At 36.5% G+C, this 56,866-nt stretch overlaps 4 protein-coding genes across 4 annotated transcripts; 3 read left to right on the top strand and 1 right to left on the bottom strand.

Moving 5' to 3' along the window:
• Window positions 1-17,118: 17,118 nt before the first annotated feature.
• Window positions 17,119-18,234, top strand: LOC128237717 (uncharacterized). Its single transcript, XM_052953299.1, has one exon. It carries the CDS (start codon window positions 17,119-17,121, stop codon window positions 18,232-18,234), a length of 1,116 nt encoding a protein of 371 aa, XP_052809259.1.
• A 7,679-nt stretch (window positions 18,235-25,913) lies between these two features.
• On the top strand, window positions 25,914-27,716 carry LOC128236545 (uncharacterized). The gene is made up of 4 exons (XM_052951466.1): window positions 25,914-26,018; window positions 26,324-26,365; window positions 26,540-26,595; window positions 27,242-27,716. The coding sequence occupies exons 1-4, from the start codon at window positions 25,976-25,978 to the stop codon at window positions 27,437-27,439; spliced, it is 339 nt and encodes a 112-aa protein (XP_052807426.1). The 5' UTR covers window positions 25,914-25,975; the 3' UTR covers window positions 27,440-27,716.
• A 589-nt stretch (window positions 27,717-28,305) lies between these two features.
• LOC128237716 (luc7-like protein 3) lies at window positions 28,306-29,413 on the top strand. Its single transcript, XM_052953298.1, has 2 exons — window positions 28,306-28,965; window positions 29,006-29,413. The coding sequence occupies exons 1-2, from the start codon at window positions 28,306-28,308 to the stop codon at window positions 29,411-29,413; spliced, it is 1,068 nt and encodes a 355-aa protein (XP_052809258.1).
• A 1,575-nt stretch (window positions 29,414-30,988) lies between these two features.
• On the bottom strand, window positions 30,989-32,316 carry LOC128237715 (short stature homeobox protein 2-like). Its single transcript, XM_052953296.1, has 2 exons — window positions 32,313-32,316; window positions 30,989-31,479 (listed from the first exon to the last, which is right to left on the bottom strand). Exons 1-2 carry the CDS (start codon window positions 32,314-32,316, stop codon window positions 30,989-30,991), a joined length of 495 nt encoding a protein of 164 aa, XP_052809256.1.
• Window positions 32,317-56,866: the final 24,550 nt, after the last annotated feature.

Below are 56,866 nucleotides of genomic sequence, written 5' to 3'. Positions count from 1 at the left end.
CTGTCTATACTGATAAGGGTGACAGCCATTGCGAAATATTATCAGACCTTAGACAAATCTGATAAAATATCGAAAGGTCCGGTAAACTTTTAGAGAATATCCACCCTTGTGTCTAGTAAAATTCCTGTCTCAGTAACCGCAATGCTTACAGATTTTTTGTGGGAATCATTTTGCAGGCTTCATCTTTAAATCGTATCCCACCATGTGCAGCATACCGTGCTCCGGCTAGGCTTCTTTTGATGATTACTTTATTCACACAACATATTTGAACTATATTTGATATTTTATGGACAACTTGTAAAGTTAATTTTCAGAAATAAACATAAGATAATGAATAAACATAATTTTGACACTAAAGTAAAGATAACAGCAAATGTATTCATAACAAACTATATTAGTAATACAAGAAGTAACAACACATACACACAATGAACTGAACATTAGTTATTTCCCTTTCTGATCTAGCACCCTGACCTTTTCAGATTCTGGCTGGAGCACTGTGCATACAAGTTTACATGAACACTTCTGATAAATGGTAAAAAGGCAAAAGCTAATATTGCTGATAAAAAAGGACGTTGTGATTTTGTAAGTACGGACTGGCTGCAGTGTACAAAGTATGGCTCCAGGTCAATTGCTAACCATGATTGAGTAGCCTGCTCCCCTGTAAAGGCATTCAAACCATGAGCGCGCTTAAGCTTCGTGTTTTAGTCAGTGTTGAGTTGAACTGTTCGCCTGGTTGGTCGAAAACTTGTTTGGATCTGCATGCCGTGTATTGACAATGCATTAATCTTGGGACCAAACTGCTTCATTTGAAACTGTCATTTGGGGCAATAAATGGATTGCATTTCACCATTTCTGACAAATTATCTCTATTAAATGCTTTTATTATGTCCGGATGATGAAAAATTGCCATTTCATGGTTTTCACAATTAACTTCGTCATTTTTTAATGGATTCAGCATTCCTGAGCACACAATATGTCAACCCAAGGTGAAATTTGACTGCAAAAACTTGAAATGAGTACACAAATGTGTAGAACTGCACCACTTGATGCTTAAAATGCCATTTGAATCCTGGTTCAGTTGAAAATCCTGGAAGACATTTAAACTGGGAACACTTACACAGACTATCAGATTGAGCTAGTTTTGGAAGCATTTATGTATGGAGGACTGTTCCAAAGAGTTAAGTAACAAAAAACAGAACAAAAAGTTTTTTATCAAAGGACTGAGGGTGGTGGAAGACTGAGGGGGGGGGGGTATAGTGAGTGTCGAGAATAATGAAGAGGTTCAAATAATGAACATATGGTATCCATATAAATTCATTTGATGTTGTTCGCAACTGTCTGTATTAAACTTTCTGTTGAAAACTCCTTCACAGTTTGAAGGTGTGGCGGAGAAAGGTGCACATATGCTCTGGGAATTTGAGTGAAACTGAATATACCTCTTAAGGCCGAATTCAGAACATCCACTCTCACTCACACTCCAACCAGATCCCCGTACGGGACACTCAAGTGATCATTTGAGTGGAATAAGGGGAGTGACACTCAAGTGATCTGTTCGTATTCACACTCCTCGCTAACACTCCACTTCATCAAATGACCAATACAGTACAAATACATGTATGTTTTTATGATCATAGCAGATTATCTGTTTGACTATAGTGGTGTTTACATTATACAATGAAAACATATGTTTATTTGTGATTTGAGTAGATAAGTCGACATACAAACGACAATCATTATTATTCTTGAACTGAAATTAACATTTTAAAACAATTGTTTAATAAAAAGAATACATTTAAGATTGATAGATAATAACTGTAGCAAAATGCGTTAAAATTAGGGATGCAAACGAATATTCGAATATTCGAATATTCGATCAAACGTTTGGTATTCGAATGTCAAAATCGGTATTCGAATATTCGAAAAAAAAAATCAATAAAGAGAACAAAACACATTTTGCCTTCATCACTGATGTTGTTTATAAAGCTCGTTTATCTTGTTTTTACAACGATTGGCCCCTAAACCCAGAGGTGTGAATGTGATGACTAGACACGCGACATGTGTCATTTAGGGACATTTCGTCGGGTACTATAAAAAGTCCCCCTACTTTTACAATAACTGGCTAGGGATCGGCTTTAACACCAATGTGTTGTCTTGGCTGCAAATTATGCTGTGCAAAATAGCGCAAAACGAGGTGATGATATAAACGCCACAATATTGTAATATTGTGCTCAATAATGTTGTTGCATATATGTGCTTTAAACTGTTTTCATCTTTCAATACAATTTTCGTGCTTTGAAATGGATTTTTGAATATAATTCCTCTATTGTTGTACAATAAATAAGTCCAATCCACTTATGTTTTCGTTTTACTATTTTACTAGTTCCCGAGTTGGTTTGAGTTTTCCATAGTTATATTTAGTCAGTTTAGAGGTCAATCTCAGAACGAGGCTGATCATCCTACGGAAAGACCTTCCATTGGCGCAAAACACTGTTTTACTAGGAATCCATCTAATTTCACATTGTTTACAAAAGGCAGCGGAATTGAATTATTCGATTTTGTTGTTTGTCTGTTTATAATGTATTGCTTTTTACTTCCTGGAAATGGAGAATTTCAAAGGCTCATTTGGGGAAATCAGGGTCCGCCGCGCGTACTGGATACGACAAAATAGGGTTTAAATGCCCCGGCTATTACTTTAGCGAATAATAATAGTAGTTTACTACATCTTCTAAAATATGTATTTCGCTAATCGAATATTCGAATATTCGATCGAAAGAATTACCGAATATTCGAATATCTGTTTTGCCATTCGTTTGCATCCCTAGTTAAAATGCATGTTGTTTTTTTGTTGTTTTTTAATACGCTGCCGTTTTCCATTGTATCATGTCAATATGAATTCGCTTATAATCTTTCTTTTGTAGTCTGCATAAAGCGGTCTTAGCGTTTGAATGTTGAAAACACATAGCACATGGATAGAATTAGCGAATGAATCTACTTCTTATGGCGAAATTACACCTCGGAGTGAAAAACAACTCAAGAAATGTAGGGAATATTTGATGATGATGACGACAATAATAATAATAATAATAATAATTATAATAATAATAATAATAATAATAATAATAATAATAATAATAATAATAATAATAGTTAATAATAATAATAATAATAATAATAATAATAATAATAATAATAATAATGATAATAATGATAATAATAATGATAATAATAATGATAATAATAATAATAATAATGATAATAATAATAATGGTAATAATATTATTAATAATAATTACAAAAATAATAATTCAACTGACTGTAGGCTGGAAAAAACATAACAATTCTCTTACCACGCTCTGAAATGAACATGTTACGTAAAACCATATACGTGAAGTAACTATGTGAAGTATCAAATTGATTGATTGTTTGATCAAAGGTCGCAACATACCGGATATCATAGCAAACTTCTTAAAGGAACCCGGGTCCATATTCTGTATTGATACTCAAATAAAGTAAAACAACTTTGTTGTCTGATGGTCCTTAACAGCTATCTGGGTTCGTATTACAGAAGCATCTTATCTTTAACTTTATCCTTAATTCATACAAAAAGTCCTTAGATGTACTAAAATATCTTATTTTTTAAGAAATATTTTAAGTGATATTACAGAAACTTGTTATCTTAAAATATTCCTTAAATGGAGCGATTTCTTCCTTAAATTATAAGGAAGGTCCGAACCTTCCTTAGAAGTTGAGGAAATTACAAGACCGATGAACGCTGATCCTTTTTTGTCGAAAACTATCGTTTGCAGACAATAAAACAATCGGCGGTTTACCAAAGGTATGTATCCATATTTAGATACCGATAATACCGTATTAAAGGTTTCCATTATGACTTGAAAAGCATATTGCGTCAGCGGAAGTAAAAAAAGAAAACATCCCCTCATGATTATTCTTTAAAAAAGTGGTGCACTTTCTTGTTTAAAACAAAAGGATAATACTCTTTTTGCTGTCATTACATCGTTCTTTTATCGCCGAAATGTAAAGCTTCAAGTAGCAAAATATTTAATAGTCGTGTAAATACTAGTTTACTAGCATAAATACGTATTCGGATGAGGCTCGGTTTCGGATTTAATTGTTTATGTAACGATGAGTGATTTAATTGTAAGCCACATGTTTGCATTTTTATGTTTTGTTTGCCTTGTGATTGAAAATAGGCAGCTTTGATAAAGGTGTGTAGTATTGGCATTTAACATCGCAAATTTTGGTTTGTATTATTTTTAATCATGTTTCTCAACTTTCTGCTTTTTCACAGGCTTGTAGGGCTGACAAGTCCAGCATCTCTTTCTGCAAGACACTTTCAGTGACCGGTGGGGGCTGACAAGTCTAGCGGCTAGCTCTAGCCCGCTGGACACTTTCAGTGATCGGTGGGGGCTGACAAATCTTGCAGTAGTTGTGGTTGGACACTTTCAGCGACTGGTGGGGGCTGACAAGTCTAGCGGCTAGTGCAGCTAGACACTTTCAGCGACTGGTGGGGGCTGACAAGTCTAGCGGCTGGTTCTAGCCTGCTGGACACCTTCAGCGACAAGTTTGGGCTGACAAGTCTAGCGGCTAGTGCGGCTAGACACTTTCAGCAGTTGATTTGGGCTGACAAGTCTAGCGGCTGGTTCTAGCCTGCTGGACACTTTCAGCGACCCGTTTGGGCTGACAAGTCAAGCGGCTAGTGCGGCTAGACACTTTCAGCGACTGGTGGGGGCTGTCAATTCTAGCGGCTAGTTCTAGCCTGCTGGACACTTTCAGCGACCGGTTTTGGCTGACAAGTGTAGCGACTAGTTTGGCGAGACACTTTCAGCGGCTTGTTCCATCCTTCCAGTATGGCAGATAGGGGCAATATCCTACTGTGAAATCATTAATGTTCGTGGGCATGAAATTTCGTGGTTTGCCGTGGGTACTTGAATTCGTGGATTTTCATTTTGAAAAAAAAAAATCGAAGATGCGATCGGCCTAGATCATCTGCATTATATCCACGCGCTGGCCCGTGATTTCCGTCTTCTACGTCACTCGGTTTATGACACTCGCTATTGTGATACGACATGCCAATTAGTGCAAATACCCAAGTCACTTATCGATTTAATTGGGAATAAAGGTAATAAAAGAAGATGTACCCTGATCATAAATACAGATAGGGGAAGCCATTGAATGCCAATTGAGGATTTTGCAAACTGTGAAAACACCGAGAAGGTCCGTATATTTCAGTAAACAATCCCTAAAGATTGCTGATGTCTACAAATTCAATCACTTTTGAATATCATCTCCTTTCAATATTTATTCACACGTTGATGTTTAATAAGAATATTGAACGCATTGTTTTGTACATTGACACGTTGGGAGCTCAGTAACTTCCAATGTAATCGATTAATTGTTTCTTTAAAGAAAAAAATCGAGAACCGACACATTATCTACATCTTGTAAACTTGGAGATTTTCATGAACAGCACATGTTTAGGCGCGTGCTTAAGTCATTTTGTTGATAAAAAAAGCATTAAAATGATTTGGTTTATTATTTGTTAAAGGCTGATATAATATATTAACAAAACAATGATAGTAAGATATACAGTGAGACGGATATTTACGCTGTATACTGCGGCCTCTGTAACGAATAAACTAGACTTTGTACATAACAAGGCAATTGAATGAAGGGTTTATATTTCGTGGGATCTTGAATTTGTGGATCACCCAACCCACGAAAGCCACGAACATTAATGCCCCACGAACATTAATGATTTCACAGTATATGAACTTACAAACCAGCAACTTGTTGATAGGTATCGCTTCAACAGGGCAGGCCTTAATTACCTTAAAACTGTGTTTGGACCAGCACTGGAGCCAGCTACAATGAGACATAAGAGTTTGTCAGCTATGGACAAACTCCTTATTACGCTTAGGTACTTAGCAACAGGGGGAATACAGCTGAACGATGCTGATATGCACAATGTCTCACAGCCAGCAGTATCAAAAATATTGACTGAAGTGACAAATCATCTGTCATCTGCTGATGTTTTGGGAAGGTTTGTGCGTTTCCCACTAACAGTCAGGGAGCTTGATGCACAGGTTCAACTGTTTTATGGACTGGCTCAATTTCCAAAAGTGGTGGGTGTCATAGATGGTACCCACATACGTATTCAGGCCCCTTCGGAGCATGAGCCGTCTTTTGTCAATAGGAAGGGTTTCCATTGTATTAACTAACAAGTTGTGTTTGATGGTTTTGACAGAATAACAAATGTGGTTGCCCGATGGCCAGGGTCTGCACATGACAGCAGAATTCTTCAGCAGAGTGGCCTTAGGAATCTATTTGATGATGGCCATGTACCTAATGGCCAATACCATCTTCTTGGGGACAGCGGATATGCTGGGCGAAGGTGGCTACTTTCCCCATACCTCAATCCCCAGCCTGATAGCCAAACAGCATACAACAGGTAAATGTAATTATTCTGCATGACATTGATATAGTAAACAAAGTGTACAATTATTGGAACATTTGTCAACATTGAAAGAAAATTGTAAAATTTAATCATGTAATAAGGTGATCTGTAACACTAGAAGCTTTCACGAGACATAACTAAACCAGCTATTTCTTCGTCAATGTAACGAAAAACAACAATGCCCTCTTTATTATTTTCTTTCTGAACTCCTTTGAATACACTGGTGCATACATGCTCTCAGGATGCATTTGCTTTGATATGGCAGTGGTAATAAAATAATCTTATTTACACTCGTCAATGTATATGTTATATTTTTTTTTCATTTCAGATCCCATAAAATTACCAGAGCCAAGGTGGAGAGAGGCAAAGGCCAACTTAAAAGACGATTCGGTATTCTCCATGGTGAAATTAGGGTGCAGCCAGAAAAAGCTTGCAGGTATCAGTACTGTAATATGTAAAACAAAAATTGCATAAAAAAATACTTTTTTAAAGTTTCATGCACTTTTTCAAACAAAAACGAAACTGATGTATGGGCATGTGACCATTGTCAGAAGAGTAGTTCCTAATGAAACAATGAACATGTTTGGCCCAGGAACTTGATAGACATGTTGATCATGGGTATATGACCCTATTTGATTTGAGGTTTATATGTCAAACGTTTTATGGTTACATTGTGCTGAAAATTTTAGCTATTGTGTCCTAGACAAAATACATAAAAAGCTTTAAAACCATTCAGGAAAGTTTTTAGTTAAAAAACGAGCAAGTATTTGTGTAAGCTTAATTAAAGGAGCATTATTTGTACAAACATAAGCATGACACAGAAAATTTACTGAATACATACTGTTTTATTCAACTCATTTGTTATGTCCAGCAAAGTTACAGCATAAAATGTCAAACAAACAACTCATGAGCTCACTGTTCCAGTTATATATATGTAAACATATGTTAAATTAGAAAATGAAACAACCTTTCACCGGGTGCATTAACCCTCTTAATATGATTAAAGATGTAGTTAAAAATGATTTCTTTTTACATACAAACACCCAGTACTGACATGTATTTACTATTTAACACTCTGTTAATCAAATCCTAATACATTTAAATAACCAAAAAGCACTTAATACTGTGTTTAGACAATGTATGGAGGCTTTTTGTTGAATGTTGCTGAAAGAACCCTTTCAAATGTACAAAATTAAATTGGGGGGGGCGGGTCCCCCCCCCCCTGGATCCGCCTATGCAATGTGTCTAAATTCAAAAACTTGTAATACAATGCCAAAACATTGTATGTGAAAAAGTTTTGATACACACATAAGATCACACTAGTCTCAATATTTCGACTGTTCTGTCTGACTATTGTACAAACCACAGGGGCAGGGTGTGTAGTTGGAATTTATATTATCTTAACTTTGTATATTACAAAGATAACAGAATAAAAATTAAAAAAAAAACACATTATTTTTGTAAGTTATCAATAGTAACAAGTTCACCATCATTATAAATGAGACTGGGATTTAAAAAAACGGGGGGGGGGGCGTGGTCAAAGGGGTGTGTCAAAACAACAACGCACTCTGCTGCCTCTGTGATACAAACATGTAGACATGCAATTTGGAAGTATATTTTTGCGATGATTTATCACTATAGTCCTTTAGTATTCATTCGTTCTGTTTCGTCCCGTCAGGATGCAATATTGTAACAGTTGCCGTCAGTTGGCACTGACTACTGCTTACATATATTTTAGTTGTACAAATATACTCACAGGGTGTGTGCTTGTTATGCACGTATTGGTAACGTGTTAGATTTTGTGTCCCGCTTGGTCCTCCCATAGCCTCAGCTAACAGCATACAATCATGCAGGGAAAAATTGGGAGAACGTTTCTTGACGTCTTGTTTCTCCATATTTACAAAGGTAAACAAAGACAAATGCCGTCTGCACGATATATTTAGTGCGCACTTCCTTATTCCGGTTCTATTTTTGTGCTGGAAAATACCGGAATTCCAGCTTCCGGTTCTATATTTAGTTGGCGAACTATTGGAATTCCAAACTCCGTTCTATATTTAGACACGGAATTACCGAAGTTCCTTAAAAACGCGGATAGATTTTTAAGGTTAAAAGTAAAGATAAGGAATATTTTACGAAAGAATTCCTTAAAATTTTTTAGGAATACTACTTAAGAAAATCTTTATTTATTTCCTTACCTAAGGAAATTATTCAAGGATAAAATATTACTTAAAATAAATATAAAGATGCTTCTGTAATACGGACCCAGGGGTATCAATTCTATTTGATTAACTGGTTTTGAGATGTAATCAAAAGTTTATCTAATTAATTGTGTTATGTCTTTGAACATTTTTTTATTATAATTATTATTTTTATTATGATTAGTAGTAGTAGTTGTAGTTGTAGTTGTAGTGGTAGTGGTAGTGGTAGTAGTAGTAGTTGTTGTAGTTGTAGTGGTGGTGGTGGTGGTGGTGGTGGTGGTGGTTGTGGTAGTGGTAGTGGTAGTAGTAGTAGCCAAATGATTTGTAAGTTTGCTATCTGAATTAGTCTTGAGGCTAAAGACGGCCAAGTGTATCATGTTCCTATTCAAAGAAAGTCATTCTTTCCAAAGAAAACTATATAATGAAACAGCTTTGAATACATTCAAGTGAACTCAGACTTGAGGCTAAACACGGCCAAGTGTATCATGTTTCTATTCAAAGAAATTCATTCTTTCTAAAGAAAACTATATAATGATATAGCTTTGAATACATTCAAGTGAACGCAGGCACAGTTACAGGCTTTATAACAGCCCTACATAATCGGGACTAACCTAACCCAATCCTTCTCCAACTGAGATTATGCCGAAAGGTCCTGAAATGTACAAATCCATAATCATGGTCGTAAAATGATTCATACAATATGCAAATTATTAACCTACAATAATAAGTTTAAAGTAGAAGTTTTAATTTCGGTAAAGCCAACTCATATAAAGCTATATATATATATATACTATGAAAAATCAACGTTGACTTCTTTGAAACATTTATTAAACCAGTATCTTTCTTAACGCTAGAGTTAAATCCGCGGATAATCTATTACCAGTTGTCTTACGGACCACGCCAGCGCCCCAACTCCCTACCACATGCAGGTCAATACCCTTGGAAACTTGCTTAATAAAAAAGGACTGGCTTACATTTCCCCGAAATATTAGTGTATGTGGAACTGAAATCAGTGGATTGCAACCTACCAAATTTCATAGAGGAGGTTGAACGAACTTCAACATATGAGTCACTACAATAGAAAAACGCGTTTACCCGTTTTAACTATTGCTAACTTGTACCTAAACGATCCGCAACGCGAACCCATCTGCTTCTAATACTGACTAGAATTATTAATAGAAGGCGACGGTCCGTTTACCAGATGTCATAATTGAAACATACACCTCCCATCCATTATAAGTCATCACCGTAGAAAACTTGGAAACTCCACAAAAAAAACCTCCATAATTGGCATTCGGAACTCCTCAGCCATTTTTTTTTTAAAAACTCGGATGTATGCCGGTACATCAGCTGAAGTAGTTCGTATTTTTTTTTAAATATATTATAAATTAAATGTAGTGTTTTAGATTTGTATTTATTGATAAGTTTAAATTGATTACCAGTGAAGTGTATTATTGCAAACATAATTAAGATTCCCAAGAGTAAAGTCATAAAGTTTAACTGCTAAATAAAATTACTACGCGATATACTTGCAGCGGACAAAACGTACCACTTTTTGAGTATGTAAACCGTTCAAATACATCCGAGGTTTTTATTTCGATAAAAATGGCCGAGGAGCTCCAAATGCATAAATGGACCACGAAAATGGTACGAACCCCGAATTGAGGCTTATCAGTTGTCATTCTACGAGGTGTTTGGAGGAGGCGCCGACCCATATTGCCATAAAAGTCGCCTTTATGGGAAAGGCCGCATACTAAACACAAAGTATACAGACGATTTTAAATCAATGACCTTAAAATGTGACCTTGACTTTTCATCTTTAATTTTTTTATACACGACACCTCTTCTTGTGGTGAACACACCATGCATGGTCGTCATTACGTTCCGGGCATTATTTTGGATGTTTCGTACCTATTTGCAAACCGACTGGGATACTTACCTACAATAGTAATTTTCCTTTAACCGTTAAACATCCGCTTGGAAAATTTACTTGGATTTTTATATTCTCTGGAAAAAAAAAATCCTAAGGAAGGATCTCAAACAAAATTGTAAATAACAGAATCATCTTGCCAAACGTCCTCTTTGGTTGGCTTCTGCATTGGCACATTGTAGTTCCCCAGGGCAATGTGGTTATCTATTTATGTGCTTTATAGGACGGCCTCCGCCCCCTAACATTGTTTGCGCTTTTGGTCTAGACGGGGCATACCAGCATTCACCAAGACCTTATAGATAAACTACTGAAGTAATGTTGTTACGAACACCAAACGCAGTAGAGAATGAAAATTAATGAACACATTTTACACAGAAGGAACATTAAATTTATTTACTTACACTTTTAAACATTTATTTCAAATACGTTATGTTCAATAGTATATGGTACTTAAATAAAGGAATAATTTACAAAAGTAAAGAAAATTTATTTTACTGATCCTGTTAGTTTTTAATGTACACAGAATAAAATCAACATGAAATATTAAATACACTTAATGAGCACTAATACTATAAGGCAAACATTATAGAAAACCTCCCATAAAAGGGTGAAATTGAATCCTTGGTTAATAATATAATTTAGTCCAAGATTTACGAAATTTTGATTTGATACGACAAATGTGTTGTTTTTTTGTTTCTTCATTAAAGTGTTTTTCTGAGTCTGAGTAGACTCAGCCTTGAGGCTGTTTGTAGTCATGGCGAGGTCAAAGAGGTCTGCCCGATTATAAAAGTGATATCTTTCCAGTACATTCTACAAAAAATAGCAAGAACTTTGTCTCAAATCATTTAAGAATGTTGCATGGAATAAAAGGGAACTTCTTGAACATTCTAAACAAATATTGACAAAAACAACATAATAAAATCAAAGAGAAAAAAGTTTATCTTAATGAATCTAGAAACAAAGATTAATAGGAATAAGATATAAAATACATATACACGTAACAATATATAAATATATGTGATTGAATCAGTAACAATGCCATTAGATATAACACAACCTTTTTTTGCGATATTAATGGATGTGATTCTTCAACATCTATCCAGATTAATATCAATGGGATGGTGCTTCTTCTGTCTTCGTTTCTGAGATTTATGACTAGCAATGAAGATCTTTACTGTCTGATCATAAACAAACAGCCGTAGCATCCGTGGATTGTTTGGGACTTTCTTTGTTCAATTTTATAACTTCAAATATTGTATGATGTATTCATATATTTAAATAAACCAAATTTCACTTAAAGCTGCACTCTCACAGATTGAACGTTTTGACATTTTTTTTATTTTTTTTTTTGAAACGAGCCATTTTTTGCGAAAATCCATGGATACCAGTTATATAAGACTGCAGACAAAAGAAAATGATCGCAGATTTTAAGATTTAAGTTCGAAAATTGATGTTTTATGCATTTTTCTTAAACCGTTAGTAACATTAATTTTCGAACGGAAACATGAAAATCTGCGATCTGATCTTTTGTCAGTAGTCTTATATCATTGGTTTGCAGATATTTAAGCAAAAAAAGATCTTTCCAAAACAAAAATAAAAATAAAGTTGTAAAAATGGTAAATCTGTGAGAGTGCAGTTTTTAATAGTTTCTCACATATTGCTAGAAACACAGATCGCAAGTGAATCCATTGAACTTCCCGATCAGTAAAGATTTCGAAAATACAAACGACGACGCAATCACTGTTGTTAGCTTTAACAAAGTTCTGAACAATTAGCTCATTGTTTGTTGAGTGTAATGTAAGGCAAATGTCTCATATAGGGTGCTTAAAACGACTAGTATTTACAAACATAGCGCAGAAAATACACAATATGTATACAACAATTTAACAACATATCACTTTCAACATGTTGACATAGTATACAGTAAAAGTAATGGCAAACGCAACTAAAGAATTACTTCTTTCTTATAATTCACGTTAGTTTTCCCGTTTATTTGAAGAGAAACAATATGTTAGTACTATGCCGATTAAGGTATTGCAACCAACGTATTAACATTTTTGGCAATTGTCCATTTCTTTTCCAAATTTGAGTAAAATACCAACTGCCATCATTGTATCAACAATGCGGTGTTGATCATTTCTTATGTAAATATAAAGTGGGCAATACCTTTCAAATCCTACATTTTATGGGGTCATCATTCAGCACAATTCAACAATAAAGCAAATGGTAAATAAACGTACACGGCATTCAAAAATTGTTACTAAAATCATTTATATTCTTAAAGAAAATGAATATATGTTAGTGCCAAAATCCACACAACAGGGATACAACAGGCACTACTTCGACATCGCCCTCGAAATAACGCCCTATAACGTCGGTCAAGAAAGCGGTCAGCACATCCCGAAAGACGCCCATGTTGTCAACCGCCTGCTCCCCACTGACTTCTACGTGTACATGTCTTTCGTCATCATTCTCGAAGTGGGCTAGTAGATCCGGGATCAACGATGATCTTCTGACTTGTATAAGGCTGAAAGAAAGCATTTTTTGAAATTTTTAAATGTTTTATTTGCTTTCTTTAACAAAAGCCATCATTTTTAGTCAATCACTCCGCAACTACCCTTAGTTTGAAACAATTATTGGCAAGGGACGTTTTCAAGAGATGAACTATATATCAGACTTAAAAAGGAATGCAAACATTTAAGTTATAACTGCATTCTTTAATTTAAAATGACATATGTATAAAGTCCGACCAAAATTCCGACAATTTTACAAATATTGCGGTTTGAATCTAGGGAAACGGTCATCCAGGGAAATTTGAGTTAAGTAAAGCTCCTGTCTCAGTTTGTGTAACATGTATATTATTAACTAGAGCCCCAGACGGTTATGCATATACAAAAGGCGGATTATTAAGTGAAACCAATTTATCTATACTTTGTTCTATGACCGCCTGTTGTATGTTAATGTAGTATAAGAGTAAAATAATTGTATGTACTTACACGATTGGAGAGTTTTCCCCATTGGCAGATGCGGGTCGGGGATCCGTTGCGGATCCGGTGCATGTTCGTGTCGGTGAAGAGGTGCTGATCGGGGAACCGGTGCAAGACATGAAACCGATGTTGGTCGATGATCCGGTCTGGGATTCATTACAAGTAGGGGATTGTGGGCCGTGGATCCGGTGTGGGTTGTTGATTCGGTGCCCAATCAGAATGTGACTTAAGAATACCACGGAATTCTAATTATTACGAAGTACATGAAACATTCGTTTTTGACACTTTAGTGTATTAACATAGTAAGGGGGACTACTTATGTTATCCTATATTTAGTAAGACAAGCAATATGAGTTACGTCCCTTGCATGGGATGAAGAATTCTGGGAATTAAAATGGTAACCTTGAATGGTGCATGTTATGATTTACTCCTGCAAGTTATCCATTAACATCGGCCTAGAGCCGGACGAACATTACATAATTTGGCGACGAGGATAAACTTTAAACATTTATCTGAGTTTTGATCAAGATGACAACCCCGATTTTCCAAGACATCGGATGTATTTCGGCATTTGAAATCGGCGAACGAACATCGCTAGGAATTAGGTGGGCAAGATGGCTTCGCAGCTTCGAGCTATTTTCTGATGGAAAAGGGGTAAAAGACGACAAACAGAAAAAAGCATTGCTTTTGCACAGTGCTGGTATCGATGTGCAAATCATTTTCTATACATTAACGATTCCGGATCCAGGTGAGGGAGAAACTGAGTACGGGATTGCAAAAGGTTTGTTGGACACTTATTTCAAACCGAAAGCAAATGTTGCATTTGAAAGATCGCAATTTAGAAGTATTGCACAACAATCCAATGAATCCATGGATCAGTATATCACTCGTTTGAGACAAAAAGCCGCGTACTGTTATTTTACAAATGTAGAAGAAAATATTAGGGACCAGGTCATCGAGAAATGTTATTCCCAAAGACTGAGAAGAATTTTTTTGGAAAAAAGCGATGTTTCTTTAGATGATTTAAGAGGGATAGCAAGGTCACTTGAAGCATCAGAATCGCAGGCTTCCACAATGGAATCAAAAGAAAGTGTAAACAAAATACGACACAAATATATGCCAAAACCAAAGGCATCTGGTGCATACAGACCACAGGCACATGGTGCATACAAAAACAGAAATGGGACAGAATATGGGAACGGTCAGAAATGCTATGCATGTGGATACGAGGGGCATATAAAGACAGATCCTAAGTGTCCAGCTAGAGGAAAGAAATGCAGAAAATGTAAAAAAGAAAATAATTTTGAGAAATGTTGCAAATCTAAGCCTTTTGGTAAACCAAATCAGAGCCGTAGAGAAAAGATCAGAGCAGTTAATGTTGATGAAATTGATTCATCTGATGACTACGTATTTACTGTATCAAGTCAGCACATGAAAGGAGACATACATGTTGACATAGGGGGAATAATCATTCCCGTGATTATAGATTCGGGTGCAACCGTTAATATCATTGACAGAAACCTTTAAATGTAGCTGGGAGTTTCACTGCTGATGTAACCGTGTCAAATAAAATTGTAAATGCTGAATTCATTGTGGTAGAAGAAAATGGACAGGCATTGTTAGGTAAAACGACTGCTGTAGAGCTAGGCATTTTACACATTGATATGCCGAGTATGGTGAACAACGTTATGACTGATGCTGAAAGGAAACCAGACCTGTGCAAGAAATTTCCAAAGTGTTTTGATGGTATTGGCAAGTTAAAAGATTATCAGCTTCACATTCCAGTTGATAATGACATTGAACCAGTTGTACAGCCATTGAGAAGAGTACCGTATGGGTTACGAGAGAAGCTTGAGAAGAAAATAGATGAGTTAGAAGAGTTGGACATTATTGAAAAAGTACAGTAAGTACAGTAAGTGTCAAAGTTACACAACAAGTAAGTGGGTAAATCCAATTGTTGTCGTGCCAAAGAAAGATGATATAAGACTTTGTATTGATATGAGAAGAACCAACGAAGCAGTTAAAAGGGAGAGATACCCTATTCCAACAACAGAAGAAGTTTTGCAAGATCTGAACAACTAGACTGTGTTTTCAAAGCTAGACATCAAAATGGCCTACCATCAAATTTAATTGGACCAAGAATCTCGAGAAATTACTACATTCATGACTCATAAAGGAATGTATCGGTACAAACGACTTATGTTTGGGGTCAGCTGTGCTCCTGAGATGTACAATAAAGTGATTGCACAAACATTGAGTGGTCTAGAAGGTGTGGACAGTATATTCGACGATATTATTGTACATGGACGAAGTGATGATGAGCATAATGCAAGACTTGAAGCATTGTTAGAACGTCTTGAACAGAAAGGACTTACGTTGAATCTGGAGAAATGCCAATTCAATATGACTCATGTAGATTTTATGGGCATGCTTTTGTCAGACCATGGAGTAGGTCTTCACGAAAGTAAGGTGAAAGCTGTTCTTGAATTTAGGCAACCAAAAACTGTATCAGAAGTGAAGAGTTTCCTAGGTCTCGTCAATTTTAGTGGACGGTTTATTCCAAATCTCGCATCTATTGCTGAACCTTTGCGAAAGTTGACCAGAAAAGGACTTCCATTCACCTGGGATGCTGAACAAGAGGAAAGTTTCAAAGAACTAAAAAAACAGTTGTCAAATGCGAAGAACCTTGGGTATTTCGACAAGAAAGATAAGACTCAAGTAATTTGTGATGCAGGGCCAGTCGGAATAGGTTGTGTTCTGGTGCAAGAAAAAGGGCAAGGTGAATCCAGAGTGATTTTATATGTGAGCAGAACTTTGACGAGTATAGAACGGAAGTATTCGCAAACGGAGAAAGAAGCACTATCCATTGTTTGGGCGTGTGAGAGACTACATATGTATTTGATCGGAATCGAATTTGAACTTCTGACAGATCACAAGCCGTTGCAGTTCATATTTTCTCCAAATTCCAAACCAGGTGCTAGAGTAGAAAGGTGGATGTTGCGATTACAGCCATACACATATAAAGTCAGACATATTCCAGGGCATACAAACATTGCAGATGCACTATCGCGTCAAGTGCCTGAAACAAGCGTTCCAAAAGGAAAATGTGATTTTCTTAACACGGAGGAGTACGTTAAATTTTTAGCAACCGAGGCGACACCAAATGCCATGTCAACAAAGACAATTGAACAAGAATCAAAGGATGATAAAGAACTGAAAGAGATTCAAAATCTGTTAAGAACAGGTCGATGGCATGAACTGTCAAACAAGAGCTATTTGACCATAAGGCATGAATTAGCGTGTTTAGGCTATTTAGTACTTCGAGGTACTAGAATCCTTGTACCCAAGACATTACGAGAGGACATTTGATCTTTGGGACATGAAGGTCATCCGGGCATTGTTTTAATGAAACAAAGTCTAAGATCCAAAGTATGGTGGCCAGGGATAGATAAAGAGATAGAGAACTTTTGCAAATCATGTTATGGGTGCCAAGTAACTAGTCAAGTTACTACGAAACCTGAACCAATGTGCCGAAGAGAATTACCAAGCCAGCCATGGGAGCATCTGAGTGCTGATTTTCTGGGACCACTGCCGTCGGGAGAAAATCTACTAGTTATTGTCGACTACTATTCCAGATGGATTGAGGTTTTCATCATGAAAACTACTACGTCGGAGAAGATTATAAACTGTTTAGATAGTATTTTCTGTGTTCATGGAATTCCAGTGTCTTTACAGACAGATAACGCACAAAATTTCAACAGCAAAGAGCTGAACGACTATCTAACGGATCTGAACATTGAACATCGCAATACAACTCCATATTGGCCGCAAGCAAATGGAGAAGTGGAAATCCAAAATAAGTCCATTATGAAAAGGCTTCGCATTGCGCATGTGGAGAAGAAAAACATGAGAACAGAACTTCAGACATATCTCATGATGTATAGATATACACCACACTCCACAACAGGGATGTCACCCGCCGAAATGCTGTTCAAAAGGAAAATTCGCACGAAAATACCAGATATTTCGGACTACAGAGTTTCCGATCATGAAATTAGAGACCGCGACAGCGAAAGAAAAGGAAAAGGGAAGATTTATGGTGATAACAGAAGAAATGCTAGAGAAAGTGATATAAAAGAAGGTGATCTAGTGTTAGTAAAGCAAAAGAAGCAAGATAAGTTATCCACAGTGTTTAATTCAAATTCAATGTCAGTAGTAGATAAGCAAGGAAATAGTGTAATTGTAGAGTCAAAAGAAGGTGTTCGATATTCTAGAAATGTGTCACATGTGAAAAAGTTCTATTCTAATGATCAGAGCAGAGAATCTGAAAAATCAAAAGAAGTAGAAAATGTGTTAGATAACGTGAAAAATCATCTAAGTGTGAAAAATAATTTCAGTGAAAATAAAAGTGTTCAATCGGAGAAAAATGTGCTTAATGAATATAGAGTGGAGTCGGGATCAAATTCCAATCTAGAGAATAATCAGGAAGCAGAGTTGACAGAAATAGAACAGATAGAGAATCCTGTAGAAACGGAGGACGTGAAGTCACCAACAAAAACAGTAGCAGAATCCTTCTCGCGACCATCGAGAGTTCGAAAAATGCCGCAGAAATATTCAGATTTCATTATGAGTAACAAATGAGACATTAATATGGGTATTTTTGGGGTTTCAAAGAATGCATTATGTATAAATGTTAACAGTTGATTTAGCTATACAACATAGATTTTATATTACAATAAGTATGTGTTAATGGCTAAGACATTATTGGGACTGCTAATTATTATCTGTTGCATATAGATTTTAGTGAGACATTTCAAATAAGGTCAGGATTTGAAATGAAACAAATTGTTGATTGATGTAGGAACATACTATTATGTTATGTAAGGATATTTTAGAGATAAGTACCATTATATTTAGAGATTAGTACCATTATCTTCTGGCAAGTTAATGTATAGTAATTCTTATGATAGTTTTATGTTCAATTTACATGTATATAGTTAAAGTTACAAGAAGTAACATTTAATGTTAAAAGTTTGTTTTAAAAAAGGTTCTAGTCAAAAAAATAACAGGGTATTTTTAAAATTTGATTAGGGGAGGAAATGTAGTGTATTAACATAGTAAGGGGGACTACTTATGTTATCCTATATTTAGTTAGACAAGCAATATGAGTTACGTCCCTTGCATAAGATGAAGAATTCTGGGAATTAAAATGGTAACCTTGAATGGTGCATGTTATGATTTACTCCTGCAAGTTATCCATTAACATCGGCCTAGAGCCGGACGAACATTACAGACACAACCCTTCAATGACTGATGTCAAGGTCGCCGGACAAAGGACATATCAAATGTGCTTAATATAAAGTTATCCTGACTTCTTTCTAGCATTTGTATGCCCATAATTGAGGAGCTTCCAAGAGACATATTTCAACAAGCTATTCATTTATATGTTTGTATATTTAACTTTCGCCAATGGAAGATACTAATAATCTGATATCTCTGTCGCAGTGATCCAATATTCTAAATGCAATCAAAGTCGTTATTTTTAGGCGAAGGAAGGGATGAACGCACAGTCGGACGGAGAGCCATAAAGATTATCTTTATGCAGACCATATAACAGGTCAACACTATGTAGCAAGTTTTTTTTCCAGTCCATTTTATGGACGTACGAGAATAACGAATAAGAGGTAAGTGTCGTGGATAGAGAAAGTTCATCTGGCAAGTTGGAGAACAATATCGGATTAAAAATATATTTTATGCGCTACAGCATGCCTACTTACATCTTCTATCCACTGAATGTCAATTATTGTTGCGGAACGAATTTCGTTTTCCGACAGGGAGCCCGTAAGAGTGGAAGCCGGAAAAGAATTTTTCGGTCCAGGGAAGTGGATGTTGAATTCTCTGGTTGCTCCTGGTTGACTTCCTGCTATGCTAGCAATAACCTGCCAGATAACCAAGCATACATATATATCAAACAAGAAGTTGATTCCCGCTAATATATAAACTTGTATGACGAGCATATTGTCTTTATAGTCTTGATCGACCATCCGATTGACCGATCAACCATCTGTTCGACTAAATGATTGACTGACCGACTGACTGACCAACCTACCGAAATGCCAACGCGGGTATAATGACATGAATTTGATATAAACATTGCATGCTGTGAGCATTTTTCCTAAATCGTTACTTCTTTTTACTAACATCCATTGACATTGTAGTTGAAAACCGCCGCGTTAGTGTTTAACCTCCGGGCAATTGAAATCTTTCCATTACTTCTTCGGCGGGCTCTGATGGTATCGCCGCATATCAGGCCTCGCGGATCTGGAAGTTGTTTTTTACCTTTAAGTTGTCGAAAACAGTTCATGTACATACACTTAAACGTGAATAACAATTTTCTTTTCTTATGCGTTTTTATTCTACGAGATTGACTCCGTTGGCATTTTTGCCCATAATCATGTTGGTAAATTTGCCTCTCACGAGAGGCTGGGATGGATACAATTTACCCCTGTTGTAATACGGACGTGTTTATATGACAAATAATGCTATTTAAAATATTTTATCAGTATTTGTTAAAGCAATAACACGATCATATCATTTGCAGTATAGATAACTATTTGAGAGTAAACATGTTTTGATAGGGTTATTTGGGATTCATATTATATCTTTTTTTAAGTCAAAGGTACACGTATAAAGAAATTGCGCGTTAGTGTGTCTTGCATTCATCTGTGTCGTGTTATTTATGTACTTGTAAGTGTTTGCTTTCCGAACATCGTTAGATGCGATATATATTGGTACATTCACATAATGCGTTTTCGATCATTTCAAGTTGGTTATTCGCGAATTTTCAACTGCCACCCAATCGGTAGTTTGGAATTCAGTTGAACTTTGATCTATGGTAAATAATAATAATATAAAAAGGGGCCAAGTTATCAGCGTGGTACTGAAAAAGCTTTAAATAGCATGAGGCTTAAAAACAATTTTGAATGACCCTGTAGCAGTCGAAAAGTTTCAGCATGATGCTGAAAAATTAAGCATAATACATGGTGGTGCCATTAAGACCCTATCCGTACGCCCATTGGAAACCATCATGTTATGTAACAAATGTACTTGATTTTCTCCTGGTAGCTCGTTTAGGAAGGCGCACGTGTACGAGCAGTTTTTGGATGGTGCCCCTCAGGGCCCGCCTAAGTAGGAACATCAGCCGGCAAATTGATCATCTTGTGCACAGTTGCTTCAACTAAGGCCTACGTTTTTAATTTTGAGTACAACATTGAACTTTGAACCATGTGTACTGTTTTGAAAACATCTGTTAATGTTATGCTTCGGTTATCTTGATTGTGTCCTTTTGGCGTATTTGTTATGCAACTGGAATGAAATATTGACCATGATGTAGTTCTGCAAATAAACTTAACGATGATATTGCCGGGTGGCATTTTCATCAACTTTTCAAAGCTACAGCATTAAAAAGAATATGTTTGGAAAATAAATATCAAACTTAGATATTTGGTTTGAAGCATTGTCTAATTGTCCTCACCTAAGAGTGTTCAAATTATGCTCCTATATTCAAAATTAGGTCCCGATGATTATCTGTGTTTATAAGAGAAAGGACTTCGTTCTATACTTGCAGCAGACCGAACAATGTCACCGTCCATCAGCACTTTCAGTGCTTTGATTGAATGTGCTCTGACAGCGGGTTATCATCGGCGTTCAGATTTCTTAGCTCCAGACCGCATGAAAAACATCGAACAAGGTCGTGTCCGTACGCTGAAATTGAACGGTGAAAATTATTGCAAGAAATCCTCTACGCTAAAGTCAATTTATTTCATTTGTTTTAATTTGAGTAATTAACCAAATATATTTAATCCATTATGTTCCAACTTTCGGTGACATTTTACACAATGTCATATAAAATGCAAATAGCTATTAGCTGTAATAAATGTACAACCGAAACCCGTTGGCTCGAACTCGCTTGGCTCGAATTTCTCGTTGGCTCGAACCAGATAAAAGGACTGATTTCTTTGTACTGAAGGTAAACATCCCCGCTTGGTTCGAATTCTCTGAAGTTTGGGGTATATTCGCCGGTCCCTCAGAGTTCGAGTTAACGGGGTTCGACTGTATAAGGTATAATTAATCTATACATTTCGATTCAAATATTTTTTTATTGAGGGGAGCCAATGAAAAAGCGTACGTGAAGTATTCTTCTTGGTACTCCGCGACCATCCGCAGCTGTATAAAAGAGAACACAAATGAATAAATTGGATTGTTCTACTACATTTTCATTTCTATGTTTAACTATCAAACAATTAACAAAACACTTGAAAAATATATGGTATTATGAGCTCATCCAGACTGTAATATACTCGGTGACCACTTCTTATTTTATATAAATCCGCCATCTTGGACGCAATAGAAAATAATCGCTTTTCGGGCGCGCTCGGGCGTAACATTATTGATCCGGCGGCTTCGGCGTGACGCTACAGACATCTGGCCGGTCGGTTGCGGTCCGCCGAGCAGGAATGTGAATCAGGTGGGTTCATCCATTCGATATGCACTCAGTGACCCCACTGTATATACTATATAAAGCCGCCATCTTGGACGACGTAGAAAATGAGTCGTTTTATGAGGGGGGGGGGGGCTCAAGCGGAACTCTTTGAGGGTATCAATTAAACGTTTTCGTTAGCAGATGCATATTTTATATCAATAGACAGGTACACCCAAATGTTTAAATTATTTAACATATGTAACAGTGTATTGGTTACGGTCAGAGTGTTTATAATTTTAAACTGAAAATACTTACTCTACGTATGTACGGTGTCTGTGGTGTAAAGGTTATTTTACTCGCTTACCATGCCAGCGGTCCTGGGTTCGATCAAAGGAGCGGGTGGGGGGTAAACAAAATAAAAGTTATTTCTTGTTTTAATCAAATTACAATTATCTTATCAAATAAATACGCAGACTCAATGGAGCGTATCCTCCTCCTAATAGAGCACAGGATGCGCCTCCTCCTCCTCATGGAACACAGAGAGCGACTCCTACTCCTACTCCTCCTCAACCTCATGGAACATAGGGAGCGACTCCTACTCCTCCTCAACCTCATGGAACATAGGGAACGACTCCTACTCCTACTCCTCCTCAACCCCATTGAAAATAGGGAGCGACTCCTACTCCTCCTCAACCTCATGAAACATAGGGAGCGACTCCTACTCCTACTGCTCCTCATCCTCATTGAACATATGGAGCGACTCCTACTCCTACTCCTCCTCAACCTCATTGAACATATGGAGCGACTCCTACTCCTCCTCAATCCCATTGAACATAGGGAGTGACTCCTACTCCTCCTCAACCTCATGAATATAGGGAGCGACTCCTACTCCTCCTCAACCTCATGGAACATAGGGAGCGACTCCTACTCCTCCTCAACCTCATTGAACATAGGGAGCGACTCCTACTCCTCCTCAACCTCATTGAACATAGGGAGCGACTCCTACTCCTCCTCAACCTCATGGAACATAGGGAGCGACTCCTACTCCTACTCCTCCTCAACCTCATTGAACATAGGGAGCGACTCCTACTCCTCCTCAACCTCATGGAACATAGGGAGCGACTCCTACTCCTACTCCTCTACAACCTTATTGAACATAGGAAGCGACTCCTACTCCTCCTCAACCTCATTGAACATAGGGTGCGACTCCTACTCCTCCTCAACCTCATGGAACATATGGAGCGACTCCTACTCCTCCTCAACCTCATTGAACATAGGGAGCGACTCCTTCTCCTACTCCTCCTCAAGCCCATTGAACATAGGGAGCGACTCCTACTCCTACTCCTCCTCAACCTCTTGGAGCGCCGATAGCGCCGCAGGGAGCGCCGAGAGCACCGCAGGGATCGCCGGGAGAAAAGACAATGATCCTACAACATCCGTTCACCATGATGATATCTGGACACACAGGTGTGTTTTGCTTCCTGCTGCGGCGGCGCTCTCGGCGCTCCTTGTAGCGCTCCAGGCGCTCTCTGCCCTTCATTTTGCTGATGTAAATTGTTTTGACTCTGCTCTTTGAAATCGTTTTTTCTTAATTCAGTACCATTACCCATTCAAATATTAATCTGAAATTGCGCGTATATGTACGTGAGTTAAGTGGTCGAGCTAGCGTTAAGTGGCTATGCTATCGCATGTCATTAAATAGAAATTCCCATCATAGATAACACAGCTGGAAGGGTTACCGTCCAGCCAGTTTGTTGTATTGTAGACTTTAGAATACTATCAGAATAAGTGTGCGTATAGCACGCAATAGCGTGATAAATAGAGGTCAATTTGTCTCATTTAAAATGCATTCTCATGCATCAGAGGTATGATAATGATGGATCTTAAGCATAGTTAATTATGGAATGGTATTCAGGTTAATTAATTGCATTTAATATGCTTAATGACATTTGTATTATACTTGAAGACTTCCCGTTCGGGTACTTACACTGGTATGCGATATGTTGGTAAAACATATTGTCATAAAACAAACAAGCCAAATTCAAAGTCCCATTCTCGTCGTTCTGTAGTAAGAAACTGTAAAGCAAATGTCAGTTTTCAATGTGTTCCCGCTTGTGCTGTTTACACGGGGACACATTGAACACTGGAATATGCTGTACAGTTTCCAACGTAGAAAAAGAGAATTGGGGAGAAACCAGAAATCGTGGCTTTTTCGTCACAAAGGGAAGATACCCTAAGCGCCTGTACTAAATGTACTGTACAAAATGGTGCCTTCCGCCGTAGCAAATGAGTAATTTATCACGGGTTATACACACACTGAGGTTGATATTGTTAGAAAAGACCAATACCATCAATACATTATTTAAGAACATGTCTGATAAAGATAAGCTGTCTTTTTACTACCAAATAATATGTTGTCAATACATTTTCCAAAACCTCCAATACTATTCTGAATAATAGGATTTTTATTTATGGAATTAATATTGAGTTAATACTTCTTTTTAAGGTCGTTAACATATGCAAATGAACGAAGAATGGTTTAGAGCGCGAGTGCGTAGACTATTGTATCTTTCGGTCTTTCGATATAAAGCATACATGTATTTCAAATATATATATTTATCAAACGCATTTTGCGTAAGCTATACCGTCCATTGAAACACCGGATGGACTATCGTTACCTGATGTATAGTATGTACCGGCATATATTAAGTGCCTAATAGTGTGATAGTTTACTAGTTTATGATTTACTTAATCGCTTACAGTGCATTGGATTTTTCATAATTCTTATCAAGAGGCAGGTTGGTCTCCTCCTCCTCCGCCTCCTTCTCTGCCACCCCCTCCTTCTCCTCCGCTTCCTCCTCCTCCTCCGCTTCCTCCTCTCCACTTCCTCCTCCTCCTCCTCCTCCTCCTCCTCCTCCTCCTCCTCCTCCTCCTCCTCCTCCTCCTCCGCTTCCTCCTCTTCCTCCTCCTCCCCCCTCCGCCTCCTCCTCTTCCGCCACCTCCCCCGCCTCCTCCTCCTCCTTCTCTTCTCCTCCTACTCCTCCACTTCCTTCTCCTCCTCCCCCGCCTCCTCCGCCTCCTCCCCCGCCTCCTACTCCGCTTCCTCCTCCTCCTCCCCCTCCTCCTTCGCTCCCGCCTCCTCCTCCACCTCATCCGCCTTCTTCCTCGTTTCCGCCTCCGCCTCCTCCTCCGCTTCCTCCTCCTCTGCCACCTCCTCGGCCTCCTCCTCCGCAACCTCCTCCGCCTCCTTCTCCTCCTTTATCTCTTCCTCCTTCTCTGCTTCCTCCTCCTCCTCCTCCGCCTCTTCCTCCGCCTTCTCCTTAAAACATACCATTCATTTCATTAATTATTTTACATGTTTACAGTTATATTAATATATAATCATTAATGTTTTCATCACAAAATTGCCATAACATTAAATAAAAATGAATATAGATAATATTATGTAGCTTGTTAAGGCTTCTTTAAGACTACGAAACATTTATTTAATTGCAATATGTTGCATATAATAACAGTTATATAATACTATTGCCTGTGTGTTTGTAGATTTCATAATATGTAGAATGCTATTTCAGGTAGGAGCTTTTTTTGGACATTTAGCAGTTAAATAATTGTGTACATACACCTGCTCGACAAATCCACTTTCAATACCGACTGAATTCAATGCTAGGTTCATGATTTGATTTAATGTTGAGATAGGAAAACAAATATGAAAATCTATAGGTTTTCCAATAGAGTGTTATATAACGTATTGAAATAAGTTGGCAACCGTTCAAAAACAAATGGATTTGTGCGACGAACGGGTATTGATAATATTTTATGAATATTAGTAATTTCAAATTGCACAAGATCACATTTACGCGGACATTAGCGCATTGTGTACTTCAATTCGCTTGTAAAATGGATAAAGCTTTTGGAATTATTTTACTTCTTGGCTTCGCCGGTAATAAATATATTAAATAATAATAAAATAATAATAATAATAATACAAATAATAATAATAATAATAATAATAATAATAATAATAATAATAATAATAATAATAATAATAATAATAATAATAATAATAATAATAATAATGATAATAATAGTAATAATAATAATAATAATAATAATAATAATAATAATAATAATAATAATAATAATAATAAAAACAATAATATTATTTGTGTTGAATCTTTTAAAGGTTTTGATTGTTTAAAATGAATTTAATCGGATTGGGTTAATATTCTGTTTGACTTTCCAAAGGTGTCGTAAACACGCAACTGCCGGGTTTACTGAAACTCACCGGTAATATTACATTTCAAATAATAATAAAAATAATAATAATGAAATTAAAAAAAATAAATAATAATAATTAATAATAAAATTAATATTGTTATTTGTGTTGAATCTTTTAAAGGTTTTCATTGTTTTAAATGAATTTAATCTGATTGGGTTAATATTCTGTTTGACTTTCCAAAGACAAAATATGCAAGATGCTGCAGGATTTTGTGAAGACCGCCTCGCGCGCAGGGGTGGTAAGCTACAGTGTGTCTTAGTTACACCTTTTCATTTAACCTCGATTGTATAGACGTCTGAATTTATATGACTCACAATGAAACCATTACCTGGTTAAAAACCGACCATGATGTACTTTTGGAAAGTCGTTTAAAATATATTGTAGAGAGGTATGAACCAATGATAACTTAACTGGAATGAACACATGATGTCCATTTGCTATTTCAATAGTTAAAGGGGAGCAATTTAAGGCTTTCAGACACGAAACCACTAGATTTAAAAAAAATTGCAGTAATGATGGAGAATATGTCGTATGATTTTCTAAGAAATGGAAAATCGACTGTTTTCATGAAACCTATACGAATATCTTGATATGTTATTTTTTTTCTAAACTGCAACCAAATTAATGGTGGATAATTTAAAAGTTTTCACGATACCTGATATTTAACTCATTAATCTTAACGTTACCAGTTGCCTATTAATATATATATGTATTTGTATACAAGATGTTGATTTTTTTTCGCAAAAGTTTTCATGTAATATCTCCGACAATTGCGGAACCATTCATCGGACTCCACACACTTTAACCACACCAATTGCGTTTTTACCCCGAAAATGACATCAATCCGGCAATGCATTCCTTAAATGGTTATATGGTTATTTCAGATACCTTTTGGTGAGGATGGGAGGACGATAAGCTGGTCCTTTAAAGGTATGATGGTTGGCTTCCATTGGAAATACATGGGAATATGCACTGACTCCAAAACGGGCCATACTGAGACAGTGTTCATGGAAAGCAGAGGGGGAGCCATGGACCACTGCTTAACGAACCTCATAGGGAGACTCAACAGAGAGGAACTTTAATTGTTTACTATTATCAGGAATGCAGACACTTGATACAGTTCTTTAGTGATACTGATTTAGTTTCTTTATACATTCGAATGGCAAATGTTTTAAGACATATAAACATATAGCAAGTTTAAAATCTTTAATACCTACCTAGTTTCCAGCTTTGAGGTTTTCAAAATGTGAAGAAGAATATTAAGAAGAAATAACAATCTTTGTAACAAATGACCAGCTTATGAAAATGATTTGCACTTAATTATGTATTGTACTAAATTTGAAAGTTATGAATCTTTTACATCGTTTTGTGATAATAAGTTTTCAAATATGATTCAGGTCTACTTTAAGCGGTATCTTAGTTCAATGAATCATTATGACATATGAAATAACACTGAAGGGAAATAAAATAAATATCTACACTGTTGAAGAAATACGAATAACTCTTTAACCGCCGCACAAGCTAATATATCAAATACCCGTTTAATTTGTTTCTGACCGCGTATTTTTGGCTAATAGCGTCAAATGCCCATTTGTGATCAAACATTACCATGTCAGTATACAATCCTCAAGCAGTGTTGAGTTATAGTAAAATAGTATTAGTATGCGTTTACCAAAATAAATGGGCATGGAGCGTCGCAGAGTGTTTGAAATACAAAAATTCCAAATACTGTTTAAATCTAACGACTCACCTGATAAATATAACTTACGACTGATTGCGGATTAAAGGTTCTTTCTTGTTTAAATCAAATTACGATTATCTTATCCAATAAATACACAGAATCAAAGGAGCGTATCCTCCTTCTCATGGAACACAAGGAGCGAATCCTACTCCTACTCCTCCTTAACCTCATGGAACACAGGGAGCGACTCCTACTCCTCCCAACCTCATGGAGCGCCGAGAGCGCCGCAGGGAGCGCCGAGAGCGCCGCAGGTGGCGCCTAGAGCGCCACAGGGAGCGCCGAGAGCGCCGCAGGGAGCGCCGAGAGCGCCGCAGGGAGCGCCGAGAGCGCCGCAGGGAGCGCCGAGAGCGCCGCAGGGAGCGCCGAGAGCGCCACAGGGAGGGCCGAGAGCGCCACAGACAGCGCCGCAGGGAGCGCCGAGAGCGTTACAGAGCGCCGCAAGGAGTGCCAATAGCTCCGAGAGCGCCGCAGGGAGCGTCGAGAGCGCCGCAGGGAGCGTCGAGAGCGCCGCAGGGAGCGTCGAGAGCGCCACAGGGAGGGCCGAGAGCGTTACAGAGAGCGCCGCAGGGAGCGCAGAGAGCGTCACAGAGCGCCGCAAGGAGTGCCAATAGCTCCGAGAGCGCCGCAGGGAGCGTCGAGAGCGCCGCAGGGAGCACCGAGAGCGCCACAGGGAGCGCCGAGAGCGCCGCAGGGAGCGCCGAGGGCGCCGCAGGGAGCGCCGAAAGCGCCGCAGGGAGCGCCGAGAGCGCCGCAGGGAGCGCCGAGAGCGCCACAGGGAGCACCGCGGGGAGCGCCGAGAGCGTTACAGAGAGCGCCGCAGGGAGCGCCGAGAGTGTTACAGAGAGCGCCACAGGGAGCGCCGAGAGCGTTACAGAGAGCGCCGCAGGGAGCGTCGAAAGCGTTACAGAGCACCGCAAGGAGTGCCAATAGCTCCGAGAGCGCCGCAGGGAGGGTCGAGAGCGCCGCAGGGAGCGTCGAGAGCGCCGCAGGTAGCAACGAGAGCGCCACAGGGAGCGTCGAGAGCGCCGCAGGGAGCGCCGAGGGCGCCACAGGGAGCGCCGCAGGGAGCGCCGAAAGCGCCGCAGGGAGTGCCGAGAGCGCCACAGGGAGCACCGCAGGGAGCGCCGAGAGCGTTACAGAGAGCGCCGCAGGGAGCGCCGAGAGCGTTACAGAGTGTTACAGAGAGCGCCACAGGGAGCGCCAATACCGCCGAGAGCGCCACAGGGAACGCCGCAGGGATCGCCGAGAGCGCCGGGGGGAGCGCCGCAGGGAGCGACGAGAGCGCCGCAGGGAGCGGAGGGAGAAAAGACTATGATCCTACAACATCGTTCTTTTTTAATTCAGTACCATTACCCATTCAAATATTATTCTGAAACTGCGCGTATTTGTAAGAGATTTGTGGTCGAGTTAGCGTTAAGTGGCTGTGCTATCGAATGTCATCAAATAGAAATGCCCCCTCAGAGTCAAAACTTTGGCCGGCTGGCACCGGCCACAAGGAAGCGGCAAGAGGACGGTGTTGAACGGTATGAGGACGGTATGAATACGTTATGAAAACGGTAACACTGTATGAACACGTTCATAACACGCTCATAAACCGTTACAGAACGGTGATGAACGGGCAAAAAAAATCCACCGTCTGCAACGTGTTGTAAGCGGGTTGTGAACGTGTCATGAACGTGTTGATACCGTGCCACCGTCTTCATACCGTATTCATACCGTCCTCATTACAGTGTTCATACCGGACTGCCAACGGGTGTTTCCAAAGCGGTACCACCTGATTCTGACGGCGCCGCCTCCCTAACGCATGGGTAACATCCTGTTAACGCCTTGACGTTACCATAACGTCCTATAACGGGTCCATAACGTGTCCTTACCTTCACAGTAGCGTCATATGAACGTGCCATTACCAACAAATTTACTTTTGTCACCGTGTGCCACCGTTTGTCACTAATTATTGGGTATATATAGAGGGGTTTCGTCAGATGAGCTTTACTTTTTCTTGTGTACATGGTCGTATGAGTCGGTGACCAACTGACCAACTGACCATGGATTGTCCTAACAGGGTCCGACTCATGTACATGTTGGCTATTGCCAAGCGTGAGCGTGATGAGTTGGACCTGGACGTCAATGACCACATTGTCAGGAGAAACCAGAGAAGGGCACAGAGAGGCCAACGCAAGAGATGCGCTTGGACGAGGGGGTGGGTGAGGCGTCGCCGTGAGTTTGTCCCCGCTTGTGCTGTTTACACGGGGACACATTGAACACTGAAATTTGCTGTACAGTTTCCGACGTAGAATAAGAGAATGGGAAGAAACCGGAAATCGTGGCTTTTTCGTCACAAAGGAAAGTTACCCTAAGCGCCTGTACTAAATGTACCTGTACAAAATGTTGCCTTCCGCCGTAGCAAATAACGTAATTTATCACGTGTTATACACACACTGAGGCTGATATTGTTAGAAAAGGCCAATACCATCAATACATTATTTAAGAACATGTTTGATAAAGATAAGCTGTCTTTTTATTACCAAATAATATGTTGTCAATAGATTTTCCAAAACCTCGATACTATTCTGAACAATAGGATTTTTATTTATGGAATTAATATTGAGTTAATACTTCTTTTTAAGGACGTTAACATATGCAAATGACCGAGGAATGGTTTAGAGCCCGAGTGCGTAGGCTATGGTATCTTTCGGTCTTTTGATATAAACCATACATGTATTTAAAATATATATATTTATCAAACGCATTTCGCGTAAGCTATACTGTTCATGGAAACACCTGATGGACTATAGTTACCTGAGGTATAGTATGTACCTGCATATATTAAGTGCTTAATAGTGTGATAGTTTACTAGTTTTATCATTTACTTAATCGGTTACAATGCATTTCATTTTTCATATTTTTTATCAAGAGGCAGGTTGGTCTCCTCCGCCACCTCCTCAGCCTCCTCCTTCTCCTCCTCCTCCGCTTCCTCCTCCTCCTCCCCCGCTTCCTCCTTTTCCTCCTCCGCCTCCTCCTCCTCCTCCTCCTCCGCCTTCCCCTCATTCACCTCCACCTCCTCCTTATCCGATTCCTTCTCCGCTTCCTCCTCCTCCGCCGCCACCTCCTCTGGGTCCTCCTCCTTCTTCTCCTCCTCCTCCGCTTCCTCCACCTCCTCCTCCTCCGCCGCCTTTTCCGCCTCCACCTCCTCCTCCCCGCTTTCTAATCGTCCTCCTCCTCCTCCTCCACCACCTCCTCCTCTTCCTTTTCCTCCTCCTCCACCACCTCCCCCGCCACCTCCTCCGCCTCCTCCTCCTCCTTCTCCTCCTCCTCCTACTCCTCCACTTTCTCCTCCTCCGCCTCCTACTCCTCCTCTGCCTCCTCTTCCTCCGCTTTCTCCTCCTCATCCGCCTCCTCTCCGCCACCTCCTCCACCTCTCTGCTTCCTCTCTGCTTCCTCCTCCTCCGCCTACTCCTCCGCCACCTCCTCCTAATTCTCCTCCTTCCCCGCCTCCTCCTCTGCCTCCTCCTTAAACATACCATTTCATTTATTAGTTTACATGTATACAGTTATAATAATACATTTGCATAACTGTTTTTTACATACATGAAACTGCTTATCGTTGATGAGAGTAGCAATATTAGTGCCTTAATGTATCATAAGTTGATATACACAACGTTTCAACAATGAAGGCATTCCCACAACTGACTCCTTTGCATGCGAGACAGACCTTACACAATCAAATCAAATCTTCTTGCAGTTGCATGATACTGGATGGCAGCCAGTTTGACACGTGTGCCGTACTACTTTCATAATATGAGCAGTTGGTGCTGTTTCAGTTGTCACTGTATATAGTTGTTTGTTACTCACTACTTCCCAACCCCAAATTAGCGGGTTCAAAACAGTGTGTCATTCCCAGTCCTGAATTTAAACAAATACCCACAAACTGTATCTTTTAACACATAGTACTTCATCACCACTTTTGATCCAAGCATTGCCATTAATTTGCACAACGGTATCTTTCATTCTTATAAGAATATCATATAAAACCAATTTTTTATATAAATGGCCTCAATTTTACGATTCCGATAAATATTCCGATGAATTAATGAAACATTTAGACATTTCCACCGGTTGTCTACGGGATATATACCTGATGGGTTTAGTACGTGACCTCATATGATATATACGGGGCTGAGGAAACCATATTCGGGTTCGAGTTTCGCTCTCACCCATACGGGTTCCTTTGTCCTGTACATTCCATATCGGGTCACCTACTAACCTCGTAACGTATATATCACGTCTACAATATGGTAGCATGTTTAAATGATTCCTTTATTTATCGGAGTCGGAAAATAGACGATATATGCGATATAAATTTGGTGAGCCAATATGGAAATATATTGGGTCGCCGGTCATGGCCCATTGTTGTCGCGTCATTCATGTTGGAGGCTTGATAAAGACAAAATCCAGAAACTCATACTTTTGTTTACATATTTCAACATTTTGCCCCCAAAATCACATTTCACAATATATGTGTCTCCACATAAGGTATCTATGGTGATGTAATAATATCTATTAAATAACTTTATTCTGATATATTTATTGCTAGATTTAATTTTGATATAGAAAACTCCCAGAAAAGCATACTTTAATTTACATTTCTTTTAAATTTTACCTTAAAAATCCAATTTAACAATATATGATTTGCCCAATATTAACCATGTAATGGTGATGTATCATATCTTTTTTTATAGTAATTTTGCTATTTCTATGGCTAAACCATGAATTTGATACAGACAATTTCCAGAAGCTCTATTTTCAACATTTTACTTAAAATCACAATATCGAACACCACAAATATGCAAGAATCATTTCGGTGTATTTTTTCCGTTATCAGTATTTTAAGCGACGGGGTCAATGGTCTATTCGAGCGTTGTTTTCCGTTGTTTTTGTTATGTCAATAAAATTAATAAACAAAGCCATTTTAAAATGTATGTTGGGTTAGTAAGATGTCAGCATGGCAATTAAAATATTAGTTAAAATAGAGAGAACATACGGATTTAAAGTGAAACAAGACGTCTCATAGGTTGATTATTGCCATTGCCTTTGCGCTTTTTAAAGAGTCAAAAGACGTGGAAAATTTAATTGTTTACGACACGGTATACAATATTTGTATGGGAGTAAGTCATTCATCTTAGTTCAGATTTCATTTCGGAGAATTGGTCGGTGTTCATCTTCAAGGCATTTTGGTCACTGTTTGTGTCTAAAACGTTGAACTGTATGTTTATATTTACATATTTCGAGATGAAAACATTCACTTCATTTAAGAGGAAGATGTAGTTTTTTTTCTTGTATATATCTCACAATGGCAACAATCCATCTTAACTCCTGAAAGGCTTAGTCTATTCCCTTTAAAATGGTTTACAATATGCTAATATAACTATTTTATACTCGGCGAGGCAAGCCAAACTCGTCGTTTATGTTGGTACGAATAAATACCAGGGACACATTTCTGAAAACTGATATTTTTTAGTTATTTAAATAAATTTTTATTAGTTAGTTTACAGTTGATACTTATTTCTTATGAAATGTGAAAAACCGAAAAGCTTATAGAATAATCGTTGAGTCCTTTTCCTGGGTAGCAAACAGTACTGTATTTGTGTCCTTTTAGAGAAATAACCCAAGTCGGGACTACATAGTTTGGCAGTTTTCTACCCTGGTGTCAGTGATATTGCTGTTCGTATTTTGGAGACACAGTTTGGATTGTTTTAAGATGAAATAAAATTTCGATACATTTTTTTTATAGAATAAATGGAATCGTAAAAATCAGCTACACAATATTTTTGCATAAGTTTTCACTGAAGTATCGGTTTAAATGGAGCTTTTTACTATCAGTAATGATAAATGAAACGGTCCGTAGTTAGGGCGTGATCGAAATTATCTTTTCAATGACCAGAAAATAAATAAATAAATTTGAACGAAGTTTATTACTGGATGCACCAAATGTTGAATTATAAAATTAGATATTACGTCGGTATTTTCAAGTGTAAATAACTTCCCGTAGCAACAAAGCAAATACACATGTATACCATTATTTATTGAACTTCTGTTTTATTTTTGGTCGTTGACTTTCATGAAGGGCACCTTGAAGGACAATTCGTCCTCGATAAAATGGTATACGTGATGCATGTGGCGTATTTATATTAATTTAGACCGAACTCCAGTGGGGCTTGTAAATTAAATCTCACTCAATAAAAGAAAAAATGTGTAGAGTACTCTCATAAACAAAAGCACATGCTTCATTTTGTAGAAAAAAGAGAATTAAATGAGTTTTATTGTACATGTAAAATTATATATATATTTTTAATTACAGTTTTGTTTTGTTTTAAAATGAGCGAGTCATTTGTACAAGAAACTGTAGTTTCAGTGGGTTTTACTGGTTGGCACGTGAATTTTTGATTATTGGTCCGCGCCACAGCGCGGGCCATAATCACAAGGTTTTATTGGGAAGGCAATGGTGTCGGAAATGAGATTTGTATCCTTTGAAAGGCTTTCGAATTGAGTATGTTCAGTTTAAGTTTAAATGGCCGTAATGATGTTGAGATATTGGTGTATTTTAGATAAATTTCAAGTTCATTTGTACTTTGCGCTTTAAATGAAGAAAAAATAATGTTTTCGGATATCAGTATGTATACTTTACTTGGTTGTTTCCATACGGCCAGTTTGGTTATACATTTTCACGACCAAAGAAAGTGAAACCAAGCATGTACTTTCGATATAGGCTGTACAATCACAATGCATATTGGCGTAAAGACATCACATATTTACTTCATGCTGCTGTATCTTATGATAAACTTTGTTTGAAACAGCAAATTGGGATTTGTATGAAAATTTTGAAACCATCTGGGCATGATTTTGCTTTCTGTCAAACAACAGCTGAGGATGTACGTGCACGGTCTAGTAATGATGAAAATACCTTGAATTCATATATGTCTATGAAAAACATATGAGGGACGGTTGCTTACTTTCGTAACGCTCTGTATGATTTATTTGTAATGTTTCGTTGTTTGGGCCCACCTACTTTATTTATGACATTGTCTGCTGATGACCTTCACTGGCCTGAGTTGGGTATGTCGTTGGAAGATTTGTCTTACGATGAAGCTATTAATTGCCAGTCGTTTTATACTGGCATGAGATCAGATCCACTATTAACTGCTGTGCATTTTGATCGCAGGTTTACAGCATTAATGCGGTTTGTTATTCATAGTAGACAGAAACCTTTGGGTAATGTGAATGACTATTTCGCTAGAGTAGAGTTTCAGAACAGAGGATCACCACATTATCACATGTTTTTTGGGGTGGAAAATGTTCCAAATGGAGTTTCAAATGATACACGGGCATAGTTACTGCGCTACATTGATAAAACAGTCCACACTCGCATTCCTGGTGATGATGACCCACATTTAAAACGTTTAGTATTAAAGTTACAAACACATTCACATACCAGTTATTGCATCACATACCAGTTATTGTATGCCTTCTTCACGGCCTCCATGCAGATTTGGCTTCCCTAAAAAACAGTGTTCCAAAACCTGTATATTAACACACTTTCATGCTACCAAGAACAAGGGACAGTTTTATCAGACTTATAGACCAGCAGATTCTTGCAATATTAATGCATACAATCCCTCAATTTTACTTCACTGGAGAGCTAACATGGACATACAGATCATAAATGATGCAAATGGTGCTGCATATTATGTTTGTCATTATTTGTGCAAATCTGAACCAGATGAACTTAAATTGGCACTGGCTAACTTGATTAATACTGTTTTCAAACAGAATCCAAACTTGACCAGTTTCCAACGCCTTTGGAACATAGGTATATGTGCATTAAAAATATAGGCGAGTATCTGCACCAGAAGCAGCTTTTAGATTAAGTGCTTTAAAATTGCTGCAAAGCTCAAGGACAGTTGTTTATCTGAATACCAGGCCTGTTGAAAATAGATATTGTATGTTACGACCTACTTCAGAAATAAATGAACCGGAAAATGATAATACAAATGTTTTTGTCTACAACCTTATAGATTACTACTGTTCACGACCAGACAACATGGAAATGATGTCATTGTGGTACTTTGCTTCATGGTTCACGAAATGCCCTGCTTCCATATCCACTCGGCAAAAATCGGAAAGAGTTTTTATACAAAGATATGATGTTTGGGTAAAAAGAAGAACAAAATTTGCTGTTCGTTTTCCAACATTCTCTGTTTCATCAGATGCTTATTACTTTGCTCTCTTGATGTTGCTTTTGCCTTTTCGCATTGAATCCGATTTGTTGAGTGGCTATGATTGTGCTAAAGATGCATTTGTTGCGAAGCATGCTTTGCTTGATCACTCCATGGGAATGCATAATTCATTTCTGCAACAAGTAGAGGCTAGTATGCGAAGAATTCAACTTGCAGAGGCTGAGTTAAACCATGAGAGCCAAGATGATTGTGATGTAGACATTGATTTTAGACCATGTGATGTGCAGAGATATTTTGACCCGCATCAATACAGCTCTAATACTATTGACACTGAATCTACACATTACCACCAACTTTCAGCTTGTTCTATGAATGTGTTAACATTTGAGACATCTGTACAGACTCTTACTACATGCCAGATGCGTGCAATTAACATTGTGCAACATCACTTCGCGCATAACATTCAAGAGCCGCTTCGGCTTTTTATAACAGGGGGTGCTGGTGTTGGTAAATCATTCCTTTTGAAAATGATTGTTGCTTTCCTACAATTGTTTACTAGCAGTGTGGAATGTCTCCTGTCAGGTGTTGTCCTCCCACAGGGACTGCAGCTAAACACATTTCTGGTCAAACTATTCATTCATTGTTTAACATTCCAGTTGACAAATACTTAAACTATGCATCTGTTACTGCTTTCCAGTTGAGAAAGTTGCAAAAGAGATTTTCAGGCGTACATACTTTGGTCGTTGATGAAATCAGCATGGTTAGTGATCGTTTATTTACTTTTATTAGCAGAAGATTTTCTGAAATATTTGGGAACAACAGCCCATTTGGTGGCCTAAATGTAATGATATTTGGAGACTTCTTTCAGATAAGACCCGTTTGTGGTTCATTTGTTTTCAAAAATAGAGTCCTTTGGGAGCTTTTCAAACCTGTCTTTCTGCGCACAAACGTTCGACAAAATAGTGATAGAGAGTTTATTCAACTGTTGAATCGAGCTAGAGTAGGAATGTTGTCACAGTCAGATTTCACCCTTCTGAAATCCAGACTTACTGGACATGGAAATAGCTTGCATTTTTCCAACACGTGCAGCAGTTTGTGAACAAAACAATCAATGCCTTGATGAACAACAATCAAATGTTTACATTGTTCATCCAGAACATGTATTTGGAGGTAATGATCAAGCTGCTGGTCAAAATTGTCCACCTCTTTTTATTCCAACTGACGACCGCGATGCAGGGAACATGCCAAATGTACTCCGGTTCTCCATTGGTTCAAGGGTTATGTTATTGCGTAACCTTGATATCACAGTTGGATTAGTTAATGGTGCAATTGGAACTGTTCATGCTGTAAGCTTGGATAATAGTGGGGATATATCAGACATTTTTATACACTTTGACGATATACATTTACCTCAACATACACAAAATGAAAACCAAAATATTGTTGCTATAAGTATGATAGAGCACACATTCCCATTTGCTGGCAGGTCAATAACAAGACGAACATTTCCATTAACATTATCTTGGGCTTGTACTATTCACAAAGTTCAGGGAATGACAATATCGGAATCATATGTTGACATTGGCTCATCAATTTTTCAACCAGGCATGACATATGTTGCTTTGAGTAGAGTTACCACTTTACAAGGCTTACACCTTCTTCGACTTGATACAAAAAAAATTATGCTAATGATGAGGTTTTAGAAGAATATCAAAAACTTCGTGAAAATGTGGAATTACTGTAAATTTTGCTACTGTACATGGATTGGATGTTTGTGCCTAGTATTTTGGTTTATATGTGATTGCCATTCTTGTTCTAACATTACATGTTCATAAACTTTTTTTGTTATGAAATCCAGCAATATCAAATTTAACACACTTATTTTCAATACAACCATTTGTCAAATGACCAAGTTTCAACAATATTTCTCATCAACTTCTTATGATCTTAACAACTTATTGCAAATTTTACATTGTCTATTAACTAATCTACTTTATTATTGACATATTCTCCATTGTTCAAGATGAAACTTGTAGCAACATGAAATTTTAACCATACGAATGCTTTCGCATCATTTGCTAAAATAATTATTATATGATAATATTATAATGCATATTTTTGTGCATAGGGGCTCAATGCATTACAATGCAGCTATGTTCAGCTACTCATTCATAAAACAAAAATAGAGTGAAATAGTACAAAAGCTCAATCATAAATTGTTTGCTACCTTTATCCTAAGAGAACAGTAAATGAAAATAGTAGCCTACATTTAAGCACATGTTCATTGCCAAATTAGTTATTACTTCCATGGAACATTAAGGTGGAACGCGACTATGACTTTTTTTTCGAGTTACTGTCTGACAATTAGTATACGAATAGAAGGACATATTCCCAATTAGGGACTGTTTTTACATTTTCAATATTCGAAACAGTTTTGAAACTATGACTCCTCAACATATACCACTGACGTCAGTTTTGAGACGTCTCTCATATTTTTGCGTTCCAGCTACAATAACCGATAGTTTCACCAATTTTTCGTTTACCGCTAAGAAATTTTAACCTCAAGTGCATTTTGTGAAAACGTTTACGCACATATATTTTTCGTTCTCTTGTTTTACTTTATTTATTCAAAATTTGTCTTTAACGTCAATTCTCGCGGGAAAAACGGCGTCGTGTTTCGCTGAAAAAAATGCGCCTTTCTTTAATTCTTGAAAAAACTGCTCGTTTAATTTTTGATTTTTTTAAATACATGTATTCAATGTTTTATTACAAATCGCCTGATATAAAAAAATGTAGCTCACCGACTTCGTTTTTGCGCAGTATCAAGTAAACTAACCCCTATACATGCTCTTTTTCATAACGTATTGTTATAAAACGTTTAGCATGACGTAAATCGAACTATTATTTACGCTAATAAGAGCTAAGTTTTGAATAAACCACTGATCAATAACATATAACAGTTGTTGTTAATTTTAGTTAAATTGATAACTCAACATTGTTTTCTTCTGTTGAATTCCGAATAGTTAACATTATTAAATCATTAAAGCACTGATTATAAATGAGGTATAGTTAAAGTGACATGCTTATCCAAAATCCATGCATAAACATGTATAACAAGATCAATTTTGTCTAATAAAACTTCTTACTCAATTATGCATTTATGGAAAATATTAATTAATGGTTACAATATTTTAACCGCGTGTTTAATAACAGAATGCGCAAAAACATTAAATTATTAGTGAATGCTAAAATATTAACCGTGTCTACTTTAATCTCATAATGAAAAAATACCATGTTTTATGCTCATTTTTTTTTCAAGTCAACTCGGTATTTCTCATAAGAACCTTTGTTTCGACCAGTTTTCTGCAACCAAGCGTCAGATCACACACGACCTTACTATCATTGAAGTCAAATATACTTATTTTATTTGCATGTAGAATATAAGTTTTTTATTTATACTTATATATATAGCTATATCCTACCTATATAAATATTTTGACACCAATATGCTTTAATTTTAAACTGTACTATTATTGTATATAATATTACTTATGTTCTACGTCTATCAATGTTTGAATATATTATGGATATGTCCAGCCATGGGGGAAATTAAGATATTGAGTTGAGTTGAGATGGGAGAGTAAGTGTGCATCTTTAAATAGTTACTATAAGCTCATTTTGTTAAGGGTTGTTATAGCTTACATACAAACACACGCACAAAACGTACAATAAAGTCACGTACGCAAGCACGCTTAAAAACGCACCCCAAAACACCATCCCACACTCAAGCATGCGTGCACACGCATGCATATATGCGCACGCGCTCGCTCTCTCTCTCTCACACACACACACACACACACGCGCGCGCGCACGCACGCACGCACGCACGCACACACACACACACTTACATGCGCAAACGATCATACGCACGCCCATGCACACACACACACACACGCACGCGCAAACACATACACGCTCTCACGCACATGTACGCTCTCAAACGCAGGCATGTATGAACAAACGCTCGCGCGCGCACGCACACACGCACGCACGCACGCACGCGTGCACAGACATTGTACGCACGGCAGGGACATTGAATGCGTAATAAGGTAGCTATGTTGGCTTCTGTATCATGGGCATTGAATGCATCGCCGAAAGTTGTCTCATGAAGTTGCTTGTACGCACGAGAAGCTTTGATTGCGTGGTAAAGTCAGGAAAACAAAATAACTTGTTATGGATTCAAACAAACAATGCATTGATTAACAAAATTAAACATTTTACTGCACTAGAAACATTAACTTTCAGATCATCATTTGGGCAATTTGGAACATATATTTTATCATAGTGTGTGTGTGTGTGTGTGTGTGTGTGTGTGTGTGTGTGTGTGTGCGTGTGCGTTTGCGTGCGTGCGTGCGTGCGTGTGTGTTTGTTCGTGTGCATGGGCGTGCGTGCATCTACGAGTATGTGGGCGTATACGTGCGTTCGTGTGAGTGAATTTGTGTGAACTATAACAACCCCTAATAAGATGAGATAAAAGAAACAATTCAATGTGATCATTTACAATCAGTGCAAACACTCGTATTAAACACAAATACGATTTACCACAACTAATACTATTGTTTTAATATGCCTTTAAGAATAAATACATATTGAAAACAATGGTTCTTATGAAGAATACCGAGTTTAATTTGAAAGAAATATGAGACCATAGTAAATCCTTTAGCATTCACCAAAAAAAAAAAGATTCATTTTTGCGCTTTCTACTATTAAATAAACAGTTACAATCTTGTTATCAGTGAATAATATTTTGTATGAGTTTATTATTTAGTAAGAAGTTAGGGTTTATCAGTCAATAAATGTTTGTTATACATGTGGAATATTGATTTTGAATAAGAGTTTCACTTTAAAACTTTAGTGTGATTTAAATTAACGCCGATGTAACATTCAATTTTGACCCCGTTATATATTGACCACATGAGTCATTTTCTTTCTGTTCAAAGAATGACATTTTTTAACATCAGGAACTGACCATCCCCCACCCATCCCCAAACCGTAGCGTAACAAATGACCCTCGTTGAAAATGTTCAAGAGTTATATTCACTACCAAACTTAGTCAATAATATGGTTACCTCTATTAGTGGAATTTATTAATTGTATATGTTTTTATTCAACAATAACCGATTGACTACATCAAACTTAGATTCAAAACACTGAACTCTATAGTCGCGTATTTTATAGATCTTTAAACTATTACATTTTTCTCCGATAGTGACATACAGAAGAAAACTTGGATGATTTTAAGGAGGGGGGGGGGGGGGGCTGCACCCCCTTTACTGCCAGGATCCGTTTGTGCTTATTACAATGCAGATTTATGTCGATTATCATTTTTTGGTTTGTTAGTTTTATTTTGTGTATGAAATGGGTGTCACGCACTGGATTTACTATGCTTTTGCTTAGTTTAGAGCCTAATAACTGAAGATATAACTGCAGATCTCTACTAATACTTATTAAAGAAATTGGTAACTAATAAAGTAGTAGAACCGTTTATTGTTGCGTTATTACTGTAGATGTATATATAAAAAACAAAGCATTAATCAGCATAGTCACAGCTCATAGCATAGTGACTGGAACGATTATTGATGTGTATTATCAAAATATTATAATTCGGCAAATGAGATTGCTTAATAATTAAGAAAGCCTCTCATTAAAATAGCCGCCAGATTTAAGTCATTAATTTATAAAGCTGGTTATTCAGCGCCCGTCTTGTGTGGAATTAGATATTTTGTACAACAACAATAACAAATATCCCTAACATAAAACTGATCAGACACTCTAAGATTTCTAATCTTTCCATTTAATAAACAAAAACAATTCGATTAACGTCATGCTAAACGTTTAAATACACTACGTATTGAAAAAGAAACAGGTATAGATTATTTAATACTGCGCAAAAACGAAGTCGGTGAGGTACCCTTTTCAAGATATCAGGCGATTTGTAATAAAACATTGAATTCATGTATTTAAAAAAGTCAAAAATTAAACGAGCAGTTTTTTCAAGAATTAAAGAAAGGCGCACTTTTTTCAGCGAAACACGACGCCGTTTTTCCCGCGAAAAATGACGTTATAGACGAATTTAGAAACAATAACGTTCAACAAAAGAAAGAAAAATATATGTGCGTGATCGTTTTCACAAGACGCACTTGACGTTGAAATTTCATAGCTGTAAACAAAGAATTGATGAAAATATCGGTTATTGTAGCTGGAACGCAAAAATATGAGAGACGTCTTGAAATTGACGTCAGTGGTACATTTTGAAGACTCGTAGATTCAAAACTGTTCCGAATATTGAAAAAGTAAAAACAGTCCCTAACTGGACATATGCTCTTCTATTCGTATACCAATTTTCAGACAGTAACTCGAAAAAAAATTCATAGTCGCGTTCCACCTTAAGCCAAAATTTACAAAATTATTCAATTAAAATCTTCCAACATTACAAAATCAGTTTCTTCACTTAAAATAAAATCTTCAGCTGAAAGTTAATTTGTTTGACGATAAATTCAATGCATTTCAGTTGATCACGTCACTGCTGTATAAATAGCTTTCAGTAAATCATGTCGCTGTTGTTGAAATAGCTTTCAGTTAATCATGTCACTGCTGTATAAATAGCTTTCAGTAAATCATGTCGCTGTTGTTAAAATAGCTTTCAGTTAATCACGTCACTGCTGTATAAATAGCTTTCAGTAAATCATGTCGCTGTTGTTGAAATAGCTTTCAGTTAATCATGTCGCTGTTGTTGAAATAGCTTTCAGTTAATCATGTCGCTGTTGTTGAAATAGCTTTCAGTAAATCATGTCGCTGTTGTTGAAATAGCTTTCAGTTTATCATGTCTATGTTGTTGAAATAGCTTTCAGATAATCATGTCGCTTTTGTTGAAATAGCTTTCAATTAATCATGTTGCTGTTGATGAAATAGTTTTCAGTTAATCATGGCGCTGTTGTTAAAACGCTATCAAGATCACCATATTTCAACTGTCAACTGACATAATCTGTGTGTTATGTCAAATAATATTTATCCATCTCTAACATTGATAAATTGTCCATGTCAAATTCAAAGCGAATGCTGTGATTGTTGTAGTAATGACTTAAATGATCAGATAGTATGCATTTCTCTAATATAAAATATATGTGATACATATATGAATACATGCCTGCAACATTTTCCATTTACAACTTCTCACTTAAATTGTTTTTCCAGAAATGGAAAGCTTTCAAGTCACCTCTGTTAAAGAGGCCTTGAAATTGCCTCAAGATGCCAAGATGACAATGGCAGATCAAGTGCTGCAAGTGGAACGTGTCCAGTCCTACACTAATGCCCATTACACTAAGCAGTCATACTGTCCCTGCCTGGTTGGCGATTCTTCAGACTGTGCGTGGCTGAGGGTGTACCAGGTGCCCAAGATTACCCAGTTTTCAACCGGAACCAGCCTTTTGTTGAGAGGAGTTCTAAGAAAATCCGGAGCACAGCCATTCTGGTTTGTCTTACTACAATATTTTTTGTTTTGCATACACAACATTTCAAGGTTTGTTATATATTCTTAAAGTATAAACATATTTAGTCTACTATTTTACCTCACTTTTTATTGACTGTACTTTCTCCATCATTTTACACTTATATGTTTTAAAAACCATACTTTAAGTGAAATCATGAACAGTTAAAATATTTCATTTCATTGATTAATTATATGAATACAACTTTTAAATTTGCGAAATAGCACAAACATGTTGCTAACTTTTACAGGTGTCCAGGATCAACAAAAGTTTGTCCTTGGATGGATGTTATTGTGCCAGACAATGTAAAAGCTGCAGCGCAGCAACTTCCAAAGGAATTAAGACCGCAACAAAACCCTTAAATGAGGCAATTGCTGGGACATCCCCATCAACAGTAACAGGGAAAATAACACAGGTATTTAATTCCAATTCACGTCACACTTTTGTACAATGTCTTTTTCCAGGATTTTTTTATAGCAAATCAAATATTCTTCAGGAGCATATTAAAGCTGCACTTTCACAGATTGAACGTTTTGATAACTTTTTTTATTTTTTGTCTTGAAACGAGCCAATTGATACGAAAATCCATGGAAACAAGTTATATAAGACTACTGACAAAAATTGGATGACAGATTTTTATATTTAAGTTAAAAAAATAATGTTATATACATTTTTCCTAAACATTAATTTTTGAACTGTAATATGCAAATGTGCGGTCTGATCTTTTGTCAGCAATCTTTATCTGTGGTTTGCAGATATTTATGAAAAAAAATGCTCTTTCCAACACAAAAAATATAAAAACTTGAAAAAACAATATATCTGTGAGAGTGCAGCTTTAATAATTTAAAACAAAATCATATAAGGAGAAAATAGTGCTGCTGCCAAGTGATTTAATATGCAGTCATGCATTTACCTTACATTCAAATAAGAATGCATCACAATCGGGTAACACAATTCACTTCCTTCTGATCTGATGTTTACATACTTAAAATAAATGTTTTCCTCATGGAACATTTTCCATTTTGACCCAATGTGTTGGTGAACTTATCTCGGGGTTGAACAGTAGGCAACATGCATGTTTTTTTTAACACTTAAGCAACATTTACCAGTAAATATGTCGCATTTTCGTTTATGACATTAATAAGATATAAAATTGCACTATTAAATGTTTTCATGGTAACCCTCTAGCTTGAAGCCTAGGGCTAGTCATCAGGCTTGTGGAAATTCCTAGATGGTAACCCTATCGGGTTAGCTCATTTTCAATCACAGTTCGGCAAATTTCTGTTTCAAAGAACAATCACAAAAGTTTTTAATTTGTTTTGTAATATTGACCTCAATTCTATCATAAGTGATAATTTTATACCTACAAATAAGGTTAAAATAGTGTTGTTGTTTTCCAGGCTAGTAAAATGGATTTGAGCTAGTTGTATTTCTCAGTTACTAGCCAGAAAGAGCTAATAGTTTGATTTTTTTGGCAAAGACTGGTCATGCCTGAAAATAACATGTGTTTCAAGCCTACAAATACTGTAAAAAAACAACTCCATGTTGTTATATCACTATTTGATATTAAACTGTCTTTATTGAACAGTTAAGATCAAACCATGAGCCAGTCTTGTAAAATGTACCCTACTTTCCTAATTCCTGAACCAAAAGGGACAAAAGAGATACAACAACAGATCCTTACAAGTTCCCGGCATTAGGTGTCAATGTTTCTTTGGCCGGATTAATGGCAGATTTGTAACGCATAAGACTGTCGATCCAGAGGTGGTAGGTTCAAGCCCTGCCTCACTCTACCAAAATTAAATTGTCTTTTGTTCCGTGTGCTGGCCTGAAAATCCTGGTGTAGACTCAGGATAGCTCCATAAGTGGGATATATCTGGCTGTGCACTATGCCTTGCAAAAATAACACAACTAACAGTCACACTCGCAAAATGGCCTACGCCAGAGTGCAAATGTAAATAAACATATCTACACTGTCAATAGTTCATACAGCCTAGGTGTCACCAAAAGTTGCTGAAAACTGTAGAAATAATAATTCATTTTAAAGCCAAATGCTACTACAACCTTAACATTATCTTCATTTCCATTTCAGGTGTCTCCTTTGAAGAGATTCCATGACAAGACACTGAGTTCAAAGTTCCTGAGGCTGGTAGATGATGCTCAACAATCCCCTTTGAAAGTGGCCTTGTTTGGCAGAGAGGCTGAACAAGCATATTCTCCAGGAGATGTGATAAGGATCACAGACACATACCCATACAAGAAAACAAATTCCTTATCAACGAAGAAATCAGCTAAATTGAGGTATGTTTTCATTTTGTAATATACACATAATTTCTGAACAATTCATAACATGAACCAAAAATATAATTATCTTCGATTTTTTTTTGTCCTCATCAGGCTTAAATCAAATCTGCACTTTCCATACACCAAAAAATCAACATTAACATTTGAGGTTATGACCCATAATGTAGTGATTTTTAATGCCTGTTGAACCCATACTATTTTGGTATCATTTAAGAGATTCATGAGTAAAGAAACAATTTTATAATAAATGATAACCAAAGTATTAAAATCACTTATTTTCAACTGTTATATTTTAGCTAAATAAAGAGCAAAAAATTCAAACTGTTATAGCTTTAATAACAAAAACTTGATTACACTACAAATTGTTATTCAGCAACAAAATTTAAAATTACGATTTATGAAAAAGTAAACCTTCGGTGTCGGATACCTTTAAAAATAACAAATTATCTTGGCAAAGGAAATTATTATTATTTGTCATGCTTATCATTTTACATAACGAAACTCTATTCCTTTACAGTTCCTCCCCCAGGAACATATCCCCATTGACGTGACAACAATCCCATCTACTGATGATGCTGACTTTAAAGCAGATAAAACAACCGTTGAGGAAATCACTGTCATTGCTGCCAAGAGTGCGTACTCATACCAGGCATGTGACAAGCCAAGTAAGTTCCATTTACAGAATTGAAACCATTTCAATATAAACTATCTTTGATTGATTTCCCTGAAATCAAATTCTTCCAGGCAATGGATTGCTGTAGCAAATAAAATAAAATAAAATAAAATTTCTTTGCACACGAAAAAAATTCAATAAGGTGCACAAACTTTAATATATTTGTTGCACGCACAACAAAATCTTTTAATTTGAAGCCAAAAATGCTCCATCAAAGCTATTGAATACTTAATAGACAAAAATTTAAAAATAGTTTTAACACAGACTGTTGTCACTCTAAAAAAAAGCATTCCACATTTTTACAAAAAATGATGCCAAATTTACCTTCTTCTTGCCTGAAACTTTTATGTTTCATAATTTCCTAATCATATTCTCTTATACCAGTTTGCAGAAACAAGAAGATCCTGGACGATGGGACCACAACAAGCCCTCTACAGAAGCTCATTATTCCTCTGCCCTACTTTACATCGCACGAGAAAATAACAATTTCAATGAAATAAGAATCTTCCAGGACAATCTAATGAATTTTTTTCCTGACATACCCACAAATGACAGTGCTGCAATGATGACACATATGAAAAGTGCAGTTCCTGTGTCTGCAAAGGGCCGCTTCACCCGAACAGGACTTGAGATTCTCTCAACCAAAAGAAAACAGTGCTCATGACTTTCATATATGTAACACTTCTAAACCCAACCTGCCATAGAACTAATCACTGATAAGCCCCTTCACTGCCGTAGAACTTTTTATAGCTTGTGTTTGTTAACCAGATCTTATCAGGGATAGTGTTAAATGTACTAAAGCTAATTAGTGGTTTATTTATCTTATAATACATTGCGTGAAAGTTAAATAGTAATAATTAAGCTTTTAAGAGATATAAAACTTATTTACATTATTCATCTATAAGCTACATTCTATGAATCAAATAAGTACAGTCAAAAACAAAAAGGTATACACTTTATGCAGCATATTTAATTCAAGCATCATTAAATCATTTCGTTTCATATTTTTAGACCAAACTGATGTCATCAACATTTATTTATACTTTCTAATTGAAAACCTCTGTTGATGAATAAAATAATTGTAGTCAATACAAGAATGAGGCAATATAATCAGGCATCCCCAAAATGTTAATAACATGAGTGTTTTCTTTTTTCATTTATGTATATAAACATTTCTTGTTCATTTATTTTCTTAACCTGCCTTTTACCTGTACACCTTTTCCACATCATCTTATTGTTGTTATTACACCATGAACTTACAAACACTATGTATCCTTGTACATTATAATGCTACTATTTCCTTTTCTTATTGATAATCTAGAATTTTATGCCATCTTATATAGCCTAGCATATTCCATGTCAAGTCTATTCTTATGGTGGATTTAAAACAAGTGTTAGATTATTTCATATTGAATTAACATCTAGTGTTTACAATCTTTATTGCTTCAAGGAGCCTTCTTATGATGTTTTGTTGCATCTTAAAAAAAAAATTGTAAGTATTGGTGTACATAATGTAAATACAATTGTTGCTGTTCTTGATATTTCAAATACATGGTATTGATAACAACTCAAAAATTTGAAGTACCTTTTTCAAATAAAACAATAATTGGATTTTTTTTCAGTACAATGTTGATTTGTGAGTCATTTATGCTCAAGTCCATGCTCATATTTTTTTTAACTGTTTATGCTCTTAAAAATGTCAATACATTTGTTCTTGTTTGTTATTGTTTATTTTCATGTATGTTTATGAAACATTTATTTTTTGTTCTGTTGCTGTTATAACATTATGATATTTTACATTATAATGTTAGTATTTTTTTTTCTAATTAATAATCTAAATATGTTATTGATAACAACTCAAAAATTTAAAGTACATTCTTCAAATAAAACAATATTTGTACTTTTCAGTACAATGTTGATTTGTGAGTCATTTATGCTCAAGTCCATGCATATATTGTTTAACTGTTTATGCTCTTAAAAATGTCCAAAAAAAATTGTTGTTGTTTTGTTTTTTCGTATATGTATATGAAACATTTATTTTCTGTTTTGTTGTTGTTATTACATTATGATATTCTACATTATAATGCTAGTATTTTCTTTTCTAATTTATAATCTAAATTTTATGCCATCTTATATAGCCTAGCATTTTCAAATTTGTTCTTAGTTCTAATGTAATGGTGAATTTCAAACAAGTATTACATTGTTTTATACTAAATTTGAAACTAGTTGTCGTCAATATTTATTACTTCTGTAAGCATCTTATGACATACTGTTGCATTTAAAAAAATATGAGCAATTGCTCTTTGGTGTACATAATGTAAATAAATATTTGATTGTGCTTAATACCTCAGATCAGTATTATTGCTTAAATTATTTTAAAAAGCATAATTACCATTGTTTATCACATGCAATTTCTCACTCATTTTAAATCCTCTCATGGTTTCGCAAAAAATATTTGGTTTCATTGTATTTTACAACAATTACATCATTGTACCATTGCCTAACTACAATGACTTCCAACATGTTTCATTGTAAATTAAAGTTTTTTTTTATTTCAATGTGGCATTGATATCTTAAATGTCTTGTACTTCAGTGCAAACATTTCACATTGCTGATGCTTGTGTTTCTCTTATTTTATTCCATCATTTGTGTGCTTTATTGCTTTCACAGCTTCTGTGTTACTGTTTACAAACAAAGTTCATAACCAAGACACAATTTAAAGTAAATGTCATATCTTCTCAAACTTTTTAAATATTATGTTCTGTGCATGCAATAAACGATTCAAACCCACATCAGACTTACATTATTAAATACCACGTTCGTGTTTGCGCGGACCTTCCCTTTCTTGCTGCTTTCGCAGCAGTTTTGTACTTGTATCATTAGTCTTAGGTAATAAAAAGTTCATAATTTGTTCGTCGGATTTGCCGCACATAAAATTAGAAAAAAACTTTTTTATTGTTTAAGCACCCGCACATATCCTTTGACTGTGCCGGATTTGTTTTGTTTACTTTCGAGTTTTATCAACTCGAATATACAAGGCGATGTCACTGCGTCGGGGAAAAGTTGTGGATAGACAGTGTGTTCTTTTGGCTATTTCAAGTGCTGAAAATAACCTCTCTGTCCACGTCAAAAAGCCCCATCTTTATGAAAACTTTCTGTCGTCTGATTTGTTAGCCTTAATATGACATTTAAACAAACTGGCTGAATTTATCTTTTTAAAATGAGTTCTGAAATCTCTCTTCTGGATATAAACAATGGCTGCGCTTATCAGTCTGTTATTTGCTTACTTGTTATTTATGTCTTAATCAGATTTTGAGTGCAATACTGATCGATTGATATAGTCTGTTATTTATCGTACATATGTACGGTTCGTTATTCAGCATTTATATTGTGTTTTCTATAACATCACAAAATTGTAAATTACCGAGATGGTTTTCAATCTCAATAGTTTATTAGGGCACTTACGCGATGGCGATGATTTATGTCATGTACATGCTTGTGAACAGTAAACCACTATAATGCGTTGTAATGGATTTGAAACTTGTTTATGATGAGCATATAAAACTTATTTTCATGTACCTAAGTTTTTTCCAAATATATTTATTTTTCATTTATTTTAAGGAAAAAAATAATATATAAGATGCTGTAGGGGGCATACCATAGTTTCACGCTAGCGAAATGTATTTGACACAAATGTATGTGGACGCCAACTTTTACACAATATTAAGTTTCAACTTCTTGTGTGCCCTGTTAACAAACTCAGCTTGGTTCTTAGGTGGCCGACTTAACTCTGATATTAAGCAGACAATTCTATAGTCCGAACCAATTCCAACCATGTATTGAAAACAGTGTGTAAGTTGTAATAGTTTTATTATAGTAAGTGAAACAACCCTCGACTGAGTACAATTGTTCATACAGTAATAATGTGTATTTATATAAAAATATTTTTAAGGGTCACTTCAAACACTAAGTCTTTCGCTGGTGCGTACGTTCCGTAAATAGCGTATGATATTAAATTATTTTATTTGTTATCTTAACCATGCACCTTGCGATATTATTTCCGCAGTATAACGCGATTTTAATTTTGTTCTGGTATGGCAGTCTAAGCGAGATAACACTTACAAGTCACCCTACTTGCTCAATATTGTTGGCTGTCCTTAAATTCTTTAATACATGTATGATTTGGGAATGCTATAGGTCTATATCAATTTTATCAAAATTGAACGTTTGTAAAAATACGAATAAGTAAGTTATATGTCACTGAGTATTTATTTTATCAAGCAGTTCTATAACGTTATTATTGTTATTATTTTAGTTAAAACTCAGCTTAACTACTTTATCGAACGTAACGTGGTTCGATTTTTGCTCTCAACAAATGCTTAACCCAGTCCGACTGCCAACGAAAATCGTGGCGCTTTAATACTCGCACAGCAGCCGTAGGTTGGGTGAATGCTACTGCCTTGAACAATGATGGCGATGGCACCCAAAACGTTGACAGTGCAAACTAAAATGATGACAGTGCCAACAAATTGAATGGCAGTCATGTGACCGCTACAAAAAAGAACGTTTTAATTTTTTTTATGGCAACCATCTTGAAAAGGTATGCCACAGATACAAAGAAAGGGTCTGAACATAGCCCTCAGTTTTGGAATGTAAACATGAAAAGAAAACAAAACAAGAGATCTTGGCACAACAATATTCATATGAGATTTGGTACACAGGCCAAAAAATATATGCTCATGTCTAACATGTGTTTTTAATTCTAGCTTCAATTTTTAATTATGGTCCCTTTTACTCTGAAATGTGTACAGAACCTTAACGGAGCATACATTGAAAAGACTGCAAGGTATTGACTTTAAACTTCATATACATGTAGATCTCATTTAGAGGGATGTAGCAACCATAACTGCAGTGTTTCTTTAGTTATTGTCCTTCGTTTATTTTGATCTTTAATTCTCATCTGGGGCATAGCTCTTAAAGTATTTCAGGTATTGACTTCAAACTTAATGTACAAACAAATCTCATTGAATAAAACCTCAATGAAGATGAACCATAACGCTGGCTGCAGTATTATTTAAGTTATTTCCCTTTATAAGTTTTATAGTCCAGAGCATTGATCAAACTATTAACATCAAAACATTTTTTTACAGAAATATCTTTCTTGATTTTCAAAACTGCCTTTTTATGTAGTAAAATAGTGCCTAAAACTGTGTGTTTGCTTTTTACAGAGTAGATTTGTACATTGTTAATTGTAATCATTTGCCGAAAGGCGAAGTTGATACAGTTCTTAATTTGGCGGGGGAAATGGCAGTCCCAGACTGCTCTTGTGAAACTTGATATTATTGTGCACTTGTTGCGTTCCTCATAGAGGGATGCTAAAATCATGGAGATAATTGAAAACGAAACACTTAATATATGTAGCTACGTTAATGTAATGTACACACATAATATTGTAATTCTTTGAAGATAAAATCGAAAAAATAGAATCATTAACTTAGTACCAAAAAGCAAATTAGTACAAAAAGTACATGTTAACATAATAAAAACATAAATAAACAATCAAAACACGTACCTTGATAGTTTAATATAGTAATTCTAAATAAATATACAAAGTTTAGCATTTGACCGGCATAAAGATGTCAAATTAATTCATAACATTTTTAGCACATTTCAAATTTAAATAATTACCTGGACAAGAGATGATTGGGTCATGGAATAATGTGTATTGGATAAAGGACAAACATAGAGGACTATGGCTGATGCTACCGAAAGGTGATAATTAAATCATCTGGTCAGACATGTGAAGTTCTTTACCTTATAAATTTCTCTTTAATTAGTGAATTATTACATGAATAATTTCAGCTGCAATACTTTGAGTCCTTTTTACTTCAATGTAAGTCAGTTGCGAGGTATTTCATCATAGCCAATAGTTATATGGCTTTCAGGACTTTGATTGCAAAAAGAAGGTGGCAAAACGTAAGAAGAAGAAGAAGAAGAAGAAGAAGAAGAAGAAGAAAACCCCAGCTTTTATATTTAAATATGTGTTAATTTACATATTTTAACATTGACATATGGTCAATATGAGCATATATTTGCGACTGGGCTTGACCAATGTTGAAAATAAACAATCAGGTAAGTCGCCAAAATATGTGACAAAAAAGTCTTAACTGTTTCCAAAACTACTGTTTGCAATGGAAACTAAATATTAACCTCTCAAATACTAAAATAATTGTCTTTGGTGCCAGAAATCTGATGAAATTTACATTAGCATTGCCAACCAAGCGCTAGAGATAGTTAAAGAATACAAATACCTAGGTGGATATTTCTCGTCCACCGGTAGCTTTTTATACTGCCACAAATATTTAATAAGCCAGGCTAACAAAGCAATGTATGTTCTATTTCTTAGAATTAATAACCTAGACTTGCCTTTGGACATACAACTGAAGCTTTTTGATTCCACCACTATCCCGATTCTAACGTATGGATGTAAAGTCTGGGGTTTTGAAAACCTAGATCTGTTGGAGCAACTTCACTGTAATTTTTTGCGGCGGATTACATATACTAGAAAGAGAACTCCACGTTACATGCTCTACTCGGAACTTGGTAGATACCCCCTTAACATCATAGTTAAAACCAGAATGATAAGTTACTGGAGAAAACTCGTTTCATCCCATGACTCGAAAATAAGTTTCTTGATATATAAAGACATTTTACATAGAAATAATTCAGTCTGGGCCAGTTACATCAAGTCAATACTTGATTCAACGGGTTATTCATACGTTTGGCTTAATCAAACAAGAGTACCTGTAAAACATGTCAGTAAACTTGTGAAATCTAACCTTGTAGACCAATTTCAGCAAACTTATTTTGAATAATTTAATCTTTCGTTTAAGGGTAAAATGTATTCTCTGTTTAAGTCCGATATTAATTTTGAGGAGTACCTTAATATCTTACCCAAATCTCTACGTTTTACATTCTTGCATTTCCGCACAAGTAATAATCAATTCCCTATCGAAGTCGGTAGATGGAGACAGAATGCTGTATCACTTGTCAATAGAAAGTGTACGTTTTGTAATCTAAACAATATCGGTGACGAACTGCACTATTTACTTACAAGTCCATTTTTTTAATCCTACCAGAACAAATACATACATAGTCGTTTCTACTCAAGACCTAATGTCTTATATTTAAGTGAGGTTTTAAATTGTAAGAACCCGGCGAAGGCCAACGACAGGCGATACTTGAACTACACCCCCATCATGATGGTACTTCGCGGCGAAGGCCAACGGCAGGCGATACTTGGACTACACCCCCATCATGATGGTACACCCCAATTATGATGGTACTTCGCGGCGAAGGCCAACGGCAGGCGATACTTGGACTACACCCCCATTATGATGGTACTTCGCGGCGAAGGCCAACGGCAGGCGATACTTAGACTACACCCCCATTATGATGGTACTTCGCGGCGAAGGCCAACGACAGGCGATACTTGGACTACACCCCCATCATTAGGGAATGCTGATGATTTTAGTAAGAAGTGGTAAATACATTATATTTATTTATTTTTATTGCACTATTTACTGATTGTTTCCCATACAACGTAACCAAAATCGAGAGTATTTTAATATATTGGAATGCGCATGAGTCACTGCTTTGCACGAAATGAAATGGAATCAGCAGTTTCTCGTGTACAATAATTTATTGTTATTGAATTGTAATGGAATTTATATCCTATCTTGCATATGAACATAAAGGCACTAAAGACAGTATTGAAGGTGATTTAGGTGTAAATAAGAGATGAATCGCCTATAAATGTTGATAAAAATTGACGTATTTCGGAATTTAAGTCACAATAAACAACTTCTTTGTGACAAGATAGCAGCCAAAAAGTGTTGTGTTTACGTTGAAATACATACGTCAAAAACAAAACGTAGAGAAAACCAAACACATTAAACACAGCAGCCAACAAAAGTGAAAAGGCTTTTGTTCCAGATACAGTGTGTGTATTCCACGCGAAAAAATAACTCATAAATGCTAGGTCAGATTTTGCTTCAAATGAAGACAAAGATAACTTTCCTTTTTTTTTGCATCATTTTCAATGAATCAAAGAGCAGTCTACTGTATGCCGCTTATCTAAAGAGCCCCTCTTTCGTCTTATTATCGGTGTTTGATTAGATAATTAGTTTCCTAAAACACTTTGACAAAACTTTTTCAAAAATAATGTTTTACAGTGCTTCATCAGGCAATGTTTGTCGAAGTGTTTTAAGATTCTAAACTCTCAATCAAACTTTGGTAAAATACCAAAGGCGGGGTTCTGTAAGCATCCTTGACTGTGCTATGTTTCATTTAAAATGGTGAAGAAATAGTAAAATTGTCTTTGTGTAATGTCTTCATTCGAAGCAAAATATTGCTTTCCGCGGACGGATTTATAGTACCAAAGTATGACGTAATTTAACACGTGATCAGCATTCGTTCACTGAAATAGTGCAAGTAAAAGAATTAAAGGAAACCAGCGGACTAAAACAACAAGAAATGTATTACGGAACACTGAACGCTGATTGAACGTTATTCTGTTTTATACATAAACATAATTCTTCGAAGAAAAATGTATAAACATATATATATATATATACCTGATAATACATGAAGTTTTGTTTGACATCGGTAAATCCCAGCGTTTCAATTTTGATATTCGTTCAACGTTTCGTGTTTCGTGGTAAAAGTAAGGACCAGAAGAAGTACTTATTGGCTGCCAAGTTCTTGTAAATGATCTCCTTGGACATTGAATGATTATGCCTTACAAAGGTAGCATACAGAAACATTGGGTGATTTTAGGACGCAGCAACAAGCAGCGAGATGTTTACCAAAAAACAGATGTTTGCAAAAACAATGCATTGTCATTGTCATTTCAAAATTGATTGTTTGATTGTTTACAGATAAATGTCGACAGAAACATGACTGATTCAGTGATATCTAATATTATTGTCCACCCATCTGTCCAGCCTTTGGTATGAAATCGTAAATATTTTTATTCCATTTTGTACAAGAAAGCATAGACAAACGAATGGTAACATAATTACATACAGAACTGTACAGTAATTCGGACCTGTGTAATTCTGATAGAAAACAATCTCATTTTGCTTTGTGTCTATTTATCAGTACAATGTTTTTATAAATTATTTGTACTGGTTGGAGAGCAGTATTTGGTGGAAGTCAGTAGCCGGCAATAGTCATTTTCTCCTTTCATTTATTTTTTTCATGGCAATGGTAGGTGTTATTTTGTAAAATCATAATTGTGCTTTTTTGCCTCGAATGATAAAAATTGTCAAATGATTAATATAGAATTTGTCATTGGAAAAAACGGAAATGTAATAAAATCGACAATTTCTCAAGTGTGGCATGGTCGCCTGAGTTTGACTACGCACGCATACTGATTTGAATATTTATTTCTAACAATCGGTTTTCCCCAAAATTGCATTGTCAGAATTGCATCAATTTCTGTGAAACAAACTCAAGGAATAGTCGTTCATTTAATTGCTTTATTAAAAGAAGTTATAAATGCAAACTCGATGTCCCTTTCGGACAAATACAAATAAATCCATGATTTATAATGAGGATTTCATTGTCAAACGAACACATTCCTGCCTAGTAATACTGTTTTGGCATGGTACGTCGGGGGGGGGGGGGGGGGTCACAAAGTAACCAGAAACGCATCAATTTAGAAAGAAGTGCTGCATTATTTTATTTCAACAATGGTATTGGCAGGATTTTGTTTGGAATCAGCTTTCATGCGCTCTATTTTTTTGCTATCAAATTATATAATGTTCATCAAATACTGTTATACACTATAATCACTTCTATTTGATTATAAATTTGAGCTCATATCCAGAAAACTTTCCATTCAGAATGACACAACATTTATTGGGTTTTAGCTTAAGAGTTCATACAAAAACTGTACATTTAACTTTACAGGGGTGCTGCACCCTGTCCTTTTTCAGTGGCACATT

Source organism: Mya arenaria, chromosome 6 (assembly GCF_026914265.1).
Source record: "Mya arenaria isolate MELC-2E11 chromosome 6, ASM2691426v1".
NCBI classification, from domain to species: domain Eukaryota; kingdom Metazoa; phylum Mollusca; class Bivalvia; order Myida; family Myidae; genus Mya; species Mya arenaria.
The sequence above is the reverse complement of the archived record's forward strand: the minus strand, read 5'-3'. Positions and strand labels throughout refer to the sequence as shown.

Coding starts and splice junctions, on each gene's coding strand:
- LOC128237716 (XM_052953298.1), top strand. CDS start 28,306: ATGGAGCGCCGAGAGCGCCGCAGGGAGCGCCGAGAGCGCCGCAGGTGG. Junction 28,966..29,005: donor CCACAGGGAGCGCCGAGAGC/GTTACAGAGAGC, acceptor AAAGCGTTACAG/AGCACCGCAAGGAGTGCCAA.
- LOC128237717 (XM_052953299.1), top strand. CDS start 17,119: ATGTGCCGAAGAGAATTACCAAGCCAGCCATGGGAGCATCTGAGTGCT.
- LOC128236545 (XM_052951466.1), top strand. CDS start 25,976: ATGGATAAAGCTTTTGGAATTATTTTACTTCTTGGCTTCGCCG. Junction 26,019..26,323: donor TTTACTTCTTGGCTTCGCCG/GTAATAAATATA, acceptor GACTTTCCAAAG/GTGTCGTAAACACGCAACTG. Junction 26,596..27,241: donor CCGCCTCGCGCGCAGGGGTG/GTAAGCTACAGT, acceptor TGGTTATTTCAG/ATACCTTTTGGTGAGGATGG.